The following is a 72,089-nucleotide window of genomic DNA, read 5'->3' on the forward strand; positions in this document are numbered from 1 at the left end:
AGCATTTGGTGGTGAATGTCAGTTTAGCCATATTTTTGGAATCAACTTAGGCTGCGAATTTCTCCATGTTTTAGACTGAATCAACTTTTGGACAAAACATGAAAGCTATAGGGATTTGAGTTCTGCAAAATTTCAGATCAATGGGATCATTTTAGCTTATGATTTGGCCAGAGCACTCCCAACTACGCAAAACCTCTAATTTTCCTGACCTGTTTTTCATATGTTTCTACTCGTCCAATTTTCATCCTAAAAATGCGAGAATTGGGTGTCGATATCTTCATAGAAAATGTAGGTCTATGTCTTAATTTCAAAATGCCATAAAATTTACCTTGATCTGATATACCTAACTACAGTTATGACCAAAACACCGAAGGATGACAAATCTGCCATTTATAAGTTCTTCTTTAAACTGGTTTCCAACTTTGATATCCATGGTGATAAGTTTATTATTTGGTTTGTTTGGTTGGCTTTGAGGCCTTGAATAGATATATTTTGTTGATTATCACTTGTGGTTGGATTGGAGGTTTGATGGTTTGTGAATCCAAGTTGTATTTAGATGGAAAAATGGATAAATACAAAGGGTATGCTGCCCAAATTTTCTCTCGAGGGTTAGGCAAGTGAACTCGAGATTGAAGCGAATTTCGCTTGTTTATGGTATTCGAGTTTTCTTTAGTAAGAGGTACATAAGATGAAATTTTTGTCGAAAGTCGTACCCTTTAAAAAGTAAAAGTAGCGACCCTTAAAAATACGATTTTCTCGATTTTCATACCAAGTGCGACTTCCAAAGTATAAATCACTTCTTTATCGAAATTAAAAGAGCGAGCATGAATTTTCTAGAGTTTGCCAAGCCATATAACTATTACTTAAATAAGTTTCATTTACTTAATTTTGTTGAAGCGAAACACCTATGTTTCGAACCCTAGTGGATTATAAACTCTTAAATGATATTTTATCGCAAATTTGGACTCCAACCAAGGAGTTGTACTTGAGCGTGATTTTGACAAGCACTAAGTCTTTGGTAAGTACTTCCAAATACATGATTGAACTTTATTGGATAATATTTGCTTGGTTTGGTTGGACAAGGATGTACTTTATCGCACTTGCCCTAATTTGATATATATTTGTTTATTTGTTGCAATTGACTTGATATACTTGTGTATAATGTGCGCACTCTCTGGAATTCTAGAAACCCTGTGGCTAGTTACTCGAGTCGAACCAGCAAGGGTCTGGTCGATTAGATAATGAACCCTGGGTCTCTTGTTTTGCTGAGTGGAGTGCTATTTTCTCGACTAATCGGTATGCTCGAGAATTACCACACGTGTTTATCTTGTCGTTCGGATCCGGTTGTGATAACCTCACCTCACCCTAAGGCTAATTAAAGGGTTCGGCGAACCGCCTGCCCAACTGTGAGGGCCGTGAATTTTCTTATTTTCTAGGTTTTATTTTATTTAATTGCACGCCCTTTCTACATTTTCTTTGGTAGGAAAATTTTTCTAGATAATTTTTATGAGTAAGTATAGGTTTTAGATTATTTTTCTAGTATCGGTTAGGTTTTGAGAAATTAAGAGTGTATACCGGACGTGGGACCCGCTAGTGTGAAAAATTCGGCCAATTAGGTTCAGTTTGGGATATTGGGATTAATTTACTAGGTGCTAAGTGATGAGAATATAAAGACCAAGGCCCATTCAATGATGAGAATATAAAGACCAAGGCCCATTCCAGATTGGAAGATTCAAGTGAAGACTAGTTCGCGGAGTACTAGCTTGCTAATTTGGGTTTTAATTACCATTATTAGTTGTTTGTTAGCATTAATAATTTCGGTCAATTTTCCCTTCACTTTGGCCGAATTTAGAGTCTTAATTTTAGTTAATTAGTTGTTAGATATTTTCACCATTAATGAAGGGCAAGGTCGTCCATTGGACATTCTAGGGTTTGAGTCCTGTAAGGCTATATATAGCCAAGGTTTTCATTCATTAAAGAACAATTCAGATTTTATAAAATATATGTGAGTTTTTCACTCTCTCTTGCCTCAAGAGAATTTCCTTTGAATACTTGAGAATCATTCTCAAGTTGTTCATCGAACTTATCAATCAAGTAGTCTCCTTGATTGTGGCGTTCTACTACCTCCAATTTGGTTCGTTAATTCGAGTAGTTACGGGTTGAGATAATATCAAAATTGTTCGTGACTTCTAGGGATTAGTTGGGTCAAATTTCCGCTGCCTAAGCCATGGTGTTTTGGTTGTCTAGATCGGGGATTCACATCAATTGGTAATCAGAGCTAGTCGACAACCATCAGGTTATATCCTTCCTTTCCGCTTTGTTTCGAGTCATATTCGTTTGTTATTAAATCTGATCTCGTGTGTCAAAAAAAAATTTTTTCTGGTCATTGTTAAATTTCTGGTCGTGGAGTTGTTGAACTAAATTCTGTCTGCACTTGCTTCTCACCTTGTTGTTGAAGTCGTGTCCAGGTCTGTCCGTTTGAGCCTTCATTCCAAAAAAAAAAAAAAAAAAATCTGTTCAAGTGTCTCTAATCTGTCCGCACAAGTTTGATGTAGCTTGTCGTGGTTGAGAGACAAATTTTCTGTCAGAAAGCGGCTACAATCTGTTTAAGGTCAGTCCGCAATTGTTTCCTCCTGGCCTTACGTGAAAATTTCTGTTTTGCGTCTCTCTTTTGTTGTCTTGAGTCGAATCTGCCATCGTGCGTGTTGTGTTTGTGTGCGGCTGCCACAACTGGAGGGTTGTCCGTGGGAGTCATTAGGGTTGTTCTAGAGGCGTCTTGAAACGAAAAAAAAAGGAGAGAGAGAGGGAAGCGACTGCTTGTCCGAAATTATCTACTCATAATTTGTGAGCTTTGTGGGCTGTGAGGAGAAAATTGGCAAGTGTGTGGCCTGTTTGGATTTCCCTTGGCCGAATCAAGAGCCGAATTCCTTAGCTGAATCTGATTTGCTGAATCTGATTGTTTTTTTTTTGTTTCCTTTCTTGGTCGGCCATAATACAAATTGGTAGTGGTGTAAACGGCAATTGCATGAAATCTGATTGGTCTCCTTTGTCGTGCAAGAAACCTGAGTTGTTTCCTTTGTCTCCATTGTGGGCTGTCCAGAATTTGTTTTTCCTTGCCATCCGTGAGCCTTGGGCTGTTTGGGGGTTCACCCTTGATTAGGAAGCGAAACCATCTTGGTAGTCGTGAGTTTGGAAACAATTCCACAGGGTATTTGGTGTAAATTAGTAGTGCATGAAAACTGATTTGCATGAAATCCGAGTGGCCCTTTGACAAGTGAAACCTGAGTTGCATGAAATCTGATTACTTGTTTTTGTCGGCCATACATAAATATTTCCCTTAGCTGAAGCTGTGTTGCATGAAATTTGGTTGCCTGCTTTGGTCGGCCATACACAACTTAAAAGGCGGCCAGCCAAGTCACAAGCGAAGAACACTCTAGCTGACCATTATTTCACCTTGTTGTTTTAATAAAAAAAAAAAAAAGGTTCCTGTCATTAGTTTTCCTTGTTCCTTGCTGTCTGTTATTGTCTAGTTGCTGCTGAATACAGTATTGTTTCTGTCTAGTTGATACTCTCTTTAATTGCCGCATCTTCAAGTTTTCAATTATCAAGTCAAAAAAAAAAAAAAAATTTGTGTTGCGGCCAAAAACAAAAAAAATCAGTCCAGTCATCAAATTGGTGTAGTCTTCTACATTGCGTCTATTGTCAAGTCCATACTTCCATAATTTCTGTCGTTGTTTTCCGGAAATTAATTCTGGTATTTGTTGGTGTGTTTTAGAGTATTGTTTCTGATTCTTGGTGAAGGTTTGAGCGAACACATTGGGGAAATTTTTATTTCTTCAAGAGGAGTACTTGAGTGACTTGGGAAGAGCTTTGTGAGATTATTAGAGCGGTTGATACACTTGAGTGATACACGAGGGTGAGCGAAACACGTGAGGGAGTGAAGTGAGGTACCTTTTCTATTTTTTTCGCTAACCGTTTCTTGCAGTTGAATATGTCGAACGAAGGAGAAAGTACGTCGGCCTTCGATTTCTCACGTTTGGCAGAAAGTTTGAAAGGAGAACTGGGGCGCCTTATGGATCAAAAATTTGAGGCCATGAATGAACGACTTGGCAGGTTGGAGGAGTTCCAAAGTAGCTCTAGACGAAGTCACCAAAACCCAAGGAGCCGTGATAGACCTGCACTTGAACTTCATGACTCTAACTCTGAGTGTGAATTTGACTATGAGCCAAGGAAACCGAGGAGAGATACTGGACCTGTGGAGGATGAAATAAAAGGGATTAAACTTAAAATCCCTTCCTTCCAAGGCAAGTCGGATCCCGAAGCATACCTAGATTGGGAGAGGAGGATTGAACTGATTTTCGATTGTAACCATTACACGGAGTCTCAAAAGGTGAAGTTGGCAGCCCTTGAATTTACGGATTATGCCTCTATTTGGTGGGATCAACTTCGCATCAAACAAAGAAGGGAGGAAGAGCCAATTATCCGAACATGGGAAGAACTCAAAAGGATCATGAGGAAGCGCTTCATACCAGCGTATTACCACAGGGATTTGCACCATAAATTGCAAACTCTCACCCAAGGAAGTTTGACAGTTGAGGATTACTTCAAGGAGATGGAGATGGCCATGCTACGGGCTGATGTTCGGGAGGATATAGAAGCAACCGTGGCACGTTTCTTGAGAGGACTACACGCTGAAATTGCAGATGTTGTGGAGCTCCAACATTATCTTGACATGGATGAATTATTGGACAAAGCCGTCAAGGTGGAAAGGAGGCTCAAGAGGAGGGGTATTCCTCACCAAAGCTCCAGCGTCCAATCTGGAAATTGGAGACCTCCACCGTATAAAGGCGAGCTTACCCACACGAGCGAACAAAAGTCAGCCAGGGCAAGTGGGGTTTCGAATGGAGCATGGGTGGCTGGTTCGTCATCTTCAAAACCGATCCAAAGGGCCGAATTTAAGGCAGATCTAGGGGCATCTAAACCTAGAAACCGTGACACTAAGTGCTTTAAGTGTCAAGGTTTTGGTCACATCGCGTCCCAATGCCCAAACCGAAGGGCCATGCTCATGCTTCCAAGTGGTGAAGTGCTAACGGATGAGGAGGATGAGTATGAAGGCATGCCACCATTGGTTGAGGAAGAAGAGATAATTGCCCCTGACCAACCAGTTGGACTAGGCCTTGTCACAAGGTTGGCATTGAGTGCTCAACGCACAAATGAAGAAGAGCAGCGTACCAACATCTTCTACACCCGATGTCTAGTTAACGGGAAAGTGTGTAGCTTGATTATCGACGGGGGAAGTTGTACCAATGTCGCCAGTGCCTTATTTGTCAAGAAGTTACACTTACCTGTCCAAGATCACCCTACACCATATAAGCTTCAATGGTTTAGTGATTGCGGCGAAGTGCGAGTGTCCAAGCAGGTTTCTGTGAAGTTTAACATTGGGAGATATGAGGATGAGTTGGTGTGTGACGTGGTTCCTATGCAAGCTGCCCATCTTATTCTTGGAAGACCTCGGCAATTTGATCGCGAGGTTACTTATGAAGGTCATTCCAACAAATACTCGTTCATGCATAAAGGGACAAGGGTCATACTTGTTCCACTCTTACCTACACAAGTTCGAGAGGACCAAAATGTTTTACAGAGGGAATGGGAGTTGGATCGATTAGAAGGCAAGGAAAGGAAAGGGCAAACATTGATCATGCTCGCTAAACCGGAGGACAACATCAGGCACTGGGAGTTGGATCGTTCCACCTTTGTGGTGTTTAACGTGTTTTCATTTGTGCAGGTTGTACGTGGTCAGATATCCTTCCTCTTGCAGTGTGCAATACCCGCAACCATCGGACAACCAGCTGATGTGAATCCCCGATCTAGACAACCAAAACACCATGGCTTAGGCAGCGGAAATTTGACCCAACTAATCCCTAGAAGTCACGAACAATTTTGATATTATCTCAACCCGTAACTACTCGAATTAACGAACCAAATTGGAGGTAGTAGAACGCCACAATCAAGGAGACTACTTGATTGATAAGTTCGATGAACAACTTGAGAATGATTCTCAAGTATTCAAAGGAAATTCTCTTGAGGCAAGAGAGAGTGAAAAACTCACATATATTTTATAAAATCTGAATTCTTCTTTAATGAATGAAAACCTTGGCTATATATAGCCTTACAGGACTCAAACCCTAGAATGTCCAATGGACGACCTTGCCCTTCATTAATGGTGAAAATATCTAACAACTAATTAACTAAAATTAAGACTCTAAATTCGGCCAAAGTGAAGGGAAAATTGACCGAAATTATTAATGCTAACAAACAACTAATAATGGTAATTAAAACCCAAATTAGCAAGCTAGTACTCCGCGAACTAGTCTTCACTTGAATCTTCCAATCTGGAATGGACCTTGGTCTTTATATTCTCATCATTGAATGGGCCTTGGTCTTTATATTCTCATCATTCCCCTCCTCTTAAAGGCGATTTGTCCCCAAATCATGACTCTTCTTACAAAACAAAAGTGATGAGAGCATGTGTATAGTCACCAAGCAGCCTGCATGTCGCCTTCTCAAGCGAAGAAAGATCAGGACACCCTTGTGGGACACCAGGAAAACTCGTGGTGGTGGTAGATACATGTTGCGGACAGCAAGAGTTCCATGATAATGGGCACACAAGTGACGTCTCAAGCCTATGGGTGGACCGTGAGCGGACGCCCGGTGAACCAAGGTTTGGTTGGGCTGCGCGTTGTACGCATCAAGACGTGCAAAAATGGCATCAAAGGCCAATGTAACCCGACTAGTGCTGGTTGGAATTACTGGACCAGCACTCCTTGCACAGATCTCGATGGTTGCGGGTATTGCACACTGCAAGAGGAAGGATATCTGACCACGTACAACCTGTACAAATGAAAACACGTTAAACACCACAAAGGTGGAACGATCCAACTCCCAGTGCCTGATGTTGTCCTCCGGTTTAGCGAGCATGATCAATGTTCGCCCTTTCCTTTCCTTGCCTTCTAATCGATCCAACTCCCATTCCCTCTGTAAAACATTTTGGTCCTCTCGAACTTGTGTAGGTGAGAGTGGAACAAGTATGACCCTTGTCCCTTTATGCATGAACGAGTATTTGTTGGAATGACCTTCATAAGTAACCTCGCGATCAAATTGCCGAGGTCTTCCAAGAATAAGATGGGCAGCTTGCATAGGAACCACGTCACACACCAACTCATCCTCATATCTCCCAATGTTAAACTTCACAGAAACCTGCTTGGACACTCGCACTTCGCCGCAATCACTAAACCATTGAAGCTTATATGGTGTAGGGTGATCTTGGACAGGTAAGTGTAACTTCTTGACAAATAAGGCACTGGCGACATTGGTACAACTTCCCCCGTCGATAATTAAGCTACACACTTTCCCGTTAACTAGACATCGGGTGTAGAAGATGTTGGTACGCTGCTCTTCTTCATTTGTGCGTTGAGCACTCAATGCCAACCTTGTGACAAGGCCTAGTCCAACTGGTTGGTCAGGGGCAATTATCTCTTCTTCCTCAACCAATGGTGGCATGCCTTCATACTCATCCTCCTCATCCGTTAGCACTTCACCACTTGGAAGCATGAGCATGGCCCTTCGGTTTGGGCATTGGGACGCGATGTGACCAAAACCTTGACACTTAAAGCACTTAGTGTCACCATTAATGAAGGGCAAGGTCGTCCATTGGACATTCTAGGGTTTGAGCCCTGTAAGGCTATATATAGCCAAGGTTTTCATTCATTAAAGAACGATTCAGATTTTATAAAATATATGTGAGTTTTTCACTCTCTCTTGCCTCAAGAGAATTTCCTTTGAATACTTGAGAATCATTCTCAAGTTGTTCATCAAACTTATCAATCAAGTAGTCTCCTTGATTGTGGCGTTCTACTACCTCCAATTTGGTTCGTTAATTCGAGTAGTCACGGGTTGAGATAATATCAAAATTGTTCGTGATTTCTAGGGATGTTCGTTAATTCGAGTAGTTACGGGTTGAGATAGTATCAACAAGTTCGTGACTTCTAGGGATTAGTTGGGTCAAATTTCCGCTGCCTAAGCCATGGTGTTTTGGTTGTCTAGATCGGGGATTCACATCACTAAGAGTTAGTTAGAGGTTGTTATATGGATGAGAGTGGAGAGATAAAAGGATAACCTAGCATTAAAGAGAGGGACAAATGTCACTTTGCTATTGGACTTAGAATTTGACCATAAGACCATCTTACCACCTTTACCAAAGAAATACCAAAAATTGGCCAAAAATCCTCTTATTTTTCCCTCTCTTGGCCGAGTTTCTTGGAGAGCAAAAGAAAGAAAATCTATCAAATTTCTTCTACTCAATCTTGCTCAATCTCACAATTTAACCGATAAAATTTCAAATCACTCCATAAAAATCCTTAGCTAGGTGGTAGGGAAGTACTAGGTGAAGTGGGTTGAAAGATAGTGGTGTAAAGTTGCTTCCACTCTTGGGATTTCAAGGTGAGTAGCCAAGAACTTCCATCTTTGGCTTTGATAATGATGAATTCATGACTTGTGAAGGTTAGTTAGGTGATTTTGTGGAGGTTTTCATGACTTTTGGTGGTGTTTGATGAATTTTAGATTTTATGCATAATTTTTCTATTTTTCTATGTTTAATGTTGATTGGCCATGTATGATGGTCTAGTATGGGTTAGAATGAAGCTTTGGTATGATAATTGTAGTGATTAGTGGAAAATTTCTGGTTTGAAGCAAAAATTTCAGATTAGGGTTTCTATTAACCCTGTTCTGCCCGGTACTATTTGACTAGGATAGAGGCTTAATTAGCCTTAGGTTAAAACATAAAAGTTGTAGAAAATGATGTTTTATAGTTGGCTACAAAATTTCAGGCCAATCGGAGAACCGTAGCCTGTGAAAAGACTGAAATACGCCTGCTGCCCTGTTTCTGTCCGAAACTGATAATCTGTTTCTGTAATTGGTTAGTTGACCGGGAATACTACTGATTTGGTTGTCAATATCGTCTTAAAAAATATAGCCTGGTGTCTTAGCTTTCCAACGCCCCTGGAATCACCTCGTTTGGACATCGGTAGCTTGAGTTACGGTCATTTAACCAGAATGCGGTTAGCTAACCTGTTTCTGCAATTCTGGTTTGGTACAGTGAAATTTTGACCTGGTTACATTACAAACTGGACTGAGTGGCCTTCTTCAACATTGTAACCCTTTTTCTTAGCTTCGAAACGGTGTATATTGCACCTCAATCCGACAAACGTAGCTTCAGTTGTGTTAATTCCGCTAAACAACAGCAAATCTGCCTTTTTGTTTTTCAACCTAAACTTTATTTCCGCACATGCCCTAGTTGATTTTGCACTTATACGTTCTATTTGGTCTTTTTATAGTAGTTTGTAGAATCGGTTTATGACTCATATTCGGGTCTCATTATGGTTACTTGTATGGTTTAGGGCATGCCGGTGACGCTAGGCGCTCGTTGGACCGCAATCTGTGAAATCTTTTCCTTGCTTGATTGGTGAGTGTATTACTCACATACTTGTTACTTCATTGTTTCGCTATACTTGAAATCTATGGCTTGGACGCTTGTGTGTATTGATGAGCTTGGTTGAATTAAGGGTGTACTTTATCACTCTTACACTCAATGGCCTATGTGATTGTTACTGTATCAAGTGAATGTCTTTGAATATACTTGAATTGGGGTCGTTTGGACGTATCCAACGACTCTTACTGTTTACTCTGAGCTCAACCCTATTGGAAGTCGATTGACTCGAGCCAGCAAGGACATGGTCGAGGAGATTGATAAGCCGTAGGGACTGTTTTATGGAATCATTGGGTATGAGACCCTTGATTCTGGTATACTCGAGTATTACCATTGTAAACTGAATAGAGTTCGGGCCCGGTAGGGGTATGTGAGGTGGATGGAAATTGGCGAAAGTGGGGTCTACGGTATTGGTTACTTCTTTAAGCGTTGACGGAGGGTCAACGGGGCGAGATCAAGTACGGCAAGCGAGGAAGAGGGCTCTTGAGAGACGCCCGTATCCTTTTACTGAATTTAATGTAATGTTAGTTCGGATTACTTGTTGAACGTTGGACTGAGCAACTTTGTGCTTATGTGAACCTTACTGATCTGCATGAGTGTACCTCATTGGGCGAAAGCTCACTCCATTGCCTTTGTTTTCCTTACAGGGATGTGAATACCTTTTGAAAACTGTGAATTGGAAGCCGAGTTGAGCTAGTTTCATATACTTTTGTATAGCTCCTTGATGGTTGGAAAACCTAAATGTATTTTATTGTAACACTATATTTTGAGTTGTAATTTGGGAACCTTACATGTATAAATGTGTTTGGCACTGTTCATGTGAGGCTTTGATATTCCATTTCATTTCACGGTTTTGTTTCGTTTGAGCGCGCTATTACCTTCCGGAACGTTTTAGATTGTACATAATCGAGCTAGTAGTCCTGGCGAGAGCTGGGCAGGCAGTCCGCTAACCCCTTTGGTACGCCTTAGGGAAAGGTGGGGCTGTCACAGGTGGTATCAGAGCCTAGGTTAGAAATGACCTAGGCAAGTTTGACTTTTGTTCCTTAGGACCTGTGAGGGAAGTGTTAAGGAACTGTTAGGTGTGCTTATGTTTACATTGTTTAAGATATGAATCCTTTTGCTATCCTTGTAGGCTATGGTCGGAAACAGTGGTGCTGGTTGAGGTGAGCCACCAAGGAGACGCCCGCGCGTTGTCGATTATAAGGAGAGGCCAGGAGGTCCGATCCGGCTCTGGTACACCGCTAGTCGGACCCGTCGCTGTAGGCGTTGCCAGAGTCACTCCTATGCGGACCACGTGGTCGTGGCGGTACTGGATGAGCGGAGGAGGCTTAGACGGGCTGCCGCCCGGGACCACACAGAGATGCTTAGGCTGAGGGGCATCACGAGGATGCAAGCCGACCGGATAGGGGAGCTCTGATGAGAATATAAAGACCAAGGCCCATTCAAGCACATGGGGAATTGGAAGATTCAAGTGAAGACTAGTTGATTGCACGAATGCTTGAGTTTAGTAGGATTATTTGATTTTCCTCGTTGATTTTGGTTATTTCTCGTTTTAAAAAGTCTAAGTAATTAAGATAGTTTAATTGCGGCCCATTTGTTAGTAAGTAAGGCCCAAAATCTTTCTTAAGTATGTAGGGTAGTTTGGTCAACTTTTGGATTAGGGTTCATGCTTGTAAGGGCTATAAATAGCCCCACTTCCTCTTTGTTTTCACATCAGATTTTGGCTATTAAAGACAATTAGTGAGTTTTCACTTTCTCTTTGGCAAGAGAGTTGCCTTTGAATACTTGAGAATCTTCTCAAGTTATTCACCCGAACTTATCAATCGAGTATCTCCTTGATTGTGGCGTTCTACTACCTCCAATTTGGTTCGTTAATTCGAGTAGTTACGGGTTGAGATAATATCAAAATTGTTCGTGACTTCTAGGGATTAGTTGGGTCAAATTTTCGCTGCCTAAGCCATGGAGTTTTGGTTGTCTAGATCGGGGTTTCACATCAGTTGGTACCAGAGCTAGTCGACAACCACCTCGTTATATCTTTTTTCTTTTTTTTTTTCGTTTATTTCGAGTCATATATGTTTATCCCAATCTGTTCGTTTGTTTAAAACCAAAAAAAAAAATAGTACTGTTCATCGTACTGTTCATCGTACTGTTCATAGTTACTGTTCATCCGAATACAAATCTGTCCAGCCTTGTTGTTTGTGTTATCCAACTTGTTTACTTGGTTTTCAAATCTGAATTTTGGCAAAACTTGTTGGAATTTTGTGAATCTTGAAGAGAACTTACAATAATCTTGAGCTTCTTGAATTCTTGACCACAATCTTGAAATTTCTGAAGTTCCTGACAACTTCCTTGAACGTTCTTGAAAGATCTTGGAGTTCTTGGTTGTTATTATTTGTGGACTTCCTTGTTTTGTGTCGTGGTTGATAGTTGTAGTAAAAAAAAAAAGACAAAAAAAAAAGAAGAAAAGAAGAAAGAAAAGAGGAATTGGTTGGCAAGAGAAAAAAAAAAGGAAAGGAAAGAAAGGGACAACCGAATTGTTTTGAATAGAGAACCAAATCTGATTTGTGCAATCTTTCTTGGAGTAGAATTTGGAAGTTACCAAAAGTTGTTTCAAGAAGATTACCAAAGGTTGTTTCAACAAGGTTAACAAAAGTTGTTTCAACAAGGTTACCAAAAGTTGTTTCAAGAAGGTTACCAAAAGTTATTCAAGAGGAAGAGGATTTTCAAAAGGTTTCCAAAAACTAACTTGTTTCCAATATCAATTAGGAAACTAAGTAAAGCACTTGGATAACTCTTTGTACTCACTTGGACACTCTCTCTCCTACCTTTTTAGGAAACTTTCCTAAACTCTCTCATCCATTTTTTGGAAACTTTCCTATATTCTCTCATCCATTTTTAGGAAATTTTCCTAAACTCTCTCATCCATTTTTTTTGGAAACTTTCCTAAATTATCTCATCCATTTTTTAGGAAACTCTCCTAAAATTCTCTCATCCATTTTTAGGACCTTTCCTATATTCTCTCATCCACTTTAGAAAACTCTCCTATATTCTCTTCCTAGATTCTAGGAACACTTTCCTACATTTTCTCCTACATTCTTGTGATTACACTTGTGGAAAGGTTGGTAACGGTTGTTGGACTTGAGCAGCATTTCTCAACTACCTAACCCAACAGGTAAAGGTATTTGATAAGTCCATTAGAGTGACATCCATATACACGAGTGCGAGTGGATACACGTAAGGGAGCGTGAAAGGCAATATCTTTGGTTTCGTTGCTAACTTTTTGCAGGTTCCCTCATACGTCATGGTGAGTATAAGACGCATAAAAGCTAGCTCACAACATTGTCTTCCTGATCCTAAGGGAGTCAAAGAAGTGGCATTACGTGGTGTAGATGAGCAATTGGACCTCGTCAAATCTCAGTTGCTTGGTTGGTTTTATACTCGTTGAGGTGTCAAAGATAAAATTTGTAGCTTGGCCATTGATGGTAGTTGTGAAGTCAATCTTGCAAGTGCTATCATGGTTGAGAAATTAAATCTTCCAACCATTGATCATCTTCAACCGTACAAGTTGACGAGCACTCATGGGGATGTTTGGGTTACTAAGCACACACTTGTACGTATTCAAATCGGCAAATATGTGGATGAGGTGTTGTGTGATGTAGTCCCAATTCAAGTGACACATGTGTTGTTGGGCAAAGCATGGATGTCGAGGCGAGAAGTTAAAATTGATGGACATACTAATAAGTATTCCTTCTTATTTAATAGTCGTCGTCTTGCACTTGTATCACTTACTTATGACCAACTTTGTATTGATCTAGCATGCATGAAAAGTGAGCTTGAGCGTTATAGAATGGAGAAAAAGCTAGATGAGGGAATTGTGCCTGCAGAGGTAAAATCCGAGGAAGTTGAAAGTAATGAGATAAAAGGGTCAGCTGTTGAACTAGAAAAAGAGATGGAAAAATCTAATGAGATGGGTGGTAAAAAGGAAGAAAGAAGAGAAAGTGGGCTGATCTTGAGCAACCCGGTGAAGGCCTATTATTTTCTTAACACACTTACCTTTGCTTTGTTTAGTGTTTCTTCTTTTATACAGATCAAGCAAAGGCAAGTTGAGCTGATCTTGGTGTGTTCCATTCCAAAATCAATTGTAGACGTTGCAAGCCTCCATGGAGTTGGTACTCCAAGAGTTAAACCCCCTTGGTATCCATTCATGGAACAATGTCAACTCAAATCAGTCCACACCAAATGGGAGTTGATTCGAGCTCATCTTGAAGGGAACACTCCATATTTTAGGGATGGTTGTGTACCAAGGGTTCGTTTAAAGAACAAGTACCTCAATGACCATTATGATTTTCGTCTTGCTCTTAGTCCACATGCAGCTCCAACATCACCAAATCCGCCTTGGTGCCTTGCATGTGTGTTCGAGCCGGAGTTCGATTTCACGGGATACACTTCATACAACTTTGAGGACCCTTACCTCATGACCACAAACAATAAAGTTGAGCATACATTGAAGATGGTTTGTGAGATTCAAGGTTCGACGAGGGTTATTTTCCAACTTAGCACATGGGCTTTGCATTGGATGCCATCTGTAGCCATCATAACAAGATTGAGTCGAAGGCATGTAACTCGTCTTGTCACCATTCGTGCTTCAATTTGCGGGCAAATTGCTTTTAAGAGGAGGGGAATGATGAGAATATAAAGACCAAGACCCATTCAAGCACATGGGGAATTGGAAGATTCAAGTGAAGACTAGTTGATTGCACGAATGCTTGAGTTTAGTAGGATTATTTGATTTTCCTCGTTGATTTTGGTTATTTCTCGTTTTAAAAAGTCTAGGTAATTAAGATAGTTTAATTGCGGCCCATTTGTTAGTAAGTAAGACCCAAAATCTTTCTTAAGTATGTAGGGTAGTTTGGTCAACTTTTGGATTATGGTTAATGCTTGTAAGGGATATAAATAGCCCCACTTCCTCTTTGTTTTCACATCAGTTTTTGGCTATTAAATACAATTAGTGAGTTTTCACTTTCTCTTTGGCAAGAGAGTTGCCTTTGAATACTTGAGAATCTTCTCAAGTTATTCACCCGAACTTATCAATCGAGTATCTCCTTGATTGTGGCGTTCTACTACCTCCAATTTGGTTCGTTAATTCGAGTAGTTACTGTCGCGCCCCACTTTTTGAATGAGAATGTGATGTGATGTGTGTAGTGGAATGTGAATGTGTGCAAAATGAAAAGTAAAAGGCCATGGGACTTAGAATGCGACGACTTGGCCAAGTGAAGTTCAAAAGGGTTTTTTTTTTGTATCAAAAATGGAGTCGCCACTTGGTATAGAGTTAGGGTGTACCAAGTCACCCAAAAATGATTTTTGTTTTTGAATAAAAAAGTAAATAAACCCTTTTTGAGAACTTTTGGGTCTACGTAACCAAAAGAGGGATCGGGAGTCACATTTGACGAAGGGGAAGGCAAGGATAAAAATCCAAGGCACCCCTTCGACCTAGCCAAGGCTAGTTGCGTGACTTAAACCAATTTTCCTAATTTTTCTACCCAAGGTATGTATCGCGTATTGGATATGTCTATATGAATGCAAAAACCTAGACCTAGGGGGATATGGGGGAAATTTCTCTTCAAAGGTTGAGCGGTGCCAATCACATTAATTGTGAAGCCCAACAATGATCCTTTTGGAGAGGTCACACCTAAACCTAAATGACGTGAAAAATGAGTGGAATGCATGCCATGTGAAAGTGTGAGTTTGTGTGAAGTGAGAAAAATGATAAAAGTAATAAGATATAAGTGAAGGTGTGCAAATGTAGATGAAAGTACTCGTGTGCGAGTGAAAATAAAAATGTTCATGTGCAAGTGAAGATAAAAAAGTGTTCGTGTGCAAGTGAAAGTGATAAAAAGGTGCATGTGTGCAAATGAGACAAAAGTGAAAGTGTAATGATAGAGTGGATTTAAAAAATGCATGAGCCTAGGGAATTCATGCATACTGGGTACGGGGAGACCTAAATCGTGACTCAATTTTCCCTTTGATAGAGGGAATATAAGCGTGCTAAGGCTTAGCTAAAAGCTCCACTCGTCTATATCCCATATCAGAAGGGGACTCTCAAGCAAATGAACCCTATAACTAGTATGAGATGCAAAAAATCCTAAAATGAGGGAAAAGGGGCTCGGGGAGCATGCCAAATGATAAAACTAAGAAAGATGCATGACATGTAGTGAACAGGCAAATAATGCATTAATGAAAAACAAAGGAAAAATCCTATTGGGTCTAGCGTTGGACTAGCCCATTCTATGAACTCCGACTAGCGTTGGACTAGCGGAAACGTACATTCATCCATTCCATTCATTCATGGCTATGAAAGCAAGTAGACATGCCAAAATACTCGTAAACACATAGCACATAGCATTTAGCATGCTCGACTAGATGCAAGAGCCTAATAAAGCAATTAAACATGTAGCAACAAAAGCCAACAACCAAGGGGAAGGGTAAATGGACCAGATGCTCTCCGAGCCCTATCTATTATAAGCCAAGAGGTGTACACATACCCCATAAAACTTAAAGGGGAAGGGGAAATGGACCAGATGCTCTCCGAGCCCTATCTATTACAAGCCAAGAGGTGTACACATACCCCATAAAACTTAAATAAAAGTAAAAACAAGTAAATGCATGCAAGGAGGTAAGGAAAGCGGAGTAGGCAGGCATATTCACATAACACATAAGAGCACGTAGGGTCAAATGAAGTGCAAAGAAGGGATTAGGGTGTACCTCCCTTGAAATTGGGGCCCAATGAAGTGAAATCACTTATTTATCCTCCAAAATAAAAGAAATGGTCAAGGTACCAATTTATTTAAGAAAAATTAAAAGAAATGTGCAAAGCAAAGCTCACTTGACCATAAAGTCCCCAAAGTCATGACTTAAGTGCAATTGACAAAGCATGGTAATTAGTTGAAGCAAAACAAGCAATGAATTGAAAAATTAAAATTTCCAAGGACCAAATTGCAAATATTAACAAAGCACTCAAGCTTAATCAAACACTTTTCAGGAACTTCAAAGGTCCAAGGGCAAAGACAAAAGCAAGTAATAGCTCAGATTGCAAACACTTTAGAACTTGAATGCAAACGATTGAAAAGCAAACGGGTCTTTGTAGCATTGCTGCAAAATCTCATGGACTAAATTGATTAATCCTTCCAATTTCTGGGTCATAGTAGAACAAGGGGAGACTTGGGGGGTTAAGAGACAATTCTGAAATTATCCATGCATGCAAAACACGTAGAAGCCTTTCATTTCTGCGCCAATTCAGCTGCATTTCCTTCATGTTTCACTCCCAAATGCCAACTCCACATCCAATCACATACCTTAACCAAAGCTAACATCCAAAACTTTAAACTTAGACAGTAAAAACATAAGTTTAACATCCAAAATCAGCAAAGACAAAGGTGGAAATCATTCAAACATTGAAGAATGAACATGCAAACATTGAAGAATGAAAACTGCTATAGCTGAAAGTGAAATCTGCTGCATTTTACTTGCAAACTAACTCAAATTTTCTGGTTCAAATACATAACTTCGACCAAGATTAAGCAACAAACAACTTTGGCTTGAGCAACCATGATCCAAGCAAGCAAACAACCCAGAAAAACATTATATTCAGGTCTGAAATAACATGCAAGCAACAATAAAAGGTTTCAGCTTCAACAATGTTTCCGGCCAAACAACTTTGCAGCAATTTTCTTATAAACTCAGATTCTTATCACAACCTTGATTAGATGTAATTAAACTCAACGTCACAACTTTAGACCAAGCCCACAACTAAACCACCATCATAATCCAAACAAACAAGAAACCCAAGAAGATATCATGCAAATTTCTGGAATAAACATGCGTGCAACACTGGTTTGACAACTTCAATCATTCATTTTCCAGCAAGCATTGGATCCCAATTCAGGCATTTCAGCCAAAGTAGCACAAGACTGGACATTACCTAGACTGAACAGCCACAGCTACGGTAAAAACAAACAAAGACAAAAAGAAGGAAAATGCAATCTAGCCGAAAAGATGAAATTGCAGCAGAAATTCTGCTGTGAACTGCGCAGCTCATTCCATGCAATTTAGGTCCGTATGAAAACTCTAACAATTTGTTATCTCATCAGCCCCAACCCACATAATCCTCACTCATTGATCGATCTGGGAGAAACCAGGCCAAACCAACGCACTCCTCAACCAAAACAGAAATAAAAATCCAACCTTCCTCAAATATCAAAACCCAACCATGAAACGAAAAGTGTTAGATGGAATGCCAAAAGAAAACGGACAAAGTTGGCTTCAGATTTTGGAAACAAAATGGTTGGTAAGAAAAACAAAACGTTATCAGGCCTGGCTATACTCAAAACACAGAAAAACATCGAAGGAAGGGAACAACTTTACTTGCAAACCCCAATGAACACAAGAAAACTGCATGCTGTCACGGAAAAATCATCCAAAACACCAAGCTTTACTTTAGCGATCAAGAACTCAGTGCAAGACTCCAGGAACTCTAATTACGCAGACCAGATTTCATAGGAAATGGAAATAGATACAGAAACGGGTGGAAAGCTACCTGTTGACCACCTTTGGGTTTGAAGCTTCAGCTTGGGTGATGAAGAAATCGATTGCAGAGTCTGATGAAGTCGCTGCTTGGGGTTTCTTTTGGTCTCCTTCTGGTTTCAGCCGTCCAACCAACTTCTCAACCGTCACTAGTCTTTGCCGCAGTCAATCGATGCCCCCTCTTTGCTATTTCCCTTTCCTCTCACCAGGCTGTCAAGCTCTCCGCCGCCACCCCAAACTCTCTTTCGGACTTTTCCCAGATTTCTTTCCTTTCTCCAGATCCTTGCAGCCGTCCGTCTCTCTATGATGTTTTCTTTTGCCGTTTACTCTTTCTCCCGTAACTCTCTCCTCAATCCTCCCCCCTTGCGGCTGGCCTCCTCCTTTGCTATTTATATCCATCTATCAACCCTAAAACCCTCAAACATCTTTCCTATATTTGCAGCCAAGGGCTGCCCGAACATTTCTTTGCAAGCTGCGAGAAACGCAGCTTGCTGCCGCGTATCACTTCTTTTTTTTTTTTTTAACACTTAAAATTTAAGTAATAAAATTAAGCAATAAACAAAAGATAATTAAGTAATATAAACAACAAGATGATTAAGTAAAAATATCAAACAAAAACAAACGAACGAAGTTGCAATTTTTCTTTTTCCCATTCTTCATTTTTATTTTTCCTTTTTTCCTTTCAATAATGAAATTAAATCCTAAACGACTAAAACATATTTTTTTTGAACACTTTTCTTTTTCCTTTGAGAAATTCTAGCTAAAATGGATAAAATAACTAAAACTAAAAGTAAATAAAAATAAAAATAGAACAAATAAAAACGAATAGTAAATAAATAAATAAATAATAAAACACCAAAACTTTCAAAAGGGAATGGATTGTCAATGAGCATTTCGTTACTCTGGTTGTCATGAAGTGTAAGAATGATACTTTGGCCATCATTTCTTCAATCTAAACACCATTTATCCCTTGCGTCCTCATTTGAGCTAAAATTGGTGGTTCTTTTCGAATGCACTTATGATCGTACCTCGCATTGGGGAAGGAGATTGGGAAATTTTAAAAAGGAAAAGAAAAGGGGAAAAGCAAAAATGCTCGAATAAGGAGGGAACCGCAAATTGGGGAAATTTGACTCCACTTGGGTTCCGAATTTTGGAAAAAAGAGAAAAGGAAGAGTTTTGTCCGCGTGGATCACCTATGTTTCACAAATATGGATGAACAAGGGTCTTCCCCAATCAGTTAATTCAGATACATGCCAAAAATTTCCCATTAATGAAAATTTCCTTTCAGAGTTATTGTAAGGAACGGAATACAAGTCAGGCCATCTTCTTTTCCAATCAAACATTCTATCCCTAGTTATCCCTTTTGAGCCTTCAGAATAAAATACTTCATTTGGCACCCCCTGAGAATCGCAAACCCCACACTGGGGCAAGTTGGGTTGAAAAAGAAAATTTCAAGAAGCGAAAAAGTGAAAACCCACAAAATCAAAAGGCAAAAGAAGAAAAGAGAACCTCAGTTCAAAAGTAAACTGGGGCAAATTTTGTGAAATTTCAAAGAATGGCAAAAAGGCCGAAAAGTCAAAAGGAAAAAGAAAAATGAAAGTGAAAAGCCTCAATTGAGCAAAAACTGAGGCAGATTTTGATTTAACCCTGAAATAGGGTTGGCGCAACAATGCGATCTCGGATTTTTCAAACCACTTTGAAATCCGTTTTCAAGCCTTAACTTTTCTAAGCACCCCACCTGACCCCATTACAAAAGCCGAAAGCCCTGACTTCTGTTCTTAGCAATGGCCCTGTTAAGAAAATTTCTGATATCGAAAATTTTAGCTGTATTTCTGAATTGATTTGGCGTGAGGTTGACACTGCTCTTCATATGAAACCCCGAGAAGGTATTTCTGAAAAGAGGGAAAAAGAAAAGAAAAACGAGCGAAATGAATGCAAAAGAAAGATGCAAAAAGATTTGATGTTGAAAGACCCTGTTGGGTGATGATAAAAAGTCAAACAAAGTCCAAGAATCTGGAGTCCAGATGAAGGCAATGTTGAAAAATGCGATCTGTGGTGTAATGTCCTTGAAAGTTTTATTCTTTAGCTATCGTTTTCAAGCCACATTACAAGCTCATAAAGTCCATCGTTGACTTATTCCTTCATGACAATCCAAAGTGACGACTATGCTCGTAAGAAATCCATCAATCATTTGTGATCATAAGGGAACAACCAGTTTTTTCATGTTTTAGCTATCGTTTCCATCCGTGTTATTGCAAGCCTATAAAGCTCGTATGTGGACTACGTTTTCTTAAGAAATAAGGATGATAAACTCTTTGCTTTCACCAAGATGTGGTATAGAAGGGGTTACATACCATCTGAGCACATGAATAAGACAAATCTTGACCTCCCATTTCCAAATCAGAAATAACGCCATTACCCAAAGCTTCGATGCTAAGGTAAGGAAGAAATCCTTTGTAATTTGGCATTATTTTGAGAAATTCATCATGAAATTTTCTTTCTTATAGTGTTCGCATAAATGGAAAGTCATCCAAACCAATTGTTTGCAATCAAATGGGCCCATACTGGGGCAAAATTTTTATTCGCAAGATTTCACAAAATAAGCCCACACTGGGGCAAATTTTTTATAGTCCATTTGAGGATTTCGTCAAAGACTCAAGCAAGACTTTCAATCACGCTGCCTTTTTCTTGAAAATTTGAGTGCATGTAAGCCCCCTGTGCAGGTATTCACAGTTGAAGTCGACGAAAAGCATCTGGCGATGTGGAAGGCCGATGCCGAAGAAAGAGAAGAAAGAAGGGAAAAGGGCCTTACACTGGGGCAAATTATTTTGGGAAAAAAATTCTCTCGAAAAATCAGGAAAAATAAAAAAAATCAATCAAAAATCAAGTTCAAATTCTTGTTTCTTGGAAAATCAAATTTAATTTCTTGTATTTTGACAAATCAAATTCAATTTCTTGACCAATTGGATGGCAGGATTGGGTCTTATCCCACTGACCATTCACAATGTCACGTTGGGCCTGGACTTCGTGCCGCCAACCTTACAAAGATCACGTTGGGCCTGGATTTTGTGCCGCCAACTATCAAAGATCACGTTGGGCCTGGATTTTGTGCCGCCAACTTCACAAAAGTCATGTTGGGATTGGTTTTCATTCTACCGCCGTTAGCATCGAGTCTATCTCACTAACGTGCGTGTTTTACTTCAACCGCCGTTAGCATCGAGTCTATCTCACTAATGTGCGTGTTTTCATCCTACCGCCGTTAGCATCGAGTCTATCTCACTAACGTGCGTGTTTTATTTCTACCGCCGTTAGCATCGAGTCTATCTCACTAACGTGTGTGTTTCATCCTGCCGCCGTTAGCATCGAGTCTATCTCACTAACGTGTGCGCTTCCGTTCTACCGTCGTTAGCATCGAGTCTATCTCACTAACGTGCGTGTTTTCATTTCAACCGCCGTTAGCATCGAGTCTATCTCACTAATGTGCGTGTTTACTTCAACCGCCGTTAGCATCGAGTCTATCTCACTAACGTGCGTGTTTTCATTCTACCGCCGTTAGCATCGAGTCTATCTCACTAATGTGCGTGTTTTACTTCAACCGCAGTTAGCATCGAGTTTATCTCACTAACGTGCGTGTTTACTTCAACCGCCGTTAGCATCGAGTCTATCTCACTAACGTGCGTGTTTTCATTCTACCGCCGTTAGCATCGAGTCTATCTCACTAATGTGCGTGTTTTACTTCAACCGCAGTTAGCATCGAGTTTATCTCACTAACGTGCGTGTTTTACTTCAACCGCCGTTAGCATCGAGTCTATCTCACTAATGTGCGTGTTTTCATCCTACTGCCGTTAGTATCGAGTCTATCTCAGTAACGTGCGTGTTTTACTTCAACCGCCGTTAGCATCGAGTCTATCTCACTAATGTGCGTGTTTTCATCCTACAGCCGTTAGCATCGAGTCTATCTCACTAACGGGCGTGTTTTATTTCTACTGCCGTTAGCATCGAGTCTATCTCACTAACGTGCGTGTTTTATTTCTACTGCCGTTAGCATCGAGTCTATCTCACTAACGTGCGCGTTTTCATCCTACCGCCGTTAGCATCGAGCCTATCTCACTAATGTGCGTGTTTTCATCCCACCAACACTCCATCTCACTTCAATTCATCTAATTTGAATTTCTGTTCGGGTCTATCCCGTGGGTCTATCCCAATTTTACATTTCTGTTCGGGTCTATCCCGTTTTTACATTCATGTTCGGGTCAGTCCCGTTTTTTTAGAATTCTTGTTCGTTGGAATCATTTTGCAGCCCAATAACACAGGTAAGTATTTGGTGTCCACTTCTTTGTCTCAAGTTTTTTCAAAACTCAGACAAAGAGGGGCAAACTGTAGACACCAAATTTTGAATAATTTGTATGTGGCATCTACTTCATGATTTTTATTTTAGATCGCTTGCATTTAGTTCATTGTTGTGTGTTTTGCATTTTTTAGTTGTTATTTTATTTTAGTTTTATTCATTTTGCCCTTTTAGTTTGTCTATTTATTTTTATTTTGTCATTTTAGGTTTTTAATCACTTTTAAGTTTTAGATTTTAGTTTTTAGTTTTTAGTTTTTTTTTAGTTTTTAAGCTTAGCATAGAGTTTTTAGAAAAAGAAAAGGAAAACATCAAAAATATGTTTTAGTCATTTTGGTTTTTATTCAATGCTTTCTTGAAAGAAAAATGGAAATGAAAAATCATAAAAAAAGGAGAAAAAAGAAAATGTAGAAAAAGATGGAAAAATGGCCATTTTTGTTGTTTTTAAATTATTTTCATTATTATTACCTGGTTTTTGTCAATTTGTTATTATTATTATATTTATTAAGTTGAAAGTTAAAAAAAAAAAAAAAAAAAAAAAAAAGAGTGATACGCGGCAGCAAGCTGCGTTTTTCGCAGCTTGCAAAGAAATGTTCGGCAGCTCCTTGGGCTGCAAATATAGAAGAGCTGGCTTGAAGTTTAGGGTTATCATGGGATATAAAAGGAAAGCTGAAAGGTAGCCGCAAGAGAGGGGAGCTCGGTTAGGGAAAAGAAAAACAGCAAAGGAAAAAGAAAGAAAGGCTGCGGGCTTTAGGGAGAGAACCAACAGAGTGAGCTTCATCGTGGGGAGAGTAAGAACGGCAAAAAGAAAAACTGAGAGCTGAGAGATTGAGAGTGGGGACAGCGAGAGAAAAACTGAAAGAGAGAGTTGGGGTTAGGGGTGATAGGAAGAAAAAGGGCTTAGAAGATCCAAGAAAACGAGAGAGGGAATCGGGGAGGTTTTTTGGGGAGAGCATTAACAGGATAGGATCGGAAAGAAAGAAAAACGAAAAAGAGAAAAAACAAGAAAGCTAAGCAGGAACAGCAGGGGAGAGTTGGAGAAAGCCGAGAGGGAGCTGACGGGAGGAAAAAACAGCAAAAGAAAAAACTGAGAAGTTGACGGCTGTAGGAGAACAACTGAGAGAGGAGAGGAGAATCTGAGCAACAAGCAAACCAAGGAAGCAGCTAGCCGCCAAGGCAACAAGGAAATCAGCTCCGGCAACCTGAGGAGTGAAGAAACCCCATCGTTTCTGTCCAAGAACGGTGGCACCGAGAGAAATCAGGAAGTACAGAAGAGAGTCTGCGGAGACGTACTTGGTTGGACTGTTTGGGGACGCAAATCTGATGCCATTCACGTTAGGGGGGTCACCATTATGCCCAGGGATATCAGTTTGCCTACCTTCCTGCAAATTTTCATTGCAATTCCAACTATGTAAGGTGCTGAGGTAACTCCAGCCTTATCTTGCTCATTCCAGTTTTGTTGCCCACTTCTCCGTTTCTTTGTTGTTTCATGTTCACCATGAACTTGATTATTAGTTCGTAAGTAAAAAGGCCAGGTCTTGTGATTCTTATGTGGGTTTTTTATGTGTATTCTGAACATGCGGGATTGAAAGCTTATGAATTCGAAAGCTGTTAACTTTTCGGAATGCCTATGATCCGTGGGTTACAAGTCCATTCTTAGAATTTTGTTTGTCTTCACGATTTGGGTTTAGGAGGAGCAGTTTGGGGTTTGCCTATGGGGGGAGGTATACGATGAATCTGTTTGGTTAGATGGTGAAGCCGCAGGAAATTTCCAGCTTTGTTTGTTTTATTCTGATTTTTCTTGGTGCCTAAACCCAAAGACTTTTTGTTGAAGAGTGAGAAGGGTATTTGGTAAGCTGGTTGTTTGGTTTCAAGCTCTGTTTTGGCTGGGATTTGTGCACGAAAATCTGATGAAACAAGCAACAAGCGTGAAGCTTCTGGTTTGTTACAACGATTAGACAAAAACTGAATTTTCCTTGGTGACTAAATTTCTGGTGTGGATTGTTTGCTCCACGATTAGACAAAAACTGAATTTTCCTTGGTGACTAAATTTCTGGTGTGGATTGTTTGCTCCTTTGGGACTTCTTTTGCTTTTGCTTGCTGTGTGATGATAATGCCATGTCTATGCCTGCCTGCATCTTAAAGTAGCAATTTGCGATGTAGTATCAGCTGCAACAAGGCCAATCTATTGCAGCGATGTTAACGAAGCTGGTTTTTGGGTTAGCGGAGGTTCTAGTTTTGTTTTTTTTTGTCCTGTTGGGTCTGTTTGCTGTGTGTTAGAACGTTTCTGGAGTTTCTTGGGGTGAATAATAGAATATTTCTGCAGTTTCTAACCCATAAGAAGCTAATTGAATCCTGATTTCAGAAATTCCGTGGTAGGCGCATATCTTCAGTTACAGAAACTTTGATTGAAACATTTGCATGAAAATTTCATAAAAAGATTGTCTTTTGCTGCTTGTTTGGGATGTTGGAGGGATTTGTCTTGTTGTTCAGTTTCAAACTATGATTTTGGTCTAAAAACAACCTTCGAGCCAAGCTGCATACTTAGGTCCGAAACCTGAGAACAGTGAAAATGCAGCAAGGTTCCATTTTGTTGTCGCAGCCGCTGTTTCTAGTTGTCATTAGCATGAAGTGCTGCCATGAATTATATTTTTCAGAGGTGTTTAGCCATGTTTGCTAATTGAAGTTGGTTGAAAGCTTTGTATGGATCTTGCTTGCCGAATTTTGTTGAGAAATCATGGAAGCTGTTGAATGAATTGGCATGATAATCACTTGGTTTGTTTGATGCAGAGAATGCTTTCGTACGTTTGCATGCATTTTGCATGAAAATAATTCCAGAAAATTGCATCCTCACCCCCCAAGTCTCCCCCTTCTCCTGCTATGGCCCAATCAATTGAATAATTTCATCAAATTGGTCCTTGATAATTTTAATTTGTGCAACTTCATTGCTTAGATATAGAAAGTAAAAGATTTGATGGTCCAAGTCTATATCCCCATAATTAAATCAACTTCATTACTTTGGACCATATAAATATTAGGAGTCCCCTTAAATATGGGATATAGACGAGTGTGGCTTTTCTAAGCCTTAGCACGCTTATATTCCCTCTATCAAAGGAAAAATCAAGTCACGATTTAGGTCTCCCCGTACCCAATATGCATGAATTCCCTAGGCTCATGCACTCTCAATCCACTCTATCATTACACTTTCACTTTTGTCTCATTTGCACACATGCACCTTTTTATCACCTTCACTTGCACACGAACACTTTTTTTTATCTTCACGTGCACACGAACACTTTTTTATCTTCACTTGCACATGAACATTTTTATCTTCACTCGCACACGAGTACTTTCATCTACATTTGCACACCTTCACTTATATCTTATTACTTTTATCATTTTTCTCATTTCACACAAACTCACATTTTCACATGGCATGCATTCCACTCATTTTTTACGTCATTTAGGTTTAGGTGTGACCTCTCCAAAAGGACCATTATTGGGCTTCACAATTAATGTGATTGGCACCACTCAACCTTTGAAGAGAAATTTCCCCCAATCCCCCTAGGTCTAGGTTTTTGCATTCATATAGACATATCCAATACGCGATACATACCTTGGGTAGAAAAATTAGGAAAAATTGGCTTAAGTCGCGCAACTAGCCTTGGCTAGGTCGAAGGGGTGCCTTGGATTTTTATCCTTGCCTTCCCCTTCGTCAAATGTGACCCCCGATCCCTCTTTTGGTTACGTAGACCCGAAAGTTCTCAAAAAGGGTTTATTTATTTATTTTTTATTTTATTTTATTCAAAAACAAACATCATTTTTAGGTGACTTGGTACACCCTAACTCTATACCAAGTGGCGACTCCATTTTTGATACAAAAAACCCTTTTGAACTTCACTTGGCCAAATCGTCGCATTCTAAGTCCCATGGCCTTTTACCTTTCACTTTGCACACGTTCACACATTACACACCACACATCACACATTCACATTCACCATCGAAAAGTGGGGCGCGACAGTTTGGCAAACTGTAGACACCAAATTTTGAATAATTTGTATGTGGCATCTACTTCATGATTTTTATTTTAGATCGCTTGCATTTAGTTCATTGTTGTGTGTTTTGCATTTTTTAGTTGTTATTTTATTTTAGTTTTATTCATTTTGCCCTTTTAGTTTGTCTATTTATTTTTATTTTGTCATTTTAGGTTTTTAATCACTTTTAAGTTTTAGATTTTAGTTTTTAGTTTTTAGTTTTTTTTTAGTTTTTAAGCTTAGCATAGAGTTTTTAGAAAAAGAAAAGGAAAACATCAAAAATATGTTTTAGTCATTTTGGTTTTTATTCAATGCTTTCTTGAAAGAAAAATGGAAATGAAAAATCATAAAAAAAGGAGAAAAAAGAAAATGTAGAAAAAGATGGAAAAATGGCCATTTTTGTTGTTTTTAAATTATTTTCATTATTATTACCTGGTTTTTGTCAATTTGTTATTATTATTATATTTATTAAGTTGAAAGTTAAAAAAAAAAAAAAAAAAATAAAAAGAGTGATACGCGGCAGCAAGCTGCGTTTTTCGCAGCTTGCAAAGAAATGTTCGGCAGCTCCTTGGGCTGCAAATATAGAAGAGCTGGCTTGAAGTTTAGGGTTATCATGGGATATAAAAGGAAAGCTGAAAGGTAGCCGCAAGAGGGAGGAGCTCGGTTAGGGAAAAGAAAAACAGCAAAGGAAAAAGAAAGAAAGGCTGCGGGCTTTAGGGAAAGAACCAACAGAGTGAGCTTCATCGTGGGGAGAGTAAGAACGGCAAAAAGAAAAACTGAGAGCTGAGAGATTGAGAGTGGGGACAGCGAGAGAAAAACTGAAAGAGAGAGTTGGGGTTAGGGGTGATAGGAAGAAAAAGGGCTTAGAAGATCCAAGAAAACGAGAGAGGGAATCGGGGAGGCAAAGGGGGAGGTTGAGAGAGTTGACGGGCTGTAGGTAGAAACAAGGGGCTAGGAGTAACAGCTGAGGGTAGAGGGCTGCAAACGAAAAAACGGGGACGACCAAGGAGAAAACTGGGAAGAGAGGGACGGCTGCAAACTGAAAGAAAACAAGGAGGAGGCTGAACATCCCCAGTAGATTTCCTCATCAGAAGCTGTTTCCCTATTGTCGTCGAACCCAGGATGAAGCTTCAACTCCAACGGCAGTGAATAGGTAACTTTCACCCTTTTGTTTGTCTATTGTCATTTCATATGAAATCTGAGTTCTTGCTCTGTTATGGGTCTTGCATCAATCGCATGCTGTTTGTGTTCTTTTAAGACATCTAAAAATTTGCATTTTAGCTAGAAATGAACGTCATTTAATTGTTCATGACCGGTCCCTTTTTGTTTCCCATTCCCTCCTCTCGTTTATTTGGTTCAAAAAGCTTGCCCATCTTGTCCGTGAGTTGAAGAGCCAAGCAGATGCTTGACAATCTTGTTGGAAAGGCTATCTCTTTGGTCCTTATTGGTGTAATCTGGATTTGTTAGAGTTCTTGGTTTGCATGTCTAAGCTAACGTTTTATGATGATTCTGGAATCTAATGTAAGCTCACTGAATGGCTAATGAAGTTGTAAGATCACAGAGAATTGAGAAGAGTTTTGCTGCATTTTTGTTTGGGCTGTTATAAAATTTCTGCCGCCCCTTTGTGTCTTTAGCAGTCATCAACCTGAATTTTCTTATTTGATCTTGCAATGAGTGTCTTATTTGGCTTGGTTGTTGATTTGGGGAATGTCTTATGATCATTTGATTCAAAAGTTGAGGTTTGGCTGGTAATGTTACGGTAATGAAGCACAGCAAGTTGCAAAGAAAAATTTCTGCTGCACTTTTTCCATTCTTTTGTTGATTAGTTCCTTTTAATCCCTGACGGTTTGCTTAGATTCTTTGCTTTGGACCTGCAACAAAGTCTAGCTATTGTTTTAGTTGATAGCTGAGAGTTAAAATCCTGGTATTCAGTGAACCTGTTTGCATGAAATTTGTCTTGAATGAACAAAGAAAGTTGCAGCAGTTTTGTTCTTCAGATTTTTGCATATTTTTCCAGTATTTTTGCATAAGATCTTTCCAAATTTCTGGCCATTGGATTGTGATCATCATGTAGTTTCGTTGCTCAATTTAAGTTGAAGTCTAGATGAATAGTTCTGGATTAAATCTGGAATCTTTACTTGAAAGGAAAAGGCAGTAGTGTGCGCCTGTTCTTGATTGTCGAAGGTTTTGCTGCATTTTTTTCTTTTTCTTTCTTTTGCTGTTAGTTTTTCTTTTGCTGGTCAGCTCCAATTTTGTTTGTTTCAATCCCACCATGAAGTTGTGGGTTTAGTTGATAATCTTGTTTGCATGGTAAACGGATAGAATTGCATCTGGACATTGCCGCAAGCTTGGAACAAAAAGTCAGCAGAATTCATTCCTTTTAGTTGCAGAATTTTAAGTTCTTTACGTATGCATGCATGAAATAAATTCTAAAATTGGACTTTAACCCCCCAAGTCTCACCTTATTCCACTAGGACCCAATCAATTAAATAATTTCATCAATTTGGTCCTGGGTAATTTTAATTTTTGCAACTTCATTACCGGTTTGCTTCAATTAACTACCATGCTTTGTTTAAATTGCACTTCATGCATGAATTTAAGAGCTTTATGACCATGTGAGCCCGTGTTTGCATGTTTTCTTTAATTTTCCCAAATAAATTGGTACCTTGACCATTTCTTTTATTTTGGAGGATAAATAAGTGATTTTACTTCATTGGGTCCCAATTTCAAGGGAGGTACACTCTACCCTTTCACTTGCACTTCATTTGACCCTATGTGCTCCTACGTGTTATGTGAATATGCCTGTCTACTTCGCTTTCCTTACCTCCTTGCATGCGTTTACTTACTTTTGCTTTTATTTAAGTTTTTATGGGGTATGTGTACACCTCTTGGCTTGTAATAGATAGGGCTCGGAGAGCATTTGGTCCATTTCCCCTTCCCCTTGGTTGCTTTTATTTAAGTTTTTATGGGGTATGTGTACACCTCTTGGCTTGTAATAGATAGGGCACGGAGAGCATCTGGTCCACTTCCCCTTCCCCCTGGTTGCTTGTTTTTGTTGCTACATGTTTAATTGCTTTATTAGGTTCTTGCATCTAGTCAAGCATGCTAAATGCTATGTGTTATGTGTTTACAAGTGTTTGGCATGTCTACTCGCTTTCCATAGCCATGAATGAATGTGATGGATGAATGTACGTTTCCGCTAGTCCAACGCTAGTCGGAATTCATAGAAAGGGCTAGTCCAACGCTAGACCCAACAGGATTTTTCCTTTGTTTTTCATTAATGCATTATCTGCCTGTTCACTACATATCATGCATTTTTCCTTAGTTTTATCATCTGGCATGCTCCTCGAACCCTTTTCCCCTCATTTTAGGATTTTTACATCTCATGCTAGTTAGGGTACATTTGCCTGAGAGTCCCCTTCTGATGAGGGAAACGAGCGAGTGTGGCTATTCGATAGCCTTAGCACGCTAGTTTTGCCTTCTAATCAAAGGGAAAATCAAAGTCGAAAGTTAGGAGTCAACCCCCGTACCCGTCTTGCTTGCATTCCCTAGGCTCACGCATTCTATATTCACTCTATCATTCTATACCCTCATTACACTTTTATTTTCTCCTCCTACTTTCACACATGCACCTTCATATCCCTTCCCTTGCACACAAACACTTGGATTTTTCACACAATTTCACACGAGCACCTTTTCATACATCTGCACACAAACACTTGAATTTTTTTACAATTTCACACAAGCACCTTTATACAATTTTGCACACTTGCACTTACATTTCTTGCATCTTTCATACACTTTCACACTTGCACACTTGAGTCTCATTTGCATTAATCGACCTCTATGAGGTGTTCCTTTGTTGGCCGCCACAATTCATGTGGTTTTGGACCAAAAGCCTCACAAGAGACATCGTAGAATTTAGGATTGCATTTTTCTTTCTGTTTTGCATTCATATAGTCACATCCAACGTGCGAACATACATTGGGTAGAAAACTAGGAAAAATTGGTTTAAGTCGCGCAACTAGCCTTGGCTAGGTCAAAGGGGTGCCTTGGATTCTATCCTTGCCTTCCCCTTTGTCAAACGTGACCCCCGAACCTTTTTCTTTGGCTTACGTGGACTAGGAGTCGTTTTAAAGAGGGTTTTACTACTTTGTCTTTAAAAAACACTTTTTGGGTGACTTGGTACACCCCAAATCTATACCAAGTGGCGACTCCGTTTTCATATTTAAAAAACCCTTTTTAAATTTCATTTGGCCAAATCGTCGCTTTCCAAAGTCCCATGGCCTTTTACTTTTCATGTTGCACACTTCACACACACATCACTCACACATCACACATTCTCCATTCATTCAAAAAGTGGGGCGCGACAGTTGGCGACTCCACTGGGGACTTCCTAAGTGGGTCCAAGCATTTGACTTGGCCATTCTTTTCCTTTTTCTACCCTTTTTTATGCATTGCATTTGGATATTAGGGTTGCACTTTCCATTTTTAGGGCCTTTTGCCTCGTGCGCGTATCCAACTATTCCCTCACTCACGTACGTGTGATTGGTTGATTGGATGTATGGTTACTTATTTATCTCGCGCTTGCATTGCATTTGGGGGGGTGTGTCACCTTTAGAGCCTCGTGTGGTTCTCACCCCTTCCCTCAAAATAGGGGAACACTTCATACGTGCACGTTTACTTGCTTTTATCCCATTTTATTTTGTTTTTCGTGGGCGTTTCCCACACCGCCTTGTAGGATTAGGATCGATCGCCTTGGGTAGGCGGCTGGTGTGCTCTGCGCCCAAAGCGCTACCTAAGGGATCACTCGAGCCACCGATCAAAGGCCCTGGGAGTGATGACCCTTCGCCTTTAGGTCTGAAGGCTTGGGAGCCGAAGCTTTATCGAGTCTAGGCATTAGTGAACCAAACCTCATGCATCCATATTAGCATTTTCCTAGGCTAGAGTCAGCCTTACCCTATTTTAAGCACATTAGGCACGAGGGAAGGGGTTCCACCCCTTTTACTTGCTTTATTGTATTTCTTTTCTTAATTGCTCCCAATGTGTTATGTGTACTATCAATTGCACTAACCATTCTTTTGTTTTCCTGGCTTGCATTCATATGCCTTAGCAATAAGAGGCCCTTTTGGCACTCTTTTAGTGGCTCACCCACTAGATAGCTCACATGTCTAAATTTCAGTCTTTGCACTTACTTTTCAGTAAATACATTTCATGTTTAGACCTTTTCCCCCCGTTGCATTATTTATATCCTTTAGGCCATATTTGTTGCATATTTACATTGCTTTAATAAACTGGCATCATGCATTAACCATAGAAAGGGAATGCCACATAGGGAATCCCGTGTTTAGGAATAAGCCACCTTGTGTCTCGGACACTTAATCCAATGAGACTTGCACGTTTATATTTCATGTACCATCCAAAGGGGTAGTGCACAAGGTAAGGTAAGATCCGATCATTTTCATAGAGTGATCTTTGGAATATGAGCATCTAATAATCACTTTTTGGCCATTGCATAAAAATTGGTAAAAATCCCTTGCGTGAAGGACATTAATTTGAAGAAATTCACAAACGATTCCTCCTATTGAGATAATAAATAAATTGAGGCCAAATTGTGATTTTAGAAGGCTCATAGACTGATTTTCTGAAACCACCAATGGCCGGCCGATTCGATCAATCCATTTTGTCAATTCATAATCGATTTTAAATAAACCATTCCTTTGACCAATTTACCCTTTTTAGGGTCATTCGGTCGATTTTGAATAAATCATCAAATCTTTTGACCAATCTACCCTTTTTAGGGTCATTCGGTCGATTTTGAATAAATCGTCAATTCATTTGACCATTCTACCCTTTTTAGGGTCTTTTGACCAATTTACCCTTTTTAGGATCACCTGGTCGATTTTTGAATAAATTATCAATTCAATTGACCAAGTTACCCTTTTTAGGGTCTTTTTGACCAATTTACCCTTTTTAGGGTCATCCGGTCGATTTTTGAAAAATCATTCAATTCATTTGACCAATTTACCCTTTTAGGGTGACTTGGTCGATTTTTGCCTAAATCATCAATCTCTCTTTCATTCATTTGGCCAGTTCACCCATTTTTAGGGCAATCGAATCGATTTTGAATAAATCAAGTTTCATTCATTTGACCAATCTACCCTTTTTAGGGTGATTCGATCAATTTTTGAATAAATCAAATTTCATTTCATTCATTTGACCAGTTTACCTATTTTTAGGACAATTTGGTCATTTTTAAATAAATCATCAATTTTATCCAATCCATTTGACCCGTTTTTTCCCTTTTTAGGGTTTAAGTCTAAGGGTCACCGAATAAATTAATTGAGACATTCCAATCAGCCCCTTTTACACATTATTTCATGCATCGATCAAAGTAGCAATCCATTCGGACTTTTCCCTCATTTTAGGACAAATGTCTCTTTTCATTCCAGTGGGCCAAATTTTTTTAAATTATTTTTCACTCCATAAGCTGATTGGATCCATCAGGTATTGTATGGTGCCTACCCTAGAGGATTGCATTTTCATGCTAGGCCTACCCTTGGCATAAAAGGGTTCCCCCATAGGGCATGCATACTGATTCTATGGTTTTGATTACTAACTTTGGGTATTTTTCTTTTGTTTTCCCCCTCCCCTGCATTCATTAAAAAATGTTTCAATAAGATGAAAATATTTTCCTATATTGATTCTTGGGTAGATCCAACAATGGAAACATGAAAGACCCATTTGAAAGCTCTAGGCTGAGAGCTTCTAAGAGATTTCACAATCGCTTTCAAGGAAAATTCTGTATATTTGACTTGTTAATATATTTTTGTGTCAAAAGAAATGAAGACAAAAAGGATATATATGTGGAGCTCTTTAGAAGTTTTCTATCCTCATTTGTATCGTAATTGAATGAGAAATTTTGTTTCAAACTTTTTCAGCAATAAAATTTTTGGACAATCATTGTTTTGTGTATATTTATGTACATTTCATTCTTTATTCTTATTCATTGCAGATTTCATGATGAATTTTAAGAAATAAGACTAAATTGGGATTTTTTCAACCTCCGGCCTGAAAATTCATAATAAGAGTGTTCAGAATTAAAAGAGGTCACTCAAAAGGCCCTATGAGATTTCTTTTCTCCTTCATTTGACCCCAAAATAAAATCAGTCACATTGATTGATAAATTGTAAATTGGGGCAACTTTTGCTTGAAAATGTCCGCGGTAACTAATCCGATTCAATCACATCTAAGTGAAAGCAAAAATGTTGTTCTTAAATATGGCATCGAGTCTATATCCCCGTTAGCATCGAGTCTATCTCACTAACGTGCGTGTTTTCATTTCAACCGCCGTTAGCATCGAGTCTATCTCACTAATGTGCGTGTTTACTTCAACCGCCGTTAGCATCGAGTCTATCTCACTAACGTGCGTGTTTTCATTCTACCGCCGTTAGCATCGAGTCTATCTCACTAATGTGCGTGTTTTACTTCAACCGCAGTTAGCATCGAGTTTATCTCACTAACGTGCGTGTTTTACTTCAACCGCCGTTAGCATCGAGTCTATCTCACTAATGTGCGTGTTTTCATCCTACCGCCGTTAGCATCGAGTCTATCTCACTAACGTGTGTGTTTTCATTTCAACCGCCGTTAGCATCGAGTCTATCTCACTAATGTGCGTGTTTACTTCAACCGCCGTTAGCATCGAGTCTATCTCACTAACGTGCGTGTTTTCATTCTACCGCCGTTAGCATCGAGTCTATCTCACTAATGTGCGTGTTTTACTTCAACCGCAGTTAGCATCGAGTTTATCTCACTAACGTGCGTGTTTTATTTCAACCGCCGTTAGCATCGAGTCTATCTCACTAATGTGCGTGTTTTCATCCTACTGCCGTTAGCATCGAGTCTATCTCACTAACGTGCGTGTTTTACTTCAACCGCCGTTAGCATCGAGTCTATCTCACTAATGTGCGTGTTTTCATCCTACCGCCGTTAGCATCGAGTCTATCTCACTAACATGCGTGTTTTATTTCTACTGCCGTTAGCATCGAGTCTATCTCACTAACGTGCGTGTTTTATTTCTACTGCCGTTAGCATCGAGTCTATCTCACTAACGTGCGCGTTTTCATCCTACCGCCGTTAGCATCGAGCCTATCTCACTAATGTGCGTGTTTTCATCCCACCAACACTCCATCTCACTTCAATTCATCTAATTTAAATTTCTGTTCGGGTCTATCCCGTGGGTCTATCCCAATTTTACATTTCTGTTCGGGTCTATCCCGTTTTTACATTCATGTTCGGGTCAGTCCCGTTTTTTTTAGAATTCTTGTTCGTTGGAATCATTTTGCAGCCCAATAACACAGGTAAGTATTTGGTGTCCACTTCTTTGTCTCAAGTTTTTTCAAAACTCAGACAAAGAGGGGCAAACTGTAGACACCAAATTTTGAATAATTTGTATGTGGCATCTCTTCATGATTTTTATTTTAAATCGCTTGCATTTAGTTCATTGTTGTGTGTTTTGCATTTTTTAGTTGTTATTTTATTTTAGTTTTATTCATTTTGCCCTTTTAGTTTGTCTATTTATTTTTATTTTGTCATTTTAGGTTTTTAATCACTTTTAAGTTTTAGATTTTAGTTTTTAGTTTTTAGTTTTTTTTTAGTTTTTAAGCTTAGCATAGAGTTTTTAGAAAAAGAAAAGGAAAACATCAAAAATATGTTTTAGTCATTTTGGTTTTTATTCAATGCTTTCTTGAAAGAAAAATGGAAATGAAAAATCATAAAAAAAGGAGAAAAAAGAAAATGTAGAAAAAGATGGAAAAATGGCCATTTTTGTTGTTTTTAAATTATTTTCATTATTATTACCTGGTTTTTGTCAATTTGTTATTATTATTATATTTATTAAGTTGAAAGTTAAAAAAAAAAAAAAAAAAAAAAAAAAAGAGTGATACGCGGCAGCAAGCTGCGTTTTTCGCAGCTTGCAAAGAAATGTTCGGCAGCTCCTTGGGCTGCAAATATAGAAGAGCTGGCTTGAAGTTTAGGGTTATCATGGGATATAAAAGGAAAGCTGAAAGGTAGCCGCAAGAGAGGGGAGCTCGGTTAGGGAAAAGAAAAACAGCAAAGGAAAAAGAAAGAAAGGCTGCGGGCTTTAGGGAGAGAACCAACAGAGTGAGCTTCATCGTGGGGAGAGTAAGAACGGCAAAAAGAAAAACTGAGAGCTGAGAGATTGAGAGTGGGGACAGCGAGAGAAAAACTGAAAGAGAGAGTTGGGGTTAGGGGTGATAGGAAGAAAAAGGGCTTAGAAGATCCAAGAAAACGAGAGAGGGAATCGGGGAGGCAAAGGGGGAGGTTGAGAGAGTTGACGGGCTGTAGGTAGAAACAAGGGGCTAGGAGTAACAGCTGAGGGTAGAGGGCTGCAAACGAAAAAACGGGGACGACCAAGGAGGTCTTTGAAAGAGAAGGTCGGACAGCAAAAGAAAACAGGGAGGAGAGGTTACTGGCTGGAGGTTGTTTATGGCTGGGGAGAGAGGATTTAGAGGACAGAGAGCTTCTGACGGGCTAGAAAGAAAGGGTTTTTGAGAGCAAAAAGGCAACCAGAGGAAAGGGGAGAGTCGGAGAAGAAAGCAAGGAAAACCAATCGAGGGGGGGAAGCTACGGCTAAAAACTGAAAAAAACAAAGAAAGTTGCGGGAGGAGAGGATAACAGGATAGTGAACGTTGGCGGCTGTGGGGGGAGAAAAGAACTAGAAGGCTACGGGAGTTTTCTGGGGGTTGAAGGGAAAAACACGGAGAAGGCAAGCTTCGGGTCAAGCCAAAAGAAGGAGAGGAGCTGCTGGATTCTTTTCCCATACTCGCTGCCAACCTCTGTCGAAACCAAATCGTAAGATTTCTTTCTAGCTTTGCTTATAGATAGTTTCTGTGAGGCTCACTAGTTGTACTATCTGGTTCGACGATGAATCCGCAAGTATGGTGAAAAGATTTGCAGTAGTTTTTTTTCATAGCTTAAAGCTGTTGCCTTTTGTTGATTATTTTATATGACAAGTTTGATCAGGGTTCCAAATTTGTTTAGTGTTGTTAATTTCATTCCCAAGCTGTATTTAGTAGCAAAGATGCTAACTTTGAAAAGGAAAATGACATTTATATGGCCAGTTCATGCATCTGAATTCATGTTGGATAAGTTGTAGAAAGGTCCCAGTTTGTGCGTGTGTTCTGTGCTGTTTTTCATGTTGAGATTCCAAAGTTTTACGCTGGCAAAATAGGAAGGAGGTTTGAGGGTCTTGTTACCTGGGTTTAGATGGTTTCAATTGAGGCTGTTTGTGTATAAATTTGCTGCAGCAAGTTCAGAAATATTCAGCTTGTTGCGTTGATATGTGAAGATTGGTTTTCTGGAATGGCTAAATATTTTGTTTTGGTCAGGTTCTTTCCTTTGGGTTTGTTTTATCTAAGTTTTATCATATTGCAAGCTGGCTGCCGAATCCTTTTGCAAAAAGCTTATGCTTCCAGATATGCATGCCACCAGTTTTTTATCTTGGCTGCAAACTTTTTCTGTTTTTCTTGATGAAGCTGCGGCAATGTTGTAACTAGAAAATGCAGAAGTGTTTTGATGTTTGCGACCTGCTTTCTGATTTGTTTGGGTCAAAGTTTAGCGTGAATATAGATCATTTCTGATGCTTTTTGAATCTGAAAGTTCGTTGGAAACTCATGGAATGAAATTGTTGAAGTTACCAAGTTATTACAAGTTCCTCCTTTCAAAAACACAGCAAGCAAAGGCTGCTGCATTTTTTCTTTCTTTTTCTTTCCCGCGTCTCCTTTCCCTTGGTTACTAGTTGAATGTTGCACGTCAGTTTCATGTTTGATCTTGTGATGGAGGAGAGCAAGGGAAGGTTGGTTGTTGAGTTTGCATGTTGAAATGTTTGGATCATGTTCGAACACTAAGAATTCTTGCTGCATTCTGTTTCGGCTGCATTGCTGCATTTTCTTTCACTAGCTGTCCTCTTTACATTTCTGGAAATAAGTAGACGCATGTTGGGTAAAAATAACAAGGTCCTGCATTTGCTTTGGGTGGTCAAATGGGTAGATTGTGTTACTTCACACATGCACATCTAGGTGGAGAAAGAGCGGCTGCTGAAGGATTTTGGCAGCCACCGAAAGTTTGTTGCAGAAAATTATTCGTAACTCTGTATGAAGCTGGGTTAGCTCTCATGTTTTAATTCCTGCAATAGCTCACAAAGCTGGGCTTCCCCACTTTGTTTGCATGATCACCTTGAGCTTTGTTTGTAGCTTTGGCCATTTTTCTAGGTAGCTAACAAGCTGCGAATTTGCAGCAGAAAAATGCAGCCGTCTTGTTGATGTTATTGCAGAAATGTTTTCCCTATCCTCTCGTTGTTTTCGTTTCTTTCTTTGCACATTTTGCTCCAGAATTTCTGTTTAACAAATGCCAGTTGACTGAGTTGATGTTGGCAAGTTATGCTAGAAGATTGGAATGATTTGGCTTGTTAGAGTCATAAATTATGAGGAAGTGCAGCTGGTTTGGCATTGCAGAAATTGTTTGTTGCAGAAATTTTTCTTCTACGTAGGTTGCATGCATGAAAACCTTTCAAATTTTACATTTGGCCCCCCAAGTCTTTCCTTGTTCCACTAGGACCCCATTAATTAAATCATTTCATCAATTTGGTCCTTGGTAATTTTTATTTGTGCAATTTCATTGTTTGGTTGCTTTAATTCACTACCATGCTTCGTCTCAAGTACACTCAAGTCATGACTTTAGGGGCTTTATGACCAAGTGAGCTTGTGTTTGCCTATTTCCCTTTAATTTTCCCAAATAAATTGGTACCTTGACCATCTCTTTTATTTTGGAGGATAAATAAGTGATTTCACTTCATTGGGCCCCGATTGCAAGGGAGGTACACTCTATCCCTCACTTGCACTTCATTTGACCCTATGTGCTCCTACGTGTTATGTGAATATGCCTGTCTACTTCGCTTTCCTTACCTCCTTGCATGCGTTTACTTACTTTTACTTTTATTTAAGTTTTTATGGGGTATGTGTACACCTCTTGGCTTGTAATAGATAGGGCTCGGAGAGCATCTGGTCCATTTCCCCTTCCCCTTTATGCTTTTATGGGGTATGTGTACACCTCTTGGCTTGTAATAGATAGTGCTCGGAGAGCATCTGGTCCACTTCCCCTTCCCCTTGGTTGCTTGTTTTTGTTGCTACATGTTTAATTGCTTTATTAGGCTCTTGCATCTAGTCGAGCATGCTAAGTGTTACGTGTTACGTGTTTACGAGTGTTTTGGCATGTCTACTTGCTTTCATAGCCATGAATGAATGGAATGGATGAATGTACGTTTCCGCTAGTCCAACGCTAGTCGGAGTTCATAGAATGGGCTAGTCCAACGCTAGACCCTTAGGGATTTCCCCTCGTTAGCACCTCATTTGCTTGCTCACTACATTTCCATGCATTTTTTCTTAGTTTTTATCATTTAGCATGCTCCTCTAGTCCCTTCCCTCTCACTTTAGATTTTTGCATCCCATACTAGCTATAGGGTTCATTTTGCTTGAGTGTCCCCTTCTGATGAGGGAAACGAGCGAGTGTGGCTATTCGATAGCCTTAGCACGCTAGTTTTGCCTTCTAATCAAAGGGAAAATCAAAGTCGAAAGTTAGGAGTCAACCCCCGTACCCGTCTTGCTTGCATTCCCTAGGCTCATGCATTCTATATTCACTCTATCATTCTATACCCTCATTACACTTTTATTTTCTCCTCCTACTTTCACACATGCACCTTCATATCCCTTCCCTTGCACACAAACACTTGGATTTTTCACACAATTTCACACGAGCACCATTTCATACATCTGCACACAAACGCTTGGATTTTTTTTACAATTTCACACAAGCACCTTTATACAATTTTGCACACTTGCACTTACATTTCTTGCATCTTTCATACACTTTCACACTTGCACACTTGAGTCTCATTTGCATTAATCGACCTCTATGAGGTGTTCCTTTGTTGGCCGCCACAATTCATGTGGTTTGGGACCAAAAGCCTCACAAGAGACATCGTAGAATTTAGGATTGCATTTTTCTTTCCGTTCTGCATTCACATAGTCATATCCAACGTGCGAACATACATTGGGTAGAAAACTAGGAAAAATTGGTTTAAGTCGCGCCACTAGCCTTGGCTAGGTCAAAGGGGTGCCTTGGATTCTATCCTTGCCTTCCCCTTTGTCAAACGTGACCCCCGAACCTTTTTCTTTGGCTTACGTGGACTAGGAGTCGTTTTAAAAAGGGTTTTACTACTTTGTCTTTAAAAAACACTTTTTGGGTGACTTGGTACACCCCAAATCTATACCAAGTGGCGACTCCGTTTTCATATTTAAAAAACCCTTTTTAAATTTCATTTGGCCAAATCGTCGCTTTCCAAAGTCCCATGGCCTTTTACTTTTTATGTTGCACACGTTCACACCACACATCACACATTTCACTCATTCAAAAAGTGGGGCGCGACAGTTGGCGACTCCACTGGGGACTTCCTAAGTGGGTCCAAGCATTTGACTTGGCCATTCTTTTCCTTTTTCTACCCTTTTTTATGCATTGCATTTGGATATTAGGGTTGCACTTTCCATTTTTAGGGCCTTTTGCCTCGTGCGCGTATCCAACTATTCCCTCACTCACGTACGTGTGATTGGTTGATTGGATGTATGTTTACTTATTTATCTCGCGCTTGCATTGCATTTGGGGGGGTGTGTCACCTTTAGAGCCTCGTGTGGTTCTCACCCCTTCCCTCAAAATAGGGGAACACTTCATACGTGCACGTTTACTTGCTTTTATCCCATTTTATTTTGTTTTTCGTGGGCGTTTCCCACACCGCCTTGTAGGATTAGGATCGATCGCCTTGGGTAGGCGGCTGGTGTGCTCTGCGCCCATAGCGCTACCTAAGGGATCACTCGAGCCACCGATCAAAGGCCCTGGGAGTGATGACCCTTCGCCTTTAGGTCTGAAAGCTTGGGAGCCGAAGCTTTATCGAGTCTAGGCATTAGTGAACCAAACCTCATGCATCCATATTAGCATTTTCCTAGGCTAGAGTCAGCCTTACCCTATTTTAAGCACATTAGGCACGAGGGAAGGGGTTCCACCCCTTTTACTTGCTTTATTGTATTTCTTTTCTTAATTGCTCCCAATGTGTTATGTGTACTATCAATTGCACTAACCATTCTTTTGTTTTCCTGGCTTGCATTCATATGCCTTAGCAATAAGAGGCCCTTTTGGCACTCTTTTAGTGGCTCACCCACTAGATAGCTCACATGTCTAAATTTCAGTCTTTGCACTTACTTTTCAGTAAATACATTTCATGTTTAGACCTTTTCCCCCCGTTGCATTATTTATATCCTTTAGGCCATATTTGTTGCATATTTACATTGCTTTAATAAACTGGCATCATGCATTAACCATAGAAAGGGAATGCCACATAGGGAATCCCGTGTTTAGGAATAAGCCACCTTGTGTCTCGGATACTTAATCCAATGAGACTTGCACGTTTATATTTCATGTACCATCCAAAGGGGTAGTGCACAAGGTAAGGTAAGATCCGATCATTTTCATAGAGTGATCTTTGGAATATGAGCATCTAATAATCACTTTTTGGCCATTGCATAAAAATTGGTAAAAATCCCTTGCGTGAAGGACATTAATTTGAAGAAATTCACAAACGATTCCTCCTATTGAGATAATAAATAAATTGAGGCCAAATTGTGATTTTAGAAGGCTCATAGACTGATTTTCTGAAACCACCAATGGCCGGCCGATTCGATCAATCCATTTTGTCAATTCATAATCGATTTTAAATAAACCATTCCTTTGACCAATTTACCCTTTTTAGGGTCATTCGGTCGATTTTGAATAAATCATCAAATCTTTTGACCAATCTACCCTTTTTAGGGTCATTCGGTCGATTTTGAATAAATCGTCAATTCATTTGACCATTCTACCCTTTTTAGGGTCTTTTGACCAATTTACCCTTTTTAGGATCACCTGGTCGATTTTTGAATAAATTATCAATTCAATTGACCAAGTTACCCTTTTTAGGGTCTTTTTGACCAATTTACCCTTTTTAGGGTCATCCGGTCGATTTTTGAAAAATCATTCAATTCATTTGACCAATTTACCCTTTTAGGGTGACTTGGTCGATTTTTGCCTAAATCATCAATCTCTCTTTCATTCATTTGGCCAGTTCACCCATTTTTAGGGCAATCGAATCGATTTTGAATAAATCAAGTTTCATTCATTTGACCAATCTAACCTTTTTAGGGTGATTCGATCAATTTTTGAATAAATCAAATTTCATTTCATTCATTTGACCAGTTTACCTATTTTTAGGGCAATTTGGTCATTTTTAAATAAATCATCAATTTTATCCAATCCATTTGACCCGTTTTTTCCCTTTTTAGGGTTTAAGTCTAAGGGTCACCGAATAAATTAATTGAGACATTCCAATCAGCCCCTTTTACACATTATTTCATGCATCGATCAAAGTAGCAATCCATTCGGACTTTTCCCTCATTTTAGGACAAATGTCTCTTTTCATTCCAGTGGGCCAAATTTTTTTAAATTATTTTTCACTCCATAAGCTGATTGGATCCATCAGGTATTGTATGGTGCCTACCCTAGAGGATTGCATTTTCATGCTAGGCCTACCCTTGGCATAAAAGGGTTCCCCCATAGGGCATGCATACTGATTCTATGGTTTTGATTACTAACTTTGGGTATTTTTCTTTTGTTTTCCCCCTCCCCTGCATTCATTAAAAAATGTTTCAATAAGATGAAAATATTTTCCTATATTGATTCTTGGGTAGATCCAACAATGGAAACATGAAAGACCCATTTGAAAGCTCTAGGCTGAGAGCTTCTAAGAGATTTCACAATCGCTTTCAAGGAAAATTCTGTATATTTGACTTGTTAATATATTTTTGTGTCAAAAGAAATGAAGACAAAAAGGATATATATGTGGAGCTCTTTAGAAGTTTTCTATCCTCATTTGTATCGTAATTGAATGAGAAATTTTGTTTCAAACTTTTTCAGCAATAAAATTTTTGGAACAATCATTGTTTTGTGTATATTTATGTACATTTCATTCTTTATTCTTATTCATTGGAGATTTCATGATGAATTTTAAGAAATAAGACTAAATTGGGATTTTTTCAACCTCCGGCCTGAAAATTCATAATAAGAGTGTTCGGAATTAAAAGAGGTCACTCAAAAGGCCCTATGAGATTCCTTTTCTCCTTCATTTGACCCCAAAATAAAATCAGTCACATTGATTGATAAATTGTAAATTGGGGCAACTTTTGCTTGAAAATGTCCGCGGTAACTAATCCGATTCAATCACATCTAAGTGAAAGCAAAAATGTGCATTATTCTTATTTGTTTGAAAATTTGGAATGATACTTCAAGCATTCGTTTCACTACCTATACAGATTTTTATCATTTGCTCTCCCATTTGAGCCTATAGAAGAATAATTTCCTTCCAAATAAACGCCTTAATGATCTCTACCCTACATTGGAAAACTTTCAAAAGGGAATGGATTGTCAATGAGCATTTCGTTACTCTGGTTGTCATGAAGTGTAAGAATGATACTTTGGCCATCATTTCTTCAATCTAAACACCATTTATCCCTTGCGTCCTCATTTGAGCTAAAATTGGTGGTTCTTTTCGAATGCACTTATGATCGTACCTCGCATTGGGGAAGGAGATTGGGAAATTTTAAAAAGGAAAAGAAAAGGGGAAAAGCAAAAATGCTCGAATAAGGAGGGAACCGCAAATTGGGGAAATTTGACTCCACTTGGGTTCCGAATTTTGGAAAAAAGAGAAAAGGAAGAGATTTGTCCGCGTGGATCACCTATGTTTCACAAATATGGATGAACAAGGGTCTTCCCCAATCAGTTAATTCAGATACATGCCAAAAATTTCCCATTAATGAAAATTTCCTTTCAGAGTTATTGTAAGGAACGGAATACAAGTCAGGCCATCTTCTTTTCCAATCAAACATTCTATCCCTAGTTATCCCTTTTGAGCCTTCAGAATAAAATACTTCATTTGGCACCCCCTGAGAATCGCAAACCCCACACTGGGGCAAGTTGGGTTGAAAAAGAAAATTTCAAGAAGCGAAAAAGTGAAAACCCACAAAATCAAAAGGCAAAAGAAGAAAAGAGAACCTCAGTTCAAAAGTAAACTGGGGCAAATTTTGTGAAATTTCAAAGAATGGCAAAAAGGCCGAAAAGTCAAAAGGAAAAAGAAAAATGAAAGTGAAAAGCCTCAATTGAGCAAAAACTGAGGCAGATTTTGATTTAACCCTGAAATAGGGTTGGCGCAACAATGCGATCTCGGATTTTTCAAACCACTTTGAAATCCGTTTTCAAGCCTTAACTTTTCTAAGCACCCCACCTGACCCCATTACAAAAGCCGAAAGCCCTGACTTCTGTTCTTAGCAATGGCCCTGTTAAGAAAATTTCTGATGTCGAAAATTTTAGCTGTATTTCTGAATTGATTTGGCGTGAGGTTGACACTGCTCTTCATATGAAACCCCGAGAAGGTATTTCTGAAAAGAGGGAAAAAGAAAAGAAAAACGAGCGAAATGAATGCAAAAGAAAGATGCAAAAAGATTTGATGTTGAAAGACCCTGTTGGGTGATGATAAAAAGTCAAACAAAGTCCAAGAATCTGGAGTCCAGATGAAGGCAATGTTGAAAAATGCGATCTGTGGTGTAATGTCTTTGAAAGTTTTATTCTTTAGCTATCGTTTTCAAGCCACATTACAAGCTCATAAAGTCCATCGTTGACTTATTCCTTCATGACAATCCAAAGTGACGACTATGCTCGTAAGAAATCCATCAATCATTTGTGATCATAAGGGAACAACCAGTTTTTTCATGTTTTAGCTATCGTTTCCATCCGTGTTATTGCAAGCCTATAAAGCTCGTATGTGGACTACGTTTTCTTAAGAAATAAGGATGATAAACTCTTTGCTTTCACCAAGATGTGGTATAGAAGGGGTTACATACCATCTGAGCACATGAATAAGACAAATCTTGACCTCCCATTTCCAAATCAGAAATAACGCCATTACCCAAAGCTTCGATGCTAAGGTAAGGAAGAAATCCTTTGTAATTTGGCATTATTTTGAGAAATTCATCATGAAATTTTCTTTCTTATAGTGTTCGCATAAATGGAAAGTCATCCAAACCAATTGTTTGCAATCAAATGGGCCCATACTGGGGCAAAATTTTTATTCGCAAGATTTCACAAAATAAGCCCACACTGGGGCAAATTTTTTATAGTCCATTTGAGGATTTCGTCAAAGACTCAAGCAAGACTTTCAAATCAATCACGCTGCCTTTTTCTTGAAAATTTGAGTGCATGTAAGCCCCCTGTGCAGGTATTCACAGTTGAAGTCGACGAAAAGCATCTGGCGATGTGGAAGGCCGATGCCGAAGAAAGGAAAGAAAGAAGGGAAAAGGGCCCTACACTGGGGCAAATTATTTTTGAAAAAAATTCTCTCGAAAAATCAGAAAAATTCAAAAGTCAAAAAATCGAAAATCAAGTTCAAATTTTTGTTTCCTGGAAAATCAAAATTTAATTTCTTATATCTTGACAGATCAAATCCAATTTCTTGACCAATTGGATGGCAGGATTGGGTCTTATCCTGCTAACCATTCACCAGATCACGTTGGGCCTGGATTTTGTGCCGCCAACTATCACAAGATTACGTTGGGCCTGGATTTTGTGCCGCCAACTTCACAAAAGTCATGCTGGGATTGGTTTTAATTCAACCGCCGTTAGCATCGAGTCTATCTCACTAACGTGCGTGTTTTCATTTTACCGCCGTTAGCATCGAGTCTATCTCACTAACGTGCGTGTTTTCATTCTACCGCCGTTAGCATCGAGTCTATCTCACTAACGTGCGTGTTTTCATTTTACCGCCGTTAGCATCGAGTCTATCTCACTAACGTGCGTGTTCTCATTTCTACCGCCGTTAGCATCGAGTCTATCTCACTAACGTGCGTGTTTTCATTCTACCGCCGTTAGCATCGAGTCTATCTCACTAACGTGCGTGTTTTCATTTTACCGCCGTTAGCATCGAGTCTATCTCACTAACGTGCGTGTTCTCATTTCTACCGCCGTTAGCATCAAGTCTATCTCACTAACGTGCGTGTTTTCATTCTACCGCCGTTAGCATCGAGTCTATCTCACTAATGTGCGTGTTTTCATTCTACCGCCGTTAGCATCGAGTCTATCTCACTAACGTGCGTGTTTTCATTTTACCGCCGTTAGCATCGAGTCTATCTCACTAACGTGCGTGTTTTCATTCTACCGCCGTTAGCATCGAGTCTATCTCACTAACGTGCGTGTTTTCATTCTACCGCCGTTAGCATCGAGTCTATCTCACTAATGTGCGTGTTTTACTTCAACCGCAGTTAGCATCGAGTTTATCTCACTAACGTGCGTGTTTTACTTCAACCGCCGTTAGCATCGAGTCTATCTCACTAATGTGCGTGTTTTCATCCTACCGCCGTTAGCATCGAGTCTATCTCACTAACGTGCGTGTTTTCATTTCAACCGCCGTTAGCATCGAGTCTATCTCACTAATGTGCGTGTTTACTTCAACCGCCGTTAGCATCGAGTCTATCTCACTAACGTGCGTGTTTTCATTCTACCGCCGTTAGCATCGAGTCTATCTCACTAATGTGCGTGTTTTACTTCAACTGCCGTTAGCATCGAGTCTATCTCACTAACGTGCGTGTTTTACTTCAACCGCCGTTAGCATCGAGTCTATCTCACTAATGTGCGTGTTTTCATCCTACCGCCGTTAGCATCGAGTCTATCTCACTAACGTTCGTGTTTTATTTCTACTGCCGTTAGCATCGAGTCTATCTCACTAACGTGCGTGTTTTATTTCTACTGCCGTTAGCATCGAGTCTATCTCACTAACGTGCGCGTTTTCATCCTACCGCCGTTAGCATCGAGCCTATCTCACTAATGTGCGTGTTTTCATCCCACCAACACTCCATCTCACTTCAATTCATCTAATTTAAATTTCTGTTCGGGTCTATCCCGTGGGTCTATCCCAATTTTACATTTCTGTTCGGGTCTATCCCGTTTTTACATTCATGTTCGGGTCAGTCCCGTTTTTTTAGAATTCTTGTTCGTTGGAATCATTTTGCAGCCCAATAACACAGGTAAGTATTTGGTGTCCACTTCTTTGTCTCAAGTTTTTTCAAAACTCAGACAAAGAGGGGCAAACTGTAGACACCAAATTTTGAATAATTTGCATGTGGCATCTACTTCATGATTTTTATTTTAGATCGCTTGCATTTAGTTCATTGTTGTGTGTTTTGCATTTTTTAGTTGTTATTTTATTTTAGTTTTATTCATTTTGCCCTTTTAGTTTGTCTATTTATTTTTATTTTGTCATTTTAGGTTTTTAATCACTTTTAAGTTTTAGATTTTAGTTTTTAGTTTTTAGTTTTTTTTTTAGTTTTTAAGCTTAGCATAGAGTTTTTAGAAAAAAGAAAAGGAAAACATCAAAAATATGTTTTAGTCATTTTGGTTTTTATTCAATGCTTTCTTGAAAGAAAAATGGAAATGAAAAATCATAAAAAAAGGAGAAAAAAGAAAATGTAGAAAAAGATGGAAAAATGGCCATTTTTGTTGTTTTTAAATTATTTTCATTATTATTACCTGGTTTTTGTCAATTTGTTATTATTATTATATTTATTAAGTTGAAAGTTAAAAAAAAAAAAAAAGAGTGATACGCGGCAGCAAGCTGCGTTTTTCGCAGCTTGCAAAGAAATGTTCGGCAGCTCCTTGGGCTGCAAATATAGAAGAGCTGGCTTGAAGTTTAGGGTTATCATGGGATATAAAAGGAAAGCTGAAAGGTAGCCGCAAGAGAGGGGAGCTCGGTTAGGGAATAGAAAAACAGCAAAGGAAAAAGAAAGAAAGGCTGCGGGCTTTAGGGAGAGAACCAACAGAGTGAGCTTCATCGTGGGGAGAGTAAGAACGGCAAAAAGAAAAACTGAGAGCTGAGAGATTGAGAGTGGGGACAGCGAGAGAAAAACTGAAAGAGAGAGTTGGGGTTAGGGGTGATAGGAAGAAAAAGGGCTTAGAAGATCCAAGAAAACGAGAGAGGGAATCGGGGAGGCAAAGGGGGAGGTTGAGAGAGTTGACGGGCTGTAGGTAGAAACAAGGGGCTAGGAGTAACAGCTGAGGGTAGAGGGCTGCAAACGAAAAAACGGGGACGACCAAGGAGGTCTTTGAAAGAGAAGGTCGGACAGCAAAAGAAAACAGGGAGGAGAGGTTACTGGCTGGAGGTTGTTTATGGCTGGGGAGAGAGGATTTAGAGGACAGAGAGCTTCTGACGGGCTAGAAAGAAAGGGTTTTTGAGAGCAAAAAGGCAACCAGAGGAAAGGGGGAGATTCTGGAAAACAAAAGCAAAAGAAAAGAAAAGAGGGGGAGAGTAAGAGAGGGAGACAGCGGCTAGGGGGGAAGGATAGTGACGGCTGGGAAGGGTTTCTTTTGGACGGCACAACAGCCAAGGAAACTAAACAGGAGAGATAGCTGCGGGAGGGCTGATGAAGCAAGAAAGTGGCGGCTGGAAGATCGAAGGGACGGCTGGGAGAGTTTTGAGAGGAAAGAAAGGCGCAGCTTGGGAGAAGAAAAGAAAAACTCACGGAAGAGGAACCAGTGACTGCCAGGGGGGTGTGTTGCCGGATCTCCATACTTTCACTTGCGGATTCTTTCATCAAGGTTGCAGCAGGTCTCGAGGATCTCCTGCGGAGCTCGATCATCTATCAAGACAGCGAACCATTCACCGTTTCTGATGCACGGTCTGCCCATTGCTTCGTCTCTTTCGTTGGTATGTTCTTTTCGTTTCGTGTCTTTCCTTGGCTTATCTGTTGGATGCTGAAGTTCTCTGGACGAATCTGAGTCATGCCCAAAAATGCACGAAAGAATGTTGCTGTTTCATTATGGGTCATGGTTGATTGTGCTTTTAGTCAATTTCTAGCTGCGTTACCCAAATACATTTCTTTTGTTTTTACTCTCTGGTTCTCCCATTCATGTGTTTGTCGAGCATTTAATGGCTTGCTGGTGGTTTGGGGTAGGAATATCATATGCAAATCTGTTATTAATTATCAAGGGAAGTGGCGGCAAAGCTGCAACTGGAAAATGCAGAAATTCAGAAATTATGGTCATTTGATGCTTGCTAGATTTCTGTTTCGTATGAATTTCTGGAGCTTAAATGTAAACTTTTATGTTGAAAAGTTAAAAGAAAGCTTGGTTATCTTGTTACTTTGATCTATAGAGACATGAGTTGCATTTGAATGAAAGGAGATTGCATCTAGAACTTAGTCGCAGAAAATTCTGGGATGAAAATTGCAGCAGCGAATCCTGATTTGAAAATAACCTGGAATGAACCAGAAATTTCGTTTTTTTTCCTTCCTTGGTCTGAGTCTTCCCTTTCACGCATAGTATCATGGTGATTGAGTGAAGGTCGTTGCTGGCTTCTTGTTTACAAAACTTGCATTTTGAAAGCTTTTACGTTGCAGAAAGAAAATTCTGGAATGAATGTTGCAACAGAAATTTTGTTTCAGTCACTTGGCAGAATCCATATTGGTTTTGACTGATTTTTTTTTTTAGTTGCATCAAGAAAGCTGCGTTCCATCTTTACGTTTGCTGTCTCCCATGCTCCCCGCAGCAGTTCACCAAGACTGATTTAGGCATCTATCTTGCTAGTTTCAGTTTGACAGCATGAGTTAGGAAGAATGAACCAAGGCTGCTGGATTATTTTCTTTAGCATTTGAATGCTCTTGTTTTTCTGGGTTTTTGTGTTTTGAAGAGGGGGAAAAATGTTCGATCTCCTTATAGTTTCCTTGCCCATTTGGATTGCGTTCGTTTAGAGGCTTCATTGTTTTGCTGAAATCGCAACACTTCATGTAAAAATTGCAGCAGACTGCATTTCCTTGTTGCAAGAGGTTCCTACGTAGTTTTGCATGTCTTGCATGAAATTAATTTCCGGATTTATCACTTTGTCCCTCAAGTTTCTCCTTGTTCCACTATGACCCAACCAATTGAATAATTTCATCAATTTGGTCCTTGGTAATTTTAATTTGTGCAACTTCATTACTTGTTTGATTCCAATTAGCCACCTTGCTTTGTTTAAATTGCACTTCATGCATGAATTTAAGAGCTTTATGACTAAGTGAGCCTTGTTTTGCCCATTTCTTTTGATTTTTCTTAAATAAAGTGGTGCCATGACCTGTTTATTATTTTGGAGGGTAATTGAATAATTTCACTTCATTTGGACTCAATTCCAAGGGAGGTACACTCTATCCCTCATTTGCACTTCATTTGACCCTATGTGATCCAATGTGCTATGTGAATATGAATGTCTACTTCGCTTTCCTTACCTCCTTGCATGCATTTACTTACTTTTACTTTTATTTAAGTTTTATGGGGTATGTGTACACCTCTTGGCTTGTAATAGATAGGGCTCGGAGAGCATCTGGTCCATTTCCCCTTCCCCTTTATGCTTTTATGGGGTATGTGTACACCTCTTGGCTTGTAATAGATAGTGCTCGGAGAGCATCTGGTCCACTTCCCCTTCCCCTTGGTTGCTTGTTTTTGTTGCTACATGTTTAATTGCTTTATTAGGCTCTTGCATCTAGTCGAGCATGCTAAGTGTTACGTGTTACGTGTTTACGAGTGTTTTGGCATGTCTACTTGCTTTCATAGCCATGAATGAATGGAATGGATGAATGTACGTTTCCGCTAGTCCAACGCTAGTCGGAGTTCATAGAATGGGCTAGTCCAACGCTAGACCCTTAGGGATTTCCCCTCGTTAGCACCTCATTTGCTTGCTCACTACATTTCCATGCATTTTTTCTTAGTTTTTATCATTTAGCATGCTCCTCTAGTCCCTTCCCTCTCACTTTAGATTTTTGCATCCCATACTAGCTATAGGGTTCATTTTGCTTGAGTGTCCCCTTCCGATAAGGGAAACGAGCGAGTGTGGCTACTCGATAGCCTTAGCACGCTAGTTTTGCCTTCTAATCAAAGGGAAAATCAAAGTCGAAAAGTTAGGAGTCCACCCCCGTACCCGATTTGTTGCATTCCTCTAGGGTCATACTTTCATTTTTATCACCTACATACTCTCTTAACCACATTTTTTCACATTTCTCAAACCATACTTCATTTTACTACATTTTACCTATCACTTGCTTATTTTCACTTCACAAATGACATTCCACTTTACCTTATATATCTATTATTCTATTTTCAAACACTTGCACACGAAAAACACTTGAACTTTATACAATTTCACACAAGCACCTTTATACAATTTTGCACACTTGCACTTACATTTCTTGCATCTTTCATACACTTTCACACTTGCACACTTGAATCTCATTTGCATTAATCGACCTCTATGAGGTTTTTCTTTGTTGGCCGCCACAATTCATGTGGTTTGGGACCAAAAGCCTCACAAGAGACATCGTAGAATTTAGGATTGCATTTTCCTTTCCGTTTTGCATTCATCTAGTCAAATCCAACATGCGATACATACCTTGGGTAGAAAAATTAGGAAAAATTGGTTTAAGTCACGCAACTAGCCTTGGCTAGGTCGAAGGGGTGCCTTGGATTTTTATCCTTGCCTTCCCCTTCGTCAAATGTGACCCCCGATCCCTCTTTTGGTTACGTAGACCCAAAAGTTCTCTAAAAGGGTTTATTTACTTTTTCATTCAAAACAAAAATCATTTTTTGGGTGACTTGGTACACCCTAACTCTATACCAAGTGGCGACTCCATTTTTGATACAAAAACCCTTTTTGAACTTTATATGGCCAAACCGTCGCATTATCAAGTCCCATGGCCTTGATTTTCATTTTGCACACGTTCACACACACACTACACACTCACATCTCACACCACACTACACTCACACATCACCAACACACATTCGAAAAGTGGGGCGCGACAGTTGGCGACTCCACTGGGGATATAGACTTGGGCATACTCATTAATTATGAACCATCATTTTTATTTAGATGGTCCAAAGTAGATTTCTCAAATTTTGTGCATTATTCTTATTTGTTTGAAAATTTGGAATGATACTTCAAGCATTCGTTTCACTACCTATACAGATTTTTATCATTTGCTCTCCCATTTGAGCCTATAGAAGAATAATTTCCTTCCAAATAAACGCCTTAATGATCTCTACCCTACATTAGAAAACTTTCAAAAGGGAATGGATTGTCAATTAGCATTTCGTTACTCTGGTTGTCATGAAGTGTAAGAATGATACTTTGGCCATCATTTCTTCAATCTAAACACCATTTATCCCTTGCGTCCTCATTTGAGCTAAAATTGGTGGTTCTTTTCGAATGCACTTATGATCGTACCTCGCATTGGGGAAGGAGATTGGGAAATTTTAAAAAGGAAAAGAAAAGGGGAAAAGCAAAAATGCTCGAATAAGGAGGGAACCGCAAATTGGGGAAATTTGACTCCACTTGGGTTCCGAATTTTGGAAAAAAGAGAAAAGGAAGAGATTTGTCCGCGTGGATCACCTATGTTTCACAAATATGGATGAACAAGGGTCTTCCCCAATCAGTTAATTCAGATACATGCCAAAAATTTCCCATTAATGAAAATTTCCTTTCAGAGTTATTGTAAGGAACGGAATACAAGTCAGGTCATCTTCTTTTCCAATCAAACATTCTATCCCTAGTTAACCCTTTTGAGCCTTCAGAATAAAATACTTCATTTGGCACCCCCTGAGAATCGCAAACCCCACACTGGGGCAAGTTGGGTTGAAAAAGAAAATTTCAAGAAGCGAAAAAGTGAAAACCCACAAAATCAAAAGGCAAAAGAAGAAAAGAGAACCTCAGTTCAAAAGTAAATTGGGGCAAATTTTGTGAAATTTCAAAGAATGGCAAAAAGGCCGAAAAGTCAAAAGGAAAAAGAAAAATGAAAGTGAAAAGCCTCAATTGAGCAAAAACTGAGGCAGATTTTGATTTAACCCTGAAATAGGGTTGGCGCAACAATGCGATCTCGGATTTTTCAAACCACTTTGAAATCCGTTTTCAAGCCTTAACTTTTCTAAGCACCCCACCTGACCCCATTACAAAAGCCGAAAGCCCTGACTTCTGTTCTTAGCAATGGCCCTGTTAAGAAAATTTCTGATGTCGAAAATTTTAGCTGTATTTCTGAATTGATTTGGCGTGAGGTTGACACTGCTCTTCATATGAAACCCCGAGAAGGTATTTCTGAAAAGAGGGAAAAAGAAAAGAAAAACGAGCGAAATGAATGCAAAAGAAAGATGCAAAAAGATTTGATGTTGAAAGACCCTGTTGGGTGATGATAAAAAGTCAAACAAAGTCCAAGAATCTGGAGTCCAGATGAAGGCAATGTTGAAAAATGCGATCTGTGGTGTAATGTCTTTGAAAGTTTTATTCTTTAGCTATCGTTTTCAAGCCACATTACAAGCTCATAAAGTCCATCGTTGACTTATTCCTTCATGACAATCCAAAGTGACGACTATGCTCGTAAGAAATCCATCAATCATTTGTGATCATAAGGGAACAACCAGTTTTTTCATGTTTTAGCTATCGTTTCCATCCGTGTTATTGCAAGCCTATAAAGCTCGTATGTGGACTACGTTTTCTTAAGAAATAAGGATGATAAACTCTTTGCTTTCACCAAGATGTGGTATAGAAGGGGTTACATACCATCTGAGCACATGAATAAGACAAATCTTGACCTCCCATTTCCAAATCAGAAATAACGCCATTACCCAAAGCTTCGATGCTAAGGTAAGGAAGAAATCCTTTGTAATTTGGCATTATTTTGAGAAATTCATCATGAAATTTTCTTTCTTATAGTGTTCGCATAAATGGAAAGTCATCCAAACCAATTGTTTGCAATCAAATGGGCCCATACTGGGGCAAAATTTTTATTCGCAAGATTTCACAAAATAAGCCCACACTGGGGCAAATTTTTTATAGTCCATTTGAGGATTTCGTCAAAGACTCAAGCAAGACTTTCAAATCAATCACGCTGCCTTTTTCTTGAAAATTTGAGTGCATGTAAGCCCCCTGTGCAGGTATTCACAGTTGAAGTCGACGAAAAGCATCTGGCGATGTGGAAGGCCGATGCCGAAGAAAGGAAAGAAAGAAGGGAAAAGGGCCCTACACTGGGGCAAATTATTTTTGAAAAAAATTCTCTCGAAAAATCAGAAAAATTCAAAAGTCAAAAAATCGAAAATCAAGTTCAAATTTTTGTTTCCTGGAAAATCAAAATTTAATTTCTTATATCTTGACAGATCAAATCCAATTTCTTGACCAATTGGATGGCAGGATTGGGTCTTATCCTGCTGACCATTCACCAGATCACGTTGGGCCTGGATTTTGTGCCGCCAACTTCACAAAGATCACGTTGGGCCTGGATTTTGTGCCGCCAACTTCACAAAAGTCATGTTGGGATTGGTTTTAATTCAACCGCCGTTAGCATCGAGTCTATCTCACTAACGTGCGTGTTTTCATTCTACCGCCGTTAGCATCGAGTCTATCTCACTAACGTGCGTGTTTTACTTCAACCGCCGTTAGCATCGAGTCTATCTCACTAATGTGCGTGTTTTCATCCTACCGCCGTTAGCATCGAGTCTATCTCACTAACGTGCGTGTTTTATTTCTACCGCCGTTAGCATCGAGTCTATCTCACTAACGTGTATGTTTCATCCTGCCGCCGTTAGCATCGAGTCTATCTCACTAACGTGTGCGCTTCCGTTCTACCGCCGTTAGCATCGAGTCTATCTCACTAACGTGCGTGTTTTCATTTCAACCGCCGTTAGCATCGAGTCTATCTCACTAATGTGCGTGTTTACTTCAACCGCCGTTAGCATCGAGTCTATCTCACTAACGTGCGTGTTTTCATTCTACCGCCGTTAGCATCGAGTCTATCTCACTAACGTGCGTGTTTTCATTTCAACCGCCGTTAGCATCGAGTCTATCTCACTAATGTGCGTGTTTACTTCAACCGCCGTTAGCATCGAGTCTATCTCACTAACGTGCGTGTTTTCATTCTACCGCCGTTAGCATCGAGTCTATCTCACTAATGTGCGTGTTTTACTTCAACCGCAGTTAGCATCGAGTTTATCTCACTAACGTGCGTGTTTTACTTCAACCGCCGTTAGCATCGAGTCTATCTCACTAATGTGCGTGTTTTCATCCTACTACCGTTAGCATCGAGTCTATCTCACTAACGTGCGTGTTTTACTTCAACCGCCGTTAGCATCGAGTCTATCTCACTAATGTGCGTGTTTTCATCCTACCGCCGTTAGCATCGAGTCTATCTCACTAACGTGCGTGTTTTATTTCTACTGCCGTTAGCATCGAGTCTATCTCACTAACGTGCGCGTTTTCATCCTACCGCCGTTAGCATCGAGCCTATCTCACTAATGTGCGTGTTTTCATCCCACCAACACTCCATCTCACTTCAATTCATCTAATTTAAATTTCTGTTCGGGTCTATCCCGTGGGTCTATCCCAATTTTACATTTCTGTTCGGGTCTATCCCGTTTTTACATTCATGTTCGGGTCAGTCCCGTTTTTTTAGAATTCTTGTTCGTTGGAATCATTTTGCAGCCCAATAACACAGGTAAGTATTTGGTGTCCACTTCTTTGTCTCAAGTTTTTTCAAAACTCAGACAAAGAGGGGCAAACTGTAGACACCAAATTTTGAATAATTTGTATGTGGCATCTACTTCATGATTTTTATTTTAGATCGCTTGCATTTAGTTCATTGTTGTGTGTTTTGCATTTTTTAGTTGTTATTTTATTTTAGTTTTATTCATTTTGCCCTTTTAGTTTGTCTATTTATTTTTATTTTGTCATTTTAGGTTTTTAATCACTTTTAAGTTTTAGATTTTAGTTTTTAGTTTTTAGTTTTTTTTTTAGTTTTTAAGCTTAGCATAGAGTTTTTAGAAAAAGAAAAGGAAAACATCAAAAATATGTTTTAGTCATTTTGGTTTTTATTCAATGCTTTCTTGAAAGAAAAATGGAAATGAAAAATCATAAAAAAAGGAGAAAAAAGAAAATGTAGAAAAAGATGGAAAAATGGCCATTTTTGTTGTTTTTAAATTATTTTCATTATTATTACCTGGTTTTTGTCAATTTGTTATTATTATTATATTTATTAAGTTGAAAGTTAAAAAAAAAAAAAAAAAAAAAGAGTGATACGCGGCAGCAAGCTGCGTTTTTCGCAGCTTGCAAAGAAATGTTCGGCAGCTCCTTGGGCTGCAAATATAGAAGAGCTGGCTTGAAGTTTAGGGTTATCATGGGATATAAAAGGAAAGCTGAAAGGTAGCCGCAAGAGGGAGGAGCTCGGTTAGGGAAAAGAAAAACAGCAAAGGAAAAAGAAAGAAAGGCTGCGGGCTTTAGGGAGAGAACCAACAGCGTGAGCTTCATCGTGGGGAGAGTAAGAACGGCAAAAAGAAAAACTGAGAGCTGAGAGATTGAGAGTGGGGACAGCGAGAGAAAAACTGAAAGAGAGAGTTGGGGTTAGGGGTGATAGGAAGAAAAAGGGCTTAGAAGATCCAAGAAAACGAGAGAGGGAATCGGGGAGGCAAAGGGGGAGGTTGAGAGAGTTGACGGGCTGTAGGTAGAAACAAGGGGCTAGGAGTAACAGCTGAGGGTAGAGGGCTGCAAACGAAAAAACGGGGACGACCAAGGAGAAAACTGGGAAGAGAGGGACGGCTGCAAACTGAAAGAAAACAAGGAGGAGGCTGAACATCCCCAGTAGATTTCCTCATCAGAAGCTGTTTCCCTATTGTCGTCGAACCCAGGATGAAGCTTCAACTCCAACGGCAGTGAATAGGTAACTTTCACCCTTTTGTTTGTCTATTGTCATTTCATATGAAATCTGAGTTCTTGCTCTGTTATGGGTCTTGCATCAATCGCATGCTGTTTGTGTTCTTTTAAGACATCTAAAAATTTGCATTTTAGCTAGAAATGAACGTCATTTAATTGTTCATGACCGGTCCCTTTTTGTTTCCCATTCCCTCCTCTCGTTTATTTGGTTCAAAAAGCTTGCCCATCTTGTCCGTGAGTTGAAGAGCCAAGCAGATGCTTGACAATCTTGTTGGAAAGGCTATCTCTTTGGTCCTTATTGGTGTAATCTGGATTTGTTAGAGTTCTTGGTTTGCATGTCTAAGCTAACGTTTTATGATGATTCTGGAATCTAATGTAAGCTCACTGAATGGCTAATGAAGTTGTAAGATCACAGAGAATTGAGAAGAGTTTTGCTGCATTTTTGTTTGGGCTGTTATAAAATTTCTGCCGCCCCTTTGTCTTTAGCAGTCATCAACCTGAATTTTCTTATTTGATCTTGCAATGAGTGTCTTATTTGGCTTGGTTGTTGATTTGGGGAATGTCTTATGATCATTTGATTCAAAAGTTGAGGTTTGGCTGGTAATGTTACGGTAATGAAGCACAGCAAGTTGCAAAGAAAAATTTCTGCTGCACTTTTTCCATTCTTTTGTTGATTAGTTCCTTTTAATCCCTGACGGTTTGCTTAGATTCTTTGCTTTGGACCTGCAACAAAGTCTAGCTATTGTTTTAGTTGATAGCTGAGAGTTAAAATCCTGGTATTCAGTGAACCTGTTTGCATGAAATTTGTCTTGAATGAACAAAGAAAGTTGCAGCAGTTTTGTTCTTCAGATTTTTGCATATTTTTCCAGTATTTTTGCATAAGATCTTTCCAAATTTCTGGCCATTGGATTGTGATCATCATGTAGTTTCGTTGCTCAATTTAAGTTGAAGTCTAGATGAATAGTTCTGGATTAAATCTGGAATCTTTACTTGAAAGGAAAAGGCAGTAGTGTGCGCCTGTTCTTGATTGTCGAAGGTTTTGCTGCATTTTTTTCTTTTTCTTTCTTTTGCTGTTAGTTTTTCTTTTGCTGGTCAGCTCCAATTTTGTTTGTTTCAATCCCACCATGAAGTTGTGGGTTTAGTTGATAATCTTGTTTGCATGGTAAACGGATAGAATTGCATCTGGACATTGCCGCAAGCTTGGAACAAAAAGTCAGCAGAATTCATTCCTTTTAGTTGCAGAATTTTAAGTTCTTTACGTATGCATGCATGAAATAAATTCTAAAATTGGACTTTAACCCCCCAAGTCTCTCCTTATTCCACTAGGACCCAATCAATTAAATAATTTCATCAATTTGGTCCTGGGTAATTTTAATTTTTGCAACTTCATTACCGGTTTGCTTCAATTAACTACCATGCTTTGTTTAAATTGCACTTCATGCATGAATTTAAGAGCTTTATGACCATGTGAGCCCGTGTTTGCATGTTTTCTTTAATTTTCCCAAATAAATTGGTACCTTGACCATTTCTTTTATTTTGGAGGATAAATAAGTGATTTTACTTCATTGGGGCCCAATTTCAAGGGAGGTACACTCTACCCTTTCACTTGCACTTCATTTGACCCTATGTGCTCCTACGTGTTATGTGAATATGCCTGTCTACTTCGCTTTCCTTACCTCCTTGCATGCGTTTACTTACTTTTGCTTTTATTTAAGTTTTTATGGGGTATGTGTACACCTCTTGGCTTGTAATAGATAGGGCTCGGAGAGCATTTGGTCCATTTCCCCTTCCCCTTGGTTGCTTTTATTTAAGTTTTTATGGGGTATGTGTACACCTCTTGGCTTGTAATAGATAGGGCACGGAGAGCATCTGGTCCACTTCCCCTTCCCCCTGGTTGCTTGTTTTTGTTGCTACATGTTTAATTGCTTTATTAGGTTCTTGCATCTAGTCAAGCATGCTAAATGCTATGTGTTATGTGTTTACAAGTGTTTGGCATGTCTACTCGCTTTCCATAGCCATGAATGAATGTGATGGATGAATGTACGTTTCCGCTAGTCCAACGCTAGTCGGAATTCATAGAAAGGGCTAGTCCAACGCTAGACCCAACAGGATTTTTCCTTTGTTTTTCATTAATGCATTATCTGCCTGTTCACTACATATCATGCATTTTTCCTTAGTTTTATCATCTGGCATGCTCCTCGAACCCTTTTCCCCTCATTTTAGGATTTTTACATCTCATGCTAGTTAGGGTACATTTGCCTGAGAGTCCCCTTCTGATGAGGGAAACGAGCGAGTGTGGCTATTCGATAGCCTTAGCACGCTAGTTTTGCCTTCTAATCAAAGGGAAAATCAAAGTCGAAAGTTAGGAGTCAACCCCCGTACCCGTCTTGCTTGCATTCCCTAGGCTCACGCATTCTATATTCACTCTATCATTCTATACCCTCATTACACTTTTATTTTCTCCTCCTACTTTCACACATGCACCTTCATATCCCTTCCCTTGCACACAAACACTTGGATTTTTCACACAATTTCACACGAGCACCTTTTCATACATCTGCACACAAACACTTGGATTTTTTTACAATTTCACACAAGCACCTTTATACAATTTTGCACACTTGCACTTACATTTCTTGCATCTTTCATACACTTTCACACTTGCACACTTGAGTCTCATTTGCATTAATCGACCTCTATGAGGTGTTCCTTTGTTGGCCGCCACAATTCATGTGGTTTGGGACCAAAAGCCTCACAAGAGACATCGTAGAATTTAGGATTGCATTTTTCTTTCCGTTTTGCATTCATATAGTCACATCCAACGTGCGAACATACATTGGGTAGAAAACTAGGAAAAATTGGTTTAAGTCGCGCAACTAGCCTTGGCTAGGTCAAAGGGGTGCCTTGGATTCTATCCTTGCCTTCCCCTTTGTCAAACGTGAACCCCGAACCTTTTTCTTTGGCTTACGTGGACTAGGAGTCGTTTTAAAGAGGGTTTTACTACTTTGTCTTTAAAAAACACTTTTTGGGTGACTTGGTACACCCCAAATCTATACCAAGTGGCGACTCCATTTTCATATTTAAAAAACCCTTTTTAAATTTCATTTGGCCAAATCGTCGCTTTCCAAAGTCCCATGGCCTTTTACTTTTCATGTTGCACACTTCACACACACATCACTCACACATCACACATTCTCCATTCATTCAAAAAGTGGGGCGCGACAGTTGGCGACTCCACTGGGGACTTCCTAAGTGGGTCCAAGCATTTGACTTGGCCATTCTTTTCCTTTTTCTACCCTTTTTTATGCATTGCATTTGGATATTAGGGTTGCACTTTCCATTTTTAGGGCCTTTTGCCTCGCGCGCGTATCCAACTATTCCCTCACTCACGTACGTGTGATTGGTTGATTGGATGTATGTTTACTTATTTATCTCGCGCTTGCATTGCATTTGGGGGGGTGTGTCACCTTTAGAGCCTCGCGTGGTTCTCACCCCTTCCCTCAAAATAGGGGAACACTTCATACGTGCACGTTTACTTGCTTTTATCCCATTTTATTTTGTTTTTCGTGGGCGTTTCCCACACCGCCTTGTAGGATTAGGATCGATCGCCTTGGGTAGGCGGCTGGTGTGCTCTGCGCCCATAGCGCTACCTAAGGGATCACTCGAGCCACCGATCAAAGGCCCTGGGAGTGATGACCCTTCGCCTTTAGGTCTGAAGGCTTGGGAGCCGAAGCTTTATCGAGTCTAGGCATTAGTGAACCAAACCTCATGCATCCATATTAGCATTTTCCTAGGCTAGAGTCAGCCTTACCCTATTTTAAGCACATTAGGCACGAGGGAAGGGGTTCCACCCCTCTTACTTGCTTTATTGTATTTCTTTTTCTTAATTGCTCCCAATATGTTATGTGTATTACCAATTGCACTAACCATTCTTTTGTTTTCTTGGCTTGCATTCATATGCCCTAGCAATAAGAGGCCCTTTTGGCACTCTTTTAGTGACCTACCCACTAGATAACTCACATGTTTAAATTTCAGTCATTATACTTAATAAATACATTTCATTTTAGACCTTTTTCCCCCCGATGCATTATTTATGTCCCTTAGGTCATATTTGTCACATATTTACATCGCTTTAATAAATGGCATCATGCATAAACCATAGAAAGGGAATGCCACATAGGGAATCCCGTGTTTAGGAATAAGTCACCTTGTGTCTCGGATACTTAATCCAGTGAGACTTGCACGTTTACATTTTTGTACCATCCAAAGGGGAAGTGCACAAGGTAAGGTAGGATCCGATCATTTTCATAGAGTGATCTTTGGAATATGAGCATCTAATAATCACTTTTTGGCCATTTTAGCAAAAATTGGTAAAAATCCCTTGCGTGAAGGACATTAATTTGAAGAAATTCACAAATGATTCCTCCTGTTGAGACGATAAATGAATTGAGGCCAAAATTTGATTTTTAGAAGGTCATAGACCAATGCACCTCAGTAATTTTGGAATAACCAATGGCCGGACAATTCAACCAATCCATTTTGCCAATTCGTTCAATAAATCGTCATTTCATTTGACCAATTTACCCTTTTTAGGGTCACCTGGTCGATTTTTGAATAAATCATCAATTCATTTGACAAATTTACCCTTTTTAGGGTCACCTGGTCGATTTTGAATAGATCGTTAATTCATTTGACCAATTTACCCTTTTTAGGGTCACCTGGTCGATTTTGAATAAATCGTCAATTTATTTGGCCGATTTACCCTTTTTAGGGTCATTCGGCAGATTTTTGAATAAATCATTCATTTGGCCAATTTACCCATTTTTAGGGCAACCGAGCCGATTTTTGAATAGATCAAGTTTCGTTCAATCTATTTGATCGATTTACCCTTGTTAGGGTGATTTGATTAATTTTGGATAAATTTCATTCAATTCATTTGACCTGTTTCCCTTTTTAGGGTAATTCGGTCGATTTTAAATAAATTGTCAATTTCATTCAACCCGTTTGACCAATTAGAGTTTCAATGTTGAATTCCAAATTGGGAAATCTAGTCAATTTTTGAGAAAACCATCCATTGTATCCAACTATTTAAATCAGTTGGGTTTTTGACTCATACTTCACTGAGGAAATTTGTCAACGAATTCCAATCTCTTCGATAGGAGTTCGTCAGGGTCAAACCCATGCGTTTTGCAAATCAAATGTGATCAATTTATTCGGACGTTGTCCTCATTTCGACAAATCTCTCGTCACTCTAATTGGCCAAATTTTTCAAATTATTTTTCACTCCATAAGCTGATTGGATCCATCAGGTATTGTATAGTGCCTGCTCTGGAGGATTGCATTTTCATTCTAGGCCTACCCTTGGCACAAAAAGGGCTCCCCCATAGGACATGCATCCGAATCTTTTGGATATTTACTAACTCTTGTCTTTTTCTTTTCCTTTTTTTTATTTTTGTTGAAAAGGCTAAGCCAGGGCTAAATCTAAAAGCACGACATTTCGTATTTTCAGGTAACATTTAGACATAGCTTCTCGACGAAGCCCCATCATTACGCGATCCCGAAGTAAAGCCCAAAGGAATCGTGTAGACATGAGTACTCAACCAGAATCATCTGATAAGGCCGTTACAACTACCCAACCAGAGGCCGCAAGTCCTGGGGTTCAGTTGACTGAATTACTCACAAGATTTGGAGAAATGGCATCCGAAATGGCCGCTCAAAAGAAATTGATCGATGAGCTCATTAGTAGCGGAGTGCAACCTGAGCTTGGGCCTGCCACACAGCCACAATCCGAACCATTTATTATTCCTCCTATTCAAACTACCTTACCATTTGTTATTCCTCCAAATCAAACCACGTTTGAAAACCCGCAATATGCTTACACTCAAAATCCTCCATTCTATCCTCTTTACGGGCAAGGGTTTCCACCTCAAGGTGACCCAAACATACATCTGAATCCAGCTTTTTATCAAACTACCGCAGAGCCTGTGATACCGGAGCACACTTTCCAAAACAAGCCAGAAATGGGGGAATCTTCTGCTCCAATTGATATGAAATTGCTTAAGCGCCTGGACCGCTTTGATGAGTTTATAAGAAAGAGTCAGGGGTTGAACAAGCAAGGAGTGCTGGACTATGACGAGTTTTGTCTTTTCCCAAATGTGCAATTACCTGAGGGGTTCAAAACCCCGAAATTCAGCAAGTATGATGGAACGGGCAATCCCAAGACACACCTCCGTTTGTTCGCCAACAAGTTGGGTAGGCCAACAGATGATGAAAATCTGCCTTTGAGGCTATTCTCAGAAAGTCTGGAGGGGGATGCACTCGACTGGTATTCCAAGCTGAAACACGAAGAGGCAAAGACCTGGTTGGACCTGTCCAATGCCTTTACAAGGCAATATGAGTACAATTGTGAGCTAGCGCCAACGCGGACCACACTGGAAGGAACAAAAAGAAAACCCTCTGAGGACCACAAGACTTATGCCAAGAGGTGGAGGAAAATAGCTGCAAAAGTCGAGCCATCGATGACTGAGGACGAAATCATACGAGCTTTCATTAAGGCACACGACCCCCCGTACTTTGAGGAAATTTTTCGCATGACTGGATGCTCATTTGCCGCTATTGTCAATAAGCTGGAGGAATATGATGACTTCATGAAAGCTGGGAAAATTGTTAATGTGTCTGCCCTGAAAACTCAAGTGGAAGTTTTGCAAAGCCAAAGTAGTAATGGGAGGAAGCAATAATTCAAAAGGCAAGAGGGGGAAACTGCTTTTGTTTGGGATCAAAACCCTACCCCAAAACCCAGATTTCGACGATACCCTACCTACTCCAACCCTTACCCTCATTATCCAAACTCTCATCCTGTTTACCATACTACCACCAATCACCCTCGACCTCAACCAAACCATGCAAGCCCACCTACAATATCCTTCCCAATGACTCAAAACAATCCTCAAATTCAACTTCGTCTACCTTATAATCCCAGACCTGCTCCACCAAACCAACAAACTTACAACCCTCCTCAAACCAACAAAATACAAAAACCTGGTCGATCTCGAACTTTTGCCAACTTAGGCCGACCCATTGACCAACTGTATGAACAGCTCAAGGCTGCCGGTAAAATAGATGACATACCTCCTCCAAACTACTCTCGTCGAGGTCTCTCTTCTGGATACGACCCTCAAGCCGCGTGTGCCTACCATTCTGGAGCGCCCGGTCATTCGACCAGTAAATGTTGGGTACTAAAACATAAGATCCAGGACATGATCGAAGCAGGAAATATAGTGTTAAGGAAAAGGGAAGAACAAGGACCGAACATAAGTACGAATCCTTTTTCTGAACACAAGGACACCTTTGAGGCATCCACCTCCAATGACGAAACTTGAAAATCCTGAAGGAGCTCTGCACAATGTGGATGGCTGATTATCCTCCCTCTCGAAGGGAATTTCGATGAATCTAGGGGTTGTCATTTACTAAAATTCATGAAAACTTTTTCTTGCATATGTGAATAGCTTAACGAAAGCATCTTTTGCAGTTGAGTTTTGTCTTGTTTCTGCTTTGATTTGGAGTTTCATGAAATGCACAATTTGTTTTATTTGTTTATTTGATTATTGTCCTGAATTTTTGTTAATTCTTTGGGATGGCCAAAGATGAAATTATTTGATCCTTTGAATATCACTGTTCTGGAATCTGATGTAGCCCTTCATTGAAAACCCCTTCATTAAAAATCCTTTCGTTGAAAATCCCTTCCTTGGGAAAGCCTTCATTGAGAAAGCCATTGAAAACCCTTCATTAAGAATCCCCTCATTGAGAAATCCTTTCTTTGAGGAAGCCATACGTTGGAAAATACCTCCATTTGAGAAATACCTCCATTTAGGAAAATCCCTTTCCGACCAGGTTGAAAGCTGATTGGTTAAAGCAGTGTTATCAACGATTGATTCTGATTGATGAAAAGCAGTTGAACGCTATGTGCCATGACCAATATTGTCAAAACGCATGGCCTGAGTTCATAATAAAAGGGGCCGCCACCGATTTTCTGAAGAAGGGAACAAAGTGCTAAAGTAATGAAAGATGAAGTCAAAGGCAAATTTGCTTCAAATAGGCAAAGCTCATTGGGCGCTCAAAAGGTATTACCTGGCGGAGCATTCATGGATAGACAGACATTCTCTCAAACCTGTCAACTCAGACATGTGTAAGAAATTTTTTATTTTTGATTATGCAAATTCCTTCTAGGAAGTCGTGCAAAAGACGAGGCAAAAGTCAGGCCATCTTCCTTTCCAATCAAAACATTTCATCCCTAGTCGTCCCTTTTGAGCTATCAGAACAATAATTTTTTCGTTCGGCAGCCCCTGAAGATTGCAAACCCCACACTGGGGCAAATTCATTTTGAGAAGAGATGATTAGAAGGGGAAAGCCCTACACTGGGGCAAATTTATTTTTGAAAATGCAAAAAAAAAAAAAGAAAAGAAATGGAAAAGAAGGAACCCCACACTGGGGCAAATTTAGTTTTGAAGAAAAATGCAAAAGTGAGACATATGCAATGAAAATGCAAAGAAAGAAAAATCCAATCAAACTGGGGCAAAAATTTGCCTCAGTTTTGTTCAAAATTGGGAAATAATTTCAAAATGATGCAATCTCAGGCTATTTCACACCCCTCTCATCAAAATTTGCTTTCAAGCCTCAACTTTTCTTGAAAAACACCCCACCTGACTTCATTTCAAAAGCCCAAAGTCCTGGCTTTCGTCATTTGCCGTATTTTCTATTGGGAAATTTGCTAGTCAACTGGCAAGTGATGTCCATAATGCCTTCGCCTAATCTTACAAGGGAAGCGCATTTTACTGATGTCAGCAATCTTCAGTTCATACTCCTGAGTCGATTATGGTTGAGTTTTTCCATTGTTCCTTAGGTGAAAACCCGAAAGGGCACCTCAAAAGAAAAGGAGGAAAAGAAAAGAAAAAGAGAAAAACAAAACAAAAACAAAACAAAAGAAAAGGAGTGGGGGCAACCTTGGTGAAAACCCGAAAGGGCGCCAAAGTAGGATTTCGCAGCAAGCGTGCACGAGGAAGAACAGCTGGTGGTCTGGTTCATTTGGATTTCTCCTCATTTTTGTCATACCCCTGCCAATACTGAATCCCAGAACAAGGATACTCAGAGATTCGAATATGACATCCGTTGGCCAAAACTGTGTCATTTTGTAAAACATTCTTTTGCGAATACATTCTTAGGAAACTCATTTTTTCCAAATTACTTGCATTCATGGCATTTTTTGTAGAATTTAAGCACAAATGGTTAAGTGTGCATTCTTGTGCATAATTATTTTTACATGACATATGAATTTTCTTGCATACCTCATTCTTTATCATTGAATTGTGGTGAATGACAATCCCCGTGGTTTATTGCAAAAAGTATGCTTGGATTCAGTCATCTTTTGAGAACAGTTGAAATTCAGCCAAGCCAGCTACACAGACTTCACAATATAGCAAAGCACATACCTGGTCAGTTTGAAAATCAAAAAAGCCTCAGGGTGAAAAATCCAACTCAATCGGCTGCCGCAGCAAAAGTCGATACGGGCATCGAAAAACTCATGTTTACACGATTCTCAAAGGAAAATGGATCAAATGGTGGTGGCAATTTCTTTGTTTTTTCTCTTTCACAGGAAAAATTGCATGCACAGATGAAAGTAACCACGCCTCGCACTGGAATCGGTGTCGGAATAAGTCCTCCAGTGAACAAAGGCAGATTGAAAATGTTTGCAAGCAAATTTGATCAAAAGGTGCAACAACATCAACTATGGGTTCAATTTGCAAAATTCATCATACTGGGGCAAATTTTTGGAAAGATTCTTCAAAAAAAAAAAAAATCATCAAAAATCAATCAATCAAAAATTAGGTTTAACTTCTTGAAGAAATCAATTTCAAATCTCAATTTTTTGACAAGTCTCAGCGTCTGCCACGCACCCTTTTACTTCCTTTCTTGACAACCATATTCGCTGACCTCACCACCGTTAGCATCGAGTTTATCTCACTAGCGTGTGCGTTTTCATTCTGCCACCGTTAGCATCGAGTCTATCTCACTAACGTGTGCGCTTCCGTCCTACAGCCGTTAGCATCGAGTCTATCTCACTAGCGTGTGCGTTTCATTCCACCACCGTTAGCATCGAGTTTATCTCACTAGCGTGTGCGTTTTCATTCTGCCACCGTTAGCATCGAGTCTATCTCACTAACGTGTGCGCTTTCACCCTACCACCGTTAGCATCGAGTCTATCTCACTAACGTGTGCGTTTCTATACCACCGTTAGCATCGAGTCTATCTCACTAACGTGTGCGCTTTCACCCTACCACCGTTAGCATCGAGTCTATCTCACTAACGCGTGCGTTTCTTTCACCACCGTTAGCATCGAGTCTATCTCACTAACGTGTGCGCTTCCGTCCAACCACCGTTAGCATCGAGTCTATCTCACTAACGTGTGCGTTTTCAACCAACCACCGTTAGCATCGAGTCTATCTCACTAGCGTGTGCGTTTCATTCCACCACCGTTAGCATCGAGTCTATCTCACTAACATGTGTGTTTTTATTCTGCCACCGTTAGCATCGAGTCTATCTCACTAACGTGTGCGTTTTCATTCTACCGCCGTTAGCATCGAGTCTATCTCACTAACGTGCGCGTTTTCATCCTACCGCTGTTAGCATCGAGCCTATCTCACTAATGTGCGTGTTTTCATCCCACCAACACTCCATCTCACTTCAATTCATCTAATTTTACATTTCTGTCCGGGTCTATCCCGTGGGTCTATCCCAATTTTAAATTTTAGTCCGGGTCTATCCCAATTTTAAATTTCTGTTCGGCTCTATCCCGTGGGTCTATCCCAATTTTAAATTTTAGTCCGGGTCTATCCCGTGGGTCTATCCCAATTTTAAATTTCTGTCCGGGTTTATCCCGTGGGTCTATCCCAAATTTACATTCCAGTCCGGGTCTATCCCGTGGGTCTATCCCAATTTTAAATTTCTGTCCGGGTCTATCCCGTGGGTCTATCCCAATTTTAAATTTCTGTTCGGGTCTATCCCGTGGGTCTATCCCAATTTTAAATTTCTGTCCGGGTCTATCCCGTGGGTCTATCCCAATTTTAAATTTTAGTCCGGGTCTATCCCGTGGGTCTATCCCAATTTTAAATTTTAGTCCGGGTCTATCCCGTGGGTCTATCCCAATTTTAAATTTCTGTCCGTCTATCCCGTGGGTCTATCCCAAGTTTAAATTTCTGTCCGGGTCTATCCCAATTTTAAATTTTAGTCCGGGTCTATCCCGTGGGTCTATCCCAAGTTTAAATTTCTGTCCGGGTTTATCCCAATTTTAAATTTCTGTTCGGGTCTATCCCGTGGGTCTATCCCAATTTTACATATCTGTCCGGGTCTATTCCGTGGGTCTATCCCAATTTTAAATTCTTATTCGGGTCAGTCCCGCGTTAGAATTCCTGTTCGTTGGAGTCTTTTGCAGCCCAATAACACAGGTAAGTTTTGGTGTCTACTTCTTTGTCTCAAATTTTTCCAAAACTCAGACAAAGAGGGGCAAACTGTAGACACCAAATTTTTGGTGTAATTTCATTTTTAGTTTTTTATTTTGTCGTGTTCATTTTTAGTTTTTAGTTTCCAGTTTTATTTTTATTTTTTAAGTTTTATCATAGAATTTGTTGAAAAAAAAAAGAAAAAGCATTCAAAAAATATGATTTAGTCGTTTGTAATTTAAATTCAATGCTTTCTTGAAAGAAAAAATGAAAAATATGAAAAATGAAACAAAAAAAAGATGGAAAAATGGCCATTTTTGTTGCTTTTAGTTGTTTAGTTTTTTAAATTATTTTCATTATTATTATTATTCTTATTACTTGGTTTTTGTCAATTTGTTATTATAATTATTATTTATATCTTATCATTTCTGTATTTATTAAGTTGAAAGTTAAAAAAAAAAAAAAAAAAAAAAAGGAAAAAAAAGAGGAATACGCCGCGGGCAAGCTGCGTTTTTTTCGCAGCTTGCAAGTAAGGGCTCAGGAGCCCTTTGGCTGCAAATATAGAAGGAGATTGCTGAGGTTTTAGGGTAGAGGCTCCGTATAAATAGCAAAAGAAAGCTACAGCCGCACAGGGGGGAGATTCTGGAAAACAAAAGCAAAAGAAAAGAAAAGAGAGGATAGAGTGAAACAGCGAAAGCAAAACTAAAAGTGAGAGCTGGGGTTTGGGCCTAAGAAATCTAGAAAAACAGAAGAAAAGGGTGGTTCGGCTAGATAGAAAAGAGAGGCAAGAACGGAGGACAAGAAAGCAAGAGAGTAGATTGAGAGATAGCAAGTAAGAGAGAGCAAAGGAAACTGCAAAGGAGTTCTCGGCTGTGTGAGTGAAAAAACCAGCGAAGGAACAAGCTTGGGTCAACAATAGGCGGCTGAAATTATCTCCCAGGCCAATAGATTGAAGCTTGAAGTAACGGGTTCTGCATCACTGGAAATCGCTGCAGCATAATTTCTGGGTTCGTTGATTACGCTATCATCCTCAGGTAAATCCATCCTTTCCTTTAGTTAGTCTTGTATCATTTCCCTGAAGCTTCAAGCTTAGTAGACCAGAGATTCTGGACTCATGCGTTGTGGATTTGGTTGCTAGAAAGATGCTATTTTTGTGCGGTCCCTGTCATTGGACAGTCTAAAGCTGTTGCCTTTTGCTGCTATTGTTTGTATCGTGGGTTGTTTGCTCACTTAAATGCTTGTAGAATCTGGCTAGCAGGCTGCATGTTCAATGATTGTGCTTATGTTGCAATCTGGTAATGCACGGTCCGAAGTTTACTGCCGAAAATAGCCAAAGTTTGCATCTTTTGCTTCTGATTTTCCAGATTTGCGTGATAGCTTTCTTGAGTTTTTTGTTTCCTTGTTTGGGCTTGCGGTTTGGGTAGCTGTTGTTAATCTAAAGCCTTTGATGCTCGGTTAAAAATCCTGATTCATTATGGGTTGCCGAAAGCTTCCTAGCTTTGCAGAAATTCTTGCGGCATTCTTGTTACTCTTGTTTTGAGTATGAAAATCTGCATTTTAAAAATGGAAGTAGCAGTTAGTTTTGTTGCTAAAAGCTTCATCAATTGCCGAAATTTGTTATGGCAGAAATGTTCTTCAAGTTTGCTGCTATGTTTTTGATTGTTGGGGTGTGGAGGTTGTTGGTTTTGCTGCTTAGTCTGAAGTTGCAGTTCTTCGTTTGATAACAGAAGCTTTCTCCGTGGGTCTTGCATGATTCAGATTCAATGTGTGCATGATCTCTTTCTATGTTTTGCATGTTTGGGGGCTAAAAAAAAGAAAAACTTGAGCTAATTATAATCGAATGCTTGCTGAGTAGTAGAATGTTAGGACTGCCGAACCCTTTTGCATAGATTTTTCCAGCTTTGGCATGAATTTTCTTCTACGGTTGTGCTGGTTTGAATGCTGCAATGGTGTGTCATGTTGCTCTGATAAGTTTTGGGATGTTTTGGTCAAAAGGTTTTTGATCAAATTGGTATTGACGTTGAAATCTGCTTGCAAGAATGTGATTTGCGATGGTCTCTTGGCTGCAGAAATGTTTGTTTTTTGGTTGCAGAATGTTTGCCCACGTAGCTTGCATGAATTTGCATGAAATAATTTCCGTATTTATCACTTTGTCCCTCAAGTTTCTCCTTGTTCCACTATGACCCAACCAATTGAATAATTTCATCAATTTGGTCCTTGGTAATTTTAATTTGTGCAACTTCATTGCTTGTTTGATTCCAATTAGCCACCTTGCTTTGTTTAAATTGCACTTCATGCATGAATTTAAGAGCTTTATGACTAAGTGAGCCTTGTTTTGCCCATTTCTTTTGATTTTTCTTAAATAAAGTGGTGCCATGACCTGTTTATTATTTTGGAGGGTAATTGAATAATTTCACTTCATTTGGACTCAATTCCAAGGGAGGTACACTCTATCCCTCATTTGCACTTCATTTGACCCTATGTGATCCAATGTGCTATGTGAATATGCATGTCTACTTCGCTTTCCTTACCTCCTTGCATGCATTTACTTACTTTTACTTTTATTTAAGTTTTATGGGGTATGTGTACACCTCTTGGCTTGTAATAGATAGGGCTCGGAGAGCATCTTGTCCATTTCCCTTTCCCCTTTTATGCTTTTATGGGGTATGTGTACACCTCTTGGCTTGTAATAGATAGGGCTCGGAGAGCATCTGGTCCACTACCCCTTCCCCTTGCTTGCTTGTTTTTGTTGTTACATGTTTAATTGCTTTATTAGGCTCTTGCATCTAGTCGAGCATGCTAAATGCTATGTGCTATGTGTTTACGAGTATTTTGGCATGTCTACTTGCTTTCATAGCCATGAATGAATGGAATGGATGAATGTACGTTTCCGCTAGTCCAACGCTAGTCGGAATTCTAAGGATGGGCTAGTCCAACGCTAGACCCTTAGGGATTTCCCCTCGTTAGCATATCATTTGCTTGTTCACTACATGTCATGCATTTTTCTTAGTTTTATCATCTGACATGCTCCTCGAGCCCCTTTTCCCCTCATTTTAGGATTTTTGCACCTCATACTAGTATAGTGTACATTTGCCTGAGAGTCCTCTTAAATATGGGATATAGACGAGTGTGGCTTTTCTAAGCCTTAGCACGCTTATATTCCCTCTATTAAAGGAAAAATCAAGTCACGATTTAGGTCTCCCCGTACCCAATATGCATGAATTCCCTAGGCTCATGCACTCTCAATCCACTCTATCATTACACTTTCACTTTTGTCTCATTTGCACACATGCACCTTTTTATCACCTTCACTTGCACACGAACACTTTTTTTATCTTCACGTGCACACGAACACTTTTTTATCTTCACTCGCACACAAGTACTTTCATCTACATTTGCACACCTTCACTTATATCTTATTACTTTTATCATTTTTCTCATTTCACACAAACTCACATTTTCACATGGCATGCATTCCACTCATTTTTCACGTCATTTAGGTTTAGGTGTGACCTCTCCAAAAGGATCATTATTGGGCTTCACAATTAATGTGATTGGCACCACTCACCCTTTGAAGAGAAATTTCCCCCATGTCCCCTAGGTCTAGGTTTTTGCATTCACGTAGTCATATCCAACATGCGATACATACCTTGGGTAGAAAAATTAGGAAAAATTGGTTTAAGTCACGCAACTAGCCTTGGCTAGGTCGCAGGGGTGCCTTGGATTTTTATCCTTGCCTTCCCCTCCGTCAAATGTGACCCCCGATCCCTCTTTTGGTTACGTAGACCCAAAAGTTCTTTAAAAGGGTTTATTTACTTTTTTTCATTCAAAAACAAAAATCATTTTTTGGGTGACTTGGTACACCCTAACTCTATACCAAGTGGCGACTCCATTTTTATTAAAAACCCTTTTTCGAACTTCACTTGGCCAAATCGTCGCATTCCTAAGTCCCATGGCCTTTCATTGTTTTCACTTTCACACGTTCACATTTCATACACACTCACATCTCACACACCACATTCACTCGATTCAAAAAGTGGGGCGCGACAGTTGGCGACTCCACTGGGGACTTCCTAAGTGGGTCCAAGCATTTGACTTAGCCATTCGTTTCCTTTTTCTACCCTTTTTATGCATTGCACTTGGATATTAGGCTTGCATTTTCCATTTTTAGGGCCTTTTGCCT

At 39.6% G+C, this 72,089-nt stretch overlaps 1 protein-coding gene and 1 long non-coding RNA gene across 2 annotated transcripts; one reads left to right on the forward strand and one right to left on the reverse strand.

Annotated features, from left to right (window-relative positions):
• The first annotated feature begins 3,991 nt into the window (after positions 1-3,991).
• Positions 3,992-5,853, forward strand: LOC113710095 (uncharacterized). Its single transcript, XM_027232940.2, has 2 exons — positions 3,992-5,669; positions 5,786-5,853. The coding sequence occupies exons 1-2, from the start codon at positions 3,992-3,994 to the stop codon at positions 5,851-5,853; spliced, it is 1,746 nt and encodes a 581-aa protein (XP_027088741.2).
• A 10,693-nt stretch (positions 5,854-16,546) lies between these two features.
• LOC113710197 (uncharacterized) lies at positions 16,547-18,226 on the reverse strand. The gene is made up of 2 exons (XR_003452804.2): positions 18,138-18,226; positions 16,547-16,896 (listed from the first exon to the last, which is right to left on the reverse strand). It is a non-coding gene; the product is annotated as an uncharacterized lncRNA (long non-coding RNA).
• Between the last annotated feature and the right edge of the window lie 53,863 nt (positions 18,227-72,089).

Source organism: Coffea arabica, chromosome 9e (genome assembly GCF_036785885.1).
Source record: "Coffea arabica cultivar ET-39 chromosome 9e, Coffea Arabica ET-39 HiFi, whole genome shotgun sequence".
NCBI lineage: Eukaryota > Viridiplantae > Streptophyta > Magnoliopsida > Gentianales > Rubiaceae > Coffea > Coffea arabica.

Excerpts from the sequence above, each read along its gene's own strand:
- LOC113710095 (XM_027232940.2), top strand. The coding sequence starts at position 3,992 with ATGTCGAACGAAGGAGAAAGTACGTCGGCCTTCGATTTCTCACGTTTG. Across the intron at positions 5,670-5,785 it reads GGAGTTGGATCGATTAGAAG|GTTGTACGTGGTCAGATATC; the intron begins GCAAGGAAAGGA and ends TCATTTGTGCAG.